Source organism: Ursus americanus, chromosome 29, assembly GCF_024610735.1.
Source record: "Ursus americanus isolate L20-20 chromosome 29, mUrsAme1.1.p, whole genome shotgun sequence".
In the NCBI taxonomy this organism is placed as follows: domain Eukaryota; kingdom Metazoa; phylum Chordata; class Mammalia; order Carnivora; family Ursidae; genus Ursus; species Ursus americanus.
In genome coordinates, this window is record NC_142155.1 from 24,185,820 (window position 1) to 24,257,049 (window position 71,230).

General features: G+C 46.1%; 1 protein-coding gene and 1 pseudogene across 1 annotated transcript; one reads left to right on the forward strand and one right to left on the reverse strand.

Annotated features, from left to right (window-relative positions):
* The first annotated feature begins 35,199 nt into the window (after positions 1-35,199).
* Positions 35,200-55,496, forward strand: GCM1 (GCM transcription factor 1). Its single transcript, XM_045802492.2, has 6 exons — positions 35,200-35,281; positions 37,688-37,904; positions 47,488-47,740; positions 48,685-48,797; positions 49,836-49,964; positions 51,415-55,496. Exons 2-6 carry the CDS (start codon positions 37,830-37,832, stop codon positions 52,150-52,152), a joined length of 1,308 nt encoding a protein of 435 aa, XP_045658448.1. The 5' UTR covers positions 35,200-35,281; positions 37,688-37,829; the 3' UTR covers positions 52,153-55,496.
* A 12,117-nt stretch (positions 55,497-67,613) lies between these two features.
* Positions 67,614-67,714, reverse strand: LOC123797631 (U6 spliceosomal RNA; annotated as a pseudogene).
* Between the last annotated feature and the right edge of the window lie 3,516 nt (positions 67,715-71,230).

Sequence of the window (71,230 nt, forward strand, 5' to 3'; positions counted from 1 at the left end):
TTCCATCACCGGAAGCCTACTTCTAGAGACCTTCCCAAAAAACACACGAGTGTGATAGGAGCATAGATGATACTGACGTCGTTTTTGAATATACGTGCGGTTTTGTGGGGTCCAGAGCTGAAGGCCAAGAAAGAATTCTTGAGACGTCTTTGGTGCAAAATGGTGGTTTTATTAAAGCTTGGGGACAGAACCAATGGGCAGAAAAAATGGTACCAGAGGCACTCAGACTGGTATGGAAGCCAGTTATACAGGCCGCACCCAAGGTGGTGCAGAAACAGGACGAGGGGGTCAGGAAGGCCAAAGAGGTGAAGTGCAGCCAGAAGGCAGAGAAAGGGTTCCCGGTTCTAGGGCTCGGCAGCTCCAAAGGAGGAGCAGACGCCATGTTTTCTCACCAACAAAAGGAAATAGGCAGTCCGTGTCGGGCTGGAGAAGACAGGAGATTTCCCCAAAACAAAGGGAGTTTTGGCAGCTGCTTGGGAATATTTCTTAAAGTAGCCACCGTGAAGTGGACTAACCAGAGACGGTTGGTTCCAGTTATAGCCATTAACCTGGGAAATGAGTGAGAGAGAAGCCCCCACATGCCACTAGAGTAAGCGGGGTCTATCAGGAGAAACACAGGGAAGGAGACGGAGACAGAGAGAGAGAGTCCTTTGCTAGGAATGGCCTGTGTTTCCTCCAACCTGTGTTTATTCGGAGGAGGCCTATTTAGAGAATTATCCAATACATCAGGAGGGAGTTCACTGGTCTCGTTATGACCAAACACGTTCTGCAAGAGGCTCTCAGGTCCGGGTCCTGATTAAGAGCCCTGAAAGCCTGGGATGGACTTCCATCTATTGGCCTTGTTTCTTGCACAAGAGATTAACAGACAGACCCTACTGAGGCCATGCAGTACCTTTCTGAAATTTTGCAATCCTAATTGTTTCCAGTGGGTTGAAAGGCATCCCAAGGGAGAGTCCTTGGGGACCAAAGGGAGAAGGCCCATTACCCCGACTCCTGGGTGGCATCGCACGTGCAGGATTATGTCAGAGGTTCCTGGTGTCAAAGCCACCTGAGGCGTCCCTCGAACGAAATCACTATGATCACTGCCTGCCGTAAGGGCCCTGGAGGGGGGAGGCCTGCCCTCCTCCCGCTTCCCCATCACATTCTAGACTACGATGGATGCCAGCGTATGGACCAAGTCTGCCTCGATGTGAAGGCCCCGCCGTGAAGGTCACACTGGCCTGCAAGTGACACTGCATTTTTGGCTTGCCTTGCTGGAGGCCCCGCCGTGAAGGTCACACTGTGCCTTGGCTTGCTTGCCCTGAAGGCCCCACTGTGAAGGCCACCTTCCTGGTCCTGCTGAAGGCCACGTAGAACCAGCTGTTTTTAACCCATGGAATACACCAGGGAAGTTTTATAAGAGGAAAGTATCCAATTTTGTAACTTAAGTAGAGGACACTGACAGCAAACAGTCAAGATAAATCGGGTTCTGGTTTCAGCCGGTTCCCAGGGGGGTCCCGTGGCCAGAAGCGGCTAGACCAGGGGTGTGGAGGGAATCACACTAGATCAATGAGGAAGAAACCTCACACGGGAGTCTTGAGATTGGCAGCTGTCCTAGTGACTTCGGTGGCTGTCCCGTGCCCAGACAACTTTGTATATCTCCTCCCACGGGCTAGAGGATGACAGCCCGAGCAATCGGCCTGAAAGTGTTCCAGTAAGACCCCGGTCCTCTAAGAGCCCCTGGAATGAGAGTAAAGGGAGAGCAAAGGACTCACCAAGTTTGCACCGAAGCTCAGAGTCCGGGTGAAAAGACTGGAAGCCCACGTATATAGGTTTGTTTTGGTGGGGTCGGGGGCCGAAGGCCAAGAAAGAATTCTTGAGACCTCTTCGGTGCAAAATGGTGGTTTCATTAAGGCACAGGGACAGGACCCGTGGCCAGAAAGAGGGGCTGCTGTCTGCTGCTCCCTCCTGCCCCGGGATTAAGTGGAGCAAATGATTATATACTTCGGGGGCAGGGGAAGTAAAGATATGGGAAGTTCCAAAACGATGTTCATATGCTAAAGAAGACACAGGGTACCAGAGGCCTTGCTGTTTGTCAAATCCAGGTTGTTTTTCCCTCTAGCAAGGTATTAACACTCAGACAGTTAGAAGCTTCTGGGAGAAACATTATATTCTGCCTGCCTCAGGTATTTGTCCGTGGGCTGCAGGTTATAAAGACATTTAATTTTATCTAGATGTCCTTCTGCCCTGTTTCCCACATCAATATGTGAGTGGAAGATTTATAGACGGTTTTTTTCCTGTCTCTATTTCTCAAACTTTCTCTGGATTGGTTACATTATTTTATAAAGTAAAATCGAAAAAAAAATTTTTAAGTTGGGCTAAGTTGGGGCACCCGGGTGGCTCAGATGGTTAAGCGTCTGCCTTCGGCTTGGGTCATGATCTCGGGGTCCAGGGATCCAGCCCCGCGCCGGGCTCCCTGCTCAGGGGAGAGCCTGCTTCTCCCTCTCCCTCTGCTGTTCCCCGTTTGTACTCTCTTTGCTCTGTCAAATAAATCAATAAAATCTTTAAAAAAATAAAATAAAATAAAGTTAGGCTAAGTTATTACTAGATCAGGGAGATATTCTATGCTCAGTCATTCGTACATAGCCTTCCCAGTTTTTGCCATTATTGATTACCACGGGTGTTATTATACACTTAATAACTTTTATTAAATTTATTCACATTTTTTTAAGATTTTATTGATTTATTTGACAGAGAGAGACAGCCAGCGAGAGAGGGAACACAAGCAGGGGGAGTGGGAGAGGAAGAAGCAGACTCCTAGCGGAAGAGCCTGATGTGGGGCTCGAGCCCATAACGCCGGGATCTCGCCCTGAGCCGAAGGCGGACGCTTAACGACTGCGCCACCCAGGCGCCCCTAAATTTATTCACATTTTTAAGAAGTTAAGTAAATCTATCTTAAAATCCCACGTGACATAAAATGGAAACTGCGTCTGCCACAAATATAAAGTAACTAAAGATAAACACTGCATGAAATAAAATATTCTCCAGTCCACTTTAATACTGTGGCCCGGGGAAGCTGGGATCCTTTGTTAAAAGGATAATTACCAAGTGTTAGAGATCTTCCCTTTTACTTCATCAGTCTGATTGCAGGAGCATTAAGTCATTGTTAATTAATACAAAGGCCCTCATATCTTTTATTGGGTCCATTTGCACTTTAATGAAGTAATCTCAGAGACGATGCCTTGGTTGAAGGGAAACAATTCTCTCGAAGTTGTATCTCAGGTGGAGGGGACTGGTGGGGGTGGAAGAGCTCCGTGTGCGCACAGTAGGGTTAAGTTGGGTGAGCAGGTGGCCTTTTCCTGAAGGTCATGCATTCGATGACAGCACAATACTCCAGCCTGGACACAGGCCCGACGGGTGGGGAATAAGGCCCGGAGGTGACAAAGCGCTTACTCCCAGGCCTGGGTCACTCAGGTCCTCTACGAGGGCCTGACCACAGCTCCACGGCTACTCCTACAAATATTCACATAGGAGAAAGCATGCATTTCTCTTTCTTTCTACTGCAAACATTGATCACAGACGGGCGGAAGAGAAGCATACAGCCAAACGGAGAGCGAACGAAGTTCTACACAAGTCCACTTCCCGCAACACTGGCTTTGCAGCATTTTCCCCCTTTCAAGTTATTCTTTGCTCATTGCTACAGTTGCTGGTGTTACCAGACTCGGGTCCTTGGACCCAGCAAAGGGAGAAATGAGGCTGGACCCCAAATTTAAAAGCACAGGCAAGACTTCATTGGAACCAGGCTTGAGTACAAGAGAGGCAGCGTGAAAGAACCCTCAGGCTGACTCTCCGAGGAAAGGTCAGGGAGAGTTTTTAAAGAAACGTGGGTGGGGGGAGGGGGCACCTGGGTGGTTCAGTCAGTTAAGCGTCTGCCTTCAGCTCAGCTCCTGATCACTGGGTCCTGGGATTGAGCCCTGCTTCGGGTTCCTGGGGAGTCTGCTTGTCCCTCTCCCTCTACTCCTTCCCCTACTGGTTCTCTCTCTCAAATAAATAAATAATCTTTAAAAAGAGAAAGCAGAGGGGCGCCTGGGTGGCACAGTGGTTAAGCGCCTGCCTTCGGCTCAGGGCGTGATCCCGGCGTTCCGGGATCGAGCCCCACATCAGGCTCCTCCGCTGTGAGCCTGCTTCTTCCTCTCCCACTCCCCCTGCTTGTGTTCCCTCTCTCGCTGGCTGTCTCTATCTCTGTCAAATAAATAAATAAAATCTTAAAAAAATAAAAATAAAAAAAATAAAAAGAGAAAGAAGAAAGAAAGGAAGAAACCTACCTAGGAAGAGGCTGCGTCGAAGCATGTAGGGGCGGGATTTATTAGCACTTTGCACTTCAAGGTCCTGCTGCTTTGTGAGTCTAATTAACATGTTAAATCTCCACCCCTGGGTGTGATTTTTAGTATCATGAGGGGGAGAGTTGGTGAAAGTTCAGCTCTAGGGTTCCTCTTGGTGCAGACTGGTTTGGACCCGTCTGGGTTTGCTCCTTTGCTCATGCTTTCCTTTGCAAGAAATGTGTGACAGCCGGTGGCTGCAAGGAGTCTTCCCCGCGCTCAGCGGCTTGTGCCCAAGGACCCCGACTGGCTCGCTGTCACCAATGACGACTGGAGCTCTGAAGAGCAGATAAATCTATTAACATGTAATGAGCTCTAGATTTAGAAGCAAGGGATCTGAAATCGGGTCCTCTCTCAACACGTCTTAGCCGTCTGACGACCATGAACGATTTGTCCCATCACACACCATAGCTCTTCTTCCAGCCAATCTTCCAGTCTCTCCCGCGTGTCTGAGTGGATTAGCCTCTGAGGGCCACCGTTAGCTCCTGTGTAAGATGAGAACCATAAGGTCAGCCGCTCACGGAAGGCCAGGGTCAAGGTCAGCTCTTGTACCCATCAGTTTGGTGACCATAGACTCTTACGAATTAGAGAAAACCAGCCGTAAGCTGGTGCCTGATTCCTGAGCACAAGGCCGTGATGAGCTCTACCCGTGTTTGAGCAAGTGGCAGCCAAGAGCACAACTATTTCTAGAAAACCACTATGCACGATAAGGGTGCTGAAGCTCCTTTTTACCGAGGACGGGCACACCTTACAGATATTGCAGGTTCAGTGCCAGACCGTGGCCATAAAGTAAATATCTCAATAAAGCGAACCAAATGAATGTTTTGGTTTTCTGGTGCGTGTCCAGGTTATGTTTACACTATACTGCAGTCCACTAAGCGTGCGATAGCATTAGGTCTAAGAAAGAAAAAAAAGGAGCCCGTAATGTAATTAAGAATTAATGCTAAAAAGTGCTAACCATTGTCTGAGCTTCCAGCAAGTCATAATCACTGATCACAGATCGCCATAACAAATAGAATAATAATTTAAAAAGTTTGTGGGGCTCCTGGCTCAGTCAGAAGAGCGTATGACTTGATCTTAGGGTCATGAGCCCCATTTTGGGTGTAGAGGTTACTAAAAATAAATAAATACATAACCTTTAAAAAAATTTAAATACTGGGAGAACTACCTGCAATTTGTATAAAATGCGATTGTCTGCAAAAGGCAACAAAGTGAAACGCGGTAGGAGTTACGCCTGTATTGACGCCTCACAAGAGCGCCATGAATTCGTGACTATCACTCTCCCCACTTAAGGGTGTAGACACAGGCACAGACAATCCAGGTCATCCGTTCCTAACTCACGACCGATAAGCGGTAGAGAAGATCTGGAACCGAGGCCGTCCGACTCGGGAGCTGTGCGCGTCGCGCGAACACGCCACTTAGGGAAATTCGAGTAAGAAGATACATCAACATTCCGCTGCCTTGCCCTTGAAACCTTGCCCCCTAAAATGGGGGCAGAGGAAGGGGCACAAACACTAAGCCAGGTAGAAGGCAGTCAGAGCCAAGCGAGGCTATGGAGACAAGGGGTTTTTCTGCATGGGGATGTGTGGGCCAGAGCTAGGACCAGAGGGCCCAGGCTTCCTCCTCTGTACCAGTGACTCCCCGGGAGCGAACAGAGAGGGTCAGGCAGATAGAGCAGCACAGCTTCCAAAGGTGGCTTGATGGTCCCTTTCATGCCTGATCTGCCCTGTGTGTTCTGACATTGATCAAATTCAGCGTCCCTAATAGGGGACGGTGGACATGGAGCTCCTGATGTCATGGAACAGGAAGCCCACTGCCCCACGTGTGGAGGAGTCCTGCCCTGTCAAATTAATGAAACAGGAAGGTCATGAGACATTGGCAGCTCCAACTCTCACTGGTCTCTACTAGCAAACCAAAATCTAAGCCTGAGAGTGCCTCGGGGTTACAAAATGGAAGCCTAGGGACACCTGGATGACTCAGTTGGTTACATGGCTGCCTTCAGCTCAGGTCATGATCCCGGGGTCCTGGGATGGAGTCCCACATCAGGCTTCTTGCTCAGCGGGAAGCCTGCTTCTCCCTCTGCCTGCTGCTTCCCCTACTTGTGCTCCCTCTCTCTCTCTCTGACAAATAAAATCTTTTTTAAAAAATTAAAATTAAAAAAAAATGGAAACCTAAGGACAACCAATCACAAGCCGTCAACTAGACTTTAAGCTACAGCCAATCAATAATTTCCTTGCTTTACTTGTGCCTTTTCTCTACACAAGTCTCTCCCCGCTCCTATTGGTGGAGCGCTCCTAACTACTTTTAGTTTGGCACTGCCCGATCTGGAAATAAATAAACTCTTTATGCCTCCCTTTATCCTTTGATACCCCCAGCAGTCTAATCATGTCCTCAGAACTAACTTACATGAAATGCAAGAAATAGAGGAGAAAGTTAAATGACCCCCACAAAGGAGGTAAAAATGTGGAAATGTTCTATAGGAAAACAGACCTGTTTTCTGTAAGTTGATGACATGGGGATCAAAGGAGAGAAGACCCCTCGAGATGCCAACACTAAAGAGCCATAACCTCACGGGAGGTGGACTCTAGTTCAAAGAAACCGACTGGAGAGAGACACTGTTGAGAGAATCGGGCAAGTCCGATTATGGGAGATGTAGTGGAGAACACCAGGAAACAGTCATTTAGTCAGGAGTGGTAGTGGCACTGTGGTTGTAGGAGAAAATGTCATGCTGTAGAGATCTATCATACCTTTGAGATTTGATACGACTTCAAGCATCTTTAAAATACTTGAGCAAGGGGCCTCTGGGTGGCTCAGTCGGTTAAGCCTCTGCCTTCGGCTCAGGTCAGGATCACGCCCCACATCACGCCCCACATCAGGCTCCTTGCTCAGCGGGGAGTCGGCTTCTCCTTCTCCCTCTGCTACTCCCCCTGCTGGTGCTCTCTCTCTCTCTCTCTCTCTCTCTCTGTCAAATAAATGAACAAAATCTTAAAATATATATATATTTGCCTTCCCTAAGCTTATGAATATATTTATCTATGTTTCTTCTATTAGCTCAATTGTTTTCTTTGCAGATCTCTAACCCTTCCAAGGTGAGGGCTTTTTTTTCAAGTAGATTTTTATGTCTGTTGTAAACGAGGAATCAAGATTCATTTTTTCCCCATATGAATATCCACTTACCTTGGCCCCATTTTCTGAAAGGGTTGTCCTTTTTCTGCCACGCTACCGCAACACCTTTGTTATAAATCAGTTGCCTGTACGTGTGCATTTCTGGACTCTACTCTGCTTCATTGGTCTATTGGCCCTTCGTTGCAGCAATAACACATGGATCTCACTACTTGAGATTCACAGTAAGTCTCTTTTCCCAGCTTTATTGAGGTATAATTGATAAATAAAATTTTAAGATATGTAAAGTATACGATGTGATGGTTTGACATATATTGTATCAATTAGGCCATCCATCACCCCACATATTCACATTTATTTACTTATTTATTTGTTTCTTTATTTAGTGAGAACATATAAGTGCTACTCTCTCAGCAAATTTCAGTCATATAACACAGCATCATCCACTGGAGTCGCCGTGTTACTCATTTGCTCCTCAGACTGTGTCTGTCTTATACCGAAAGTCTGTACCCTTTTACCAGCCTCTCCCTATTTCCCCCACCCCCTAGCTCCTGGCAACCACTTTTTGTTTTAAGATTTTATTTATTTATTTGAGAGAGAGAGCACAAGTGGGGTGAAGGGCAGAGGGAGAAGCAGACTCCCTCCTGAGCAGGGATGCCGATGTGGGACCCGATTCCGGGACTCTGGGATCATGACCTGAGCCAAAGGCAGACACTTAACCGACTGAGCCACCCAGGCGCCCAGCAAGCACTTTCCCACTCTCTGTTTCAGTGAGTTGGACTTTTTTCTATAAGTCTTGTATCTGGTGGTTTAAATCCTTTGTCTTCGTTCGGCTTCAGGGTTACCTTGACTCTACTTGGCCCTTTGCATTTTCATATAAATTTTCGAAGCAGTTTGTCCTTCTCCTCCACCCCTTTTCCACTTAAATCGTAGCAGAACGGACATACAGGTCTGCATCTTGGTTTTTTCCATATGTCGGAGGTTTAGTAAAACCCTAGTCATGAGACTGACCCATCAGACGTATTTGGTGGGCCATGGGCTTGAGGGATGATTGCTAACATATATGCTGGGGTGGGTAGAGATAAAGGAAATTTCCAAAGGAATTTTTTTATGTTACAGAAGACTTACAGGACCCTGGGGGGTCCAGCTAAGATTGCCTTTTGCCCTTGGGAGAGTGTCAGCTTCGAGGCAGTGGAGTTCCTAGAGGAAGGTCATTCTGCCTGTTTCAAGGACTTGTCAGTGGGCTGTAAGCAGCAGGGAAACCTAACTTTTCTCTTTTGCCTTTATCTCCCACATCATAACTAACATCCGTACAGAGCTTTAGGGTCACAGAGCTATTTAACAGAGTCATTCTACATACGTTAGTCTCACCACGAAGTGCAAAGAGGTTGAGTGACTCGCCCGAGGTCTATAAATAGTGAGCTGGGGTAGCCAGGATTTGAATTTCAGTTGCCTGACTTGATGTCTAGCGTAAACGCAACCAAACAATTATATTATTCAGCTCTGTGGTGCAGAAGAGCTCACTCCATATCGCAAGCTCCGTGACATAATTTTTTAGATTAACTGTTCAAAACTAAAGGCAAGCTTTCCAATTACAACGACTTAATTTATTAAATATAATCACGACTCTCAGGAAAGTTATATTTGAGATGCAACTGTCTTCGTAACTTAGATTAGGTTAGCAAACTTTGAACCGATGTGAAGCAAAAATATCCTATTGATCCACGGGGCCGTCAACATAAAGACAGGTGCTAAGGTTGTGATTCAATTATCTTCCACATCAAGTACAGAGTGCGCCAAAACTTAATTCTTAGATAACTACCCATTTATTTTGCTAAATAAATACTTAATTGTACTTTGTGACTATTTTACTTAGCTGTGTTTACAAGGTGGCGTGGCTTTAGCTTCTGTTCACTTTTCTTCAAAAAACAGAGCGGGCACCCCAGGACCCAGGGTCTTGGGGCTTAGGTGGGGCTTCCCCTGGGTTGAAGGCGCTGCCCAGGGATCTCATTCACAGCCAACTCCTCCGTAGGGTCAGTAATAGACCCAGGCTCATTCCCTTGGGAATCACTTCAATTCTTTTTCAAAAGGTCTGTATTTAACCATTTCAAGGAGCCCTTTAAATGCAATTATCTTAGGCAGGAGGGGCAGTGCAGTCTAAATGGCCCTGACCCGCCCCACCCCGCTCTGCACCCTCCTAGTCCATTTGGTTCTGTGGCTGCCTATTGTTTTTGCAGTCCAAAACAAGTAAATTTGGGAGGAATGAGGAAGAGAGACAGCTGGGAGGCTTTCCAGGCCCACTCAACAGTCCTATCTATCCTTTTCCACATGACATTATTAATACAATAACAATGCTTACTTAGTTATCTGCAGCATATGATTTTTAAAAACACATAATACTAATACCGCGGGATTGATGTTTCTCGTATTTAATTATTAACTAGTAGAGATTCTGCAGTTTTAATGAGGACTAATGGTAACATATGAAACTGTCCTCCTCCCCTCTCCCTAAAAATCTTAGGGCCAATTCCAGCCATACCCCCCTATTGGAGGGGTGAGTGTACCTTTGGGCATGGCTGTCAGTTTAACCAGGTTTCCCAGACTCCCTCCTCCAGAGCTCCTGATGCAAATTTGAGGGCTCCAGGGCGGAAGTGGGAGGAGCTTGAGTTTGGGATTGGTAATAGCTTTTCTACTGGTTCGGTCCTGAACTCTTCCAGGTAAGATCATCTTGACCTGGATTCTGGCGTTAGGTTCTCCTGAAGGCGAAAGGCAGTGCATGCTCTAAATAGTTTTTAGATTTTCTAAAACAAAGAAAGGTTCTTTGAGATCATCAGCCTCTCGGGATCTAGGGAATGTGATCTGTCCAAATTATTTAGGTAACATTTTTTTCTCTTGTTTTTTCCGTCTCCCTTCCACCTTGTGTTTTTTATTCTCCAGCAACTTTCCTTTGCCCCAGATCGCCTCTCAGGCCTCATCAAGTTCATCTCGAGTCTCTTCAACTACAACTTCATCGAGGAAACCTTGAAACCTGACAAAAGTAAGTGATTTGTTAAACGTTCACTTCTTTGTGAATTTTAAAAAGATTCCTACCTATTTAAATAATTTCATTTTTTAAAAAGTAATTTTAAGTTAATGTTATGGGAAAGCGTGAATCATTTTAGGAACAAGTGGAATTATGAGCAGGGGTCCACTCCTGACTTTTCCTTTGCTCTTATTTTGGGAAGTCCTGCTTTGGTTTACAGAAATTTGCTTTCCTTGTGGACTCCCAAGAGTGCGTCTTGGGTGTGAGTGAACTTGTCATTCTTCGGACCATCTCAAATAGGAACACCGTGGCCAGCCACGTGGAAAGCTAAAAACGACACCGTGGGGGTGAAAAAAAGACCGAGGTTCTCAATTTCACTTTCGAACAATAACTTGTGATTTGTGCAAGTTATTTAAACTTTTTAAACACTGATATCCTTACAGGTTATGAAAAGATAATTTATTAGAGCAAAAATCTGGATTCAGGCAGCCCTACACCAGAAGTGTTTAGAAGTGCTCTGTTGACCAGAGCGAGGGGAGACAGACGCAGGAAAAGGGGCCGAAGCATAGAAAGGAAGTTATTTGATTGGCTGTCGCGTAAAGGCTAGTTGGCTGTGATTGATTATGTTTAGGTTTTGATTTCTTAACCTCCAGGCATTATGGGCTTAGGTTTTGGTTTGCTTATGCAGACCACCAAACCATTAGGGCCATTTTGGCCCAATGGCCTCCTTGTCCAACTAATTTAACAAGGTAAAATGGAGATAACACATAACTCTCAAGGTTATTAAAAAATTTTAAAAAACCAAAGATGACATCATTTAGTAAGTAGACATTCCGTTCATTAAACAAATATTTATTGAGTCTGTTAGTTTCAATCACTTGGAACTAAATAATTGAGCAAAACAGACAAAAATATATTGCCTCTTGCAGTTATCATTCTGGTAAATTGCATAATAAGTAAGTACCTGGGAAAATATGTCAGAAGTTAATAGAGCGATATCCCGTAGCAGAGCAGGACCTGAAGGATCAGGAGATCAAGGTAGGTCACACTGAAGAGGTGACATTTGAGCAGATTGGAAGGTATAGAGGTTTGCCATCCTGCTACATAGGGAAAAGCATTGCAGAGAGAGGGAACAGCCGGCACAAAAGCCCCATGTGGGAGCAGCCCTGTCGTGTTTCAGAAGCAGCAAGCAGGCTGGTGTATTGTACTGAGGCAGGAAGAGACGACAGAGGGGTCAGAGAGGTGAGGCATGGGGAGACAGCGAGCTAGATCAGGTGGAGCTCTGTAGGCCATTAAGGGTCTTTGGCTTTTGCTCTGAGTGAAATGGGGAGCCACTGGAGGGTTTGATCAGACTTCCTTTTAAAAATGTTTCCGTGCCTGGGTGGCTCCGTTGGTTACCCCCTGGCTTGGCTTGCTCGCTTGCTCACTCCCTCACTCGCTCACAGACAGACTCTCTCAAATAAGTAAAATCTTTTAAAGAAATGTTTGCTGGCCACTGAGTGGAGAGGGAGAGTATCAGACAAGGTTGGAAGCGGGAGAACTGCCAGGAGAGTTTGCCTTAATCTAGGTGAGAGATGATGAGCTGAAGTGAGGTCAGGTGAGGACTGGTCAGTTGCCAGACAAGCTCTGAAGACAGAGCCAGCAGACGTTCCAGATAGATTGTAGGTGGAGTGTTAGAGAAGAGCGTTCAAGTGATGGCAAGGATTTAGGCCTAAAAGGAAGGGCAGGGTTGCCAGTCCCTGGGGGTGGGAAGACAGGCAGGGGATGGAGAGGAACCTGGGTCTCAGCCCCCGTCTGACCTGCGGACTGGCATCATGTTGTCGCTGTGTCTGTTAGATGCTGGCCTGGCCCTGCCCGTGGGCAGTTAGATAATGAGGCTCAGATCTCAGGACGGGGGTCTGGGCTGGGGGGCTGCCTCTGGGAACATAAGCGTAGGAGCTGTGGAGCCTGTGCAAGAGAGAGCATGGGTAGGAACAGAGGTCCTGGGTCCTCTGGTGTTAAGAGAAGAGGAACAAGGAAAGATTATGAGGAAGTGCCCACGAGGTGGGATAAAAATCGAGAGGGTATGGTGTCTCGGAAGTCAAGTGAAAAGGAGCTTTGGGGTCGAGAGAGCGACACTGCGCCCTGCTGCCCACCCGCGAGGTAGGAGGCGCTGAGGACCTGCCTCAGGTGCGGTGGCCGTGGGACCAGGGTGCGCGCAGCGCGGTCTCAGTGGAGTGGAGGGCGAAGGTTTAAGTGAGATTTGGGGAAGGAGGATTGTGGCCCTCACGTGCAGAAAATTCTTTGGGGATTTTGCTGTAAATGAGAGCAGTAACTACTAGGGGCAGAAGGAGACCAGAAGAGGTGTTTTTTTGGTTTGGTTTTTGTTGTTGTTGTTTAAGATTGGAGAAACAACAGCTTTTTAGTATGCTCAGAGGAGTGATTTAGCAGACAGAAAAATTGATGAGGCTGGGTTGGGTGGAATTAGCAGAGGCCATATTCCTGAGTAGGGAAGACGGATGGGATTACGTGGCTCTGGATTGGAGCGCAGATAGATGAGGGGGTCAGCAACCTTTTCTACAAAGGACCAGACAATATTTTAGTATTTGCAGATATACAATTCCTGTTGCAACTATTCTGCGGCTCTCTGGAGCCAGACACGCGATACATACACGAGGGGGCGTGGCTGTGTTCCAATAAAACTTCATTTAGGCTCACTGAAATGTAATTTCATATACTTTTCACATGTTACAAAATAAGTTCTTGTGGTTCCCCCCAACCCCCGTCCTAATTACTTAAAAACTAAAAACCAGGCACCTGGGTGCTTCAGTCGTTAAGTGGTCTGCCTTTAGCTCAGGTCATGATCCCGGAGTGACAGGATCTAGTTCCACGTCGTTGGGCTCCCTGCCCAGCAGGGAGTCTGCTGCTCCCTCTGACCCTCACCCCACTTGGGCTCTCTCTCTCTCTCTCAAATAAATAAATAAAATCTAAAAATAAAAATAAAATAAAAATCTCCCCCTAAAAATAAGTAAAATAAAAATAAGAACTAAAAACCATCCCTAGCCAGCATGCTGTACAGAAATGGGTAGTGGGCCACAGGCCATGGTTTGCTGACCCCCAATCTAGGTGACAGACGTTAACATGGATGAATACAAATACAGTGGAGGTAAGTGGTGAGGGGAATCCAGGAATTGTCCCGAGGGCTTCGATTTTCTGTTCAGCAGGACCCTGAGAATGAAGAGAAAGAAAGCGTAGTAGGTTTGAGGAGAGAAACAAAGGCCAAAAATACAGAGGGTGACCTGACCAGGAGCCTATAAAGTAGAGTGCTTCTCCCTGCCGCGTGAAGGCCCCTTTTGAGGTTTGCGGTCCTAAATCTGAAGTGAGATGGGTTCAGTGGGGTTGAGTTTTTCTCCAGCCACGATCGGCTTCATGAATGGGGACACAGAGTTGTCGGAAAGTTGGGCCTTCCGGGGCTATGGCTTTGCCAAGGCAGTCTCCAGTAGGAGGCCAGAGAAGTTGTGTTTGTATAGCGGAGTGATCACATGGTTGTTGGGTTGTGAGGTCTAACAAAGAAAACAGGACGGCCAGTTACATTTGAATTTCAGGTGAATAACAAGTAATGTTTTAGTAGAAGCATGTCACATGGTTAGGGAGGGAGAACATAAAGCAGTCAAGGGAGTGTTATGGGGGAGCATCAGTGGATTGGAGGTTCTGGTCTGGGGAAGAATATTGGAGATGGCTACCAGCAAGGGGGAGGTAGGATGGAATGCTTGACCTGGAGATTAGGAGCAGTGGCAGCTACTGGTCATGACAAGGTTCAGGGTTCGGCTCTTGGGATAAGCGAGTAGCGCCGGGTGGAGGACAAGACCACTGGGGGTAAGGAATCAAGGAACTCACCATTCAGAGGGATCGTCTACACTGATCGCATGTTGGTAATGCCCTAAGAAGACCGAAATGTACTTTTCCCATGTATCCAGCACCGTGTTGGGACATAAAGTACAATCAGTGTTCTAGTCTACAGGGACATAGAAAGATCATTTAGAACTGGATCCAGGAGGCCCTGGAATGATATGCTAAGAAATTTAGGAACATTGTTTTAAGATCCCTCCCCTCCCCTGTGATGAGAAATAGTGTAATTGACACAACTCATCCATTTGACATACCTGAACATGAGAGGTTTTAAATATGGACTTGAAACATATTATGTTACATTATTATATAAACTGGGTTTGGGTCAAATGCAGTTGGTTCTTTTTAAGCTTTCATGATCTTCTGGTTGCTTCTAAAATGAAAGTAATTTAGAAAATACTTTTAAGGACTTCCCTCCCACCCCCAACAAGTGAGTAAAATCAGACTGAATAGAAAGAGGAAGGTTGAGCCCTTAAAATATGCGTTGGACCTGTGGCTGGTGCCTGGAGGTTGGTCTAAGGAAGGGTTAGGGAGGAGCCAGCACGGGACAGGTCATGACCCGTGACCCGAAGGGAGGTCCCCCCACCCCCATCCCATAGTAGGTACAGGCTGTAACTGGGATCTGGAAACGAACTGGAAGTCAGAGAGACATAAAGGGGCCTTCCGAGGTGACAGGTTCTCAAACTACAGTCCGCGCTCCGTAAGATGTTGGCTTAGGTGGGCGGCCGCTGCTTAAGGGCAGGTAAGTTCCCCATCGTTACCCAGTCAGACACGGAAAGTGACTGGCGTGTTTGCACAATTGTGATACAAGTCAGTTCAGGAGAGGACTGCAGTGTCTGTAGAGAAGCCACAAGCCAGCCGCACCTGTAGAGACCCTTCTCAGGGCTGGAGGGGAGGCCAAAGTCTTACGTGAAAGGGAACAGGCCAGGTGGTGGCTAAAAAGCCCTCTGACCCAACTCCAGAGGCTCAGTCAAGAAAGCAGAGGGTCTTGGCTAGAGCATCTCCATTCCTAGTAGATCAGTAAATATTCGTTGAGTGAATCAATGAGTATAGAGCAGCGAAAGAAATTCTTTGGAATTGCCTAGGTTATGTTTGACCACTTAACCAGATATGTGGCCTCGGGCAACTTAATTAACATCCCTGAGCCTCAGTTTCTTCACCTGAATAATGAGACCAATTCTGGTCAACCCCTCCACACCTTTGGCACAGATGAAATGAGGTCGCACTTGGCAGTGAGAAGGAGCGATGGTTGCTTTGCCAATAGGAAAAGAGACAGGGAGTAGTCATTGTGAAGTTGGAGCAGGTTGTTAGACATAGCTTGAGAATTAAAAGTGGGACCTTTCACATTTTGGAAATTCTGGCACGCGGGAGAAAGTTTTCCAAGTAAAGGTAAAAAAGAGGATTTGCTTTCTATTACATGTCAACTCGTATGGAAAACAGTGGTACATATATTACCTGGAAGCAAATCCCTGGAGATAGGTAACATCCTGAAAAAAACATAACAGGCATGCAAATAGCAGCAGGTAAACCGTGGAAAAAAACATCAGCCCAGACTGTCAGATACCAAAACCCCTGGAGCCCCTGACTGGCTCAAGTCAGTGGAGCACGCGACTCTTTTGATCTCAAGGTTGTGAGTTGGAGCCCCACGTTGGGTGTAGTGCTTACTTAAAAATAAAATGTAAAAACCAACCCATACTATTTCTAGTATACCAACAATTTAGGCTCAAGTATCTTAGAATGTTAAAGGTGACTTTAGAGGTTTAGTCCAAGCCCCAGTACAGAGCCCACATCTCAGCAAGAATGACTTCTAGATTTGGGGGCCATAATGAGATCTGTTAAGACAGTCACGTTCATTTTGAATGGTGCTGATTACTCAAAGCTTCTTCCCAACAAATTGAAGTTAGTCTCTATCCATTTGGCCCACTTTGGCACTGGCTCTGGCCCCCAGAGCTGCCCAGAAGAAATCCAGGCCTTCCTGAAGGACACGGGGCCACGTCCTTGTAATCATTGTGTTACCACGCCCCACAGTCGTGCACACAGTAGGCACACAGAAAATACTTGCTGTATTGAGCCCATCCTTGCCTTTTCTCACAATGATTGCTAACACAAAATAGCTCCCATTTCAGTCACTGCTGCTGCTGTGCAATGTGAGATGCTGCCTCCAAGCCCTGACCCGAGAACCCTCATGGGAAGAGAAAGTTACGCTTTCTGTACTTGATGCAGTCAGGAAGCATTTGTTGAGTGCCTACTATGTACTGGGCACTGGGAACATGTCTCTCAACAAAATAGGCCCCTACCTTTGTGGATCTTTTCTTGTGTGAATAAATAGAGAATACTTAATGAATATTTGGTCTTTTAGAAGGTGATAAGTGCTAGGGGGAAAAAATTGAAGCAGGTAAGAGGAATTGGGAGCGTCAGAATGGGAAGTGTTCTGGTTTCAGTGTAAGTGGGATGGCCACGTAAGTGAAGACGAGAAGAGGTGGAAAAGGCATCTGTGCGGTTATCGGGGAAAGAGCAAGGAAGGCAGAGGAACAGGCTGTGCAAATGTCCTGAGGTACAAGCCTGCCAATGGTCAGGAGCTGAGTGAGCCAGGTGAAGGGGAGCCGGAGGCCCCTAGAGAGACATGGGCTCGAGCTGCGTTGTCCAGCACAGTGGCCTCTAGCCACACATGGCTCTCAAGCTCTTCAAGTGTGCCTAGTTCAAACTGAGATGTGCCTTGTGACTAAGTGACATGCCGCATTTCAAAGACTTTGAATGAAAACAAGGTAAAATTTCTCCATTTTTATATGAAGCCCGTGTTGAAATAAGAACATTTTAGAGATACTGCATTTAAAAATATACCAGTAAAATTCATTTCACCTGTTTCTTTTTACTTTTTTGTTATGGCTACTGGAAAATTTTAAATGCCACATATGGCTCCTATTTCTGTTAGACAGTGTTGGCCATCTGTACCTTTCTAAGGACTTTGCTTTCATTCTGATTAAAATGGGGAGCTCTTGGATAGTGGAGAGCAGAGGAATGACGTGGTCTGGCTTCTCGTGAAAGGATCGGTCTGGCTGCTACGTTTAGATGAAATTGTGGAAACTCATGCGTGGAAGCAGGGAGACCAGTCAGGAGGTCCTGGCAGTAACTCAGGGGAGGGATGATGGTGGCTTAGCCCAGGGAGCTAGTGATGGAGGTGGTGAGATGTGGCTGGAATCTGAATATATTTTGAAGGTAGAGACTGTAGGATTTCCTGCAGGAATAGATGTGGGATATGAGAGAAGGGAAGGAGTCAAAGATGCCTGTGAATATTTTGGCCTGAGAAGCTGGAAGAATGGGGCTGCCATTAACTGAGCTAGGAAGACCACGGACAGAGTGGTGGAATAGCAGGATATCAATTGGGGTGTCAGTTAAATGGCCATGTGGGTGTTGAGTAGGCCATCAGATGTGTAAAGTGTGGCACTCAGGGAAGAAGTCTGAGCTAGTGTGTTTTGGGGAACTGTAATGTCTAAGTGGTATTTATATATATATATATTTTTTTTTTTCTAAGATTTTATATATTTGTTTGACAGAGTACAAGCAGGGGGGAGGGAGCAGAAGAGGGAGAAGCAGGCTCCCCGATGAGCAGGGAGCCTGATGCCATGAGCAGGGAGCCCGATGCGGGGCTCAATCCCAGGACCCTGAGATCATGACCTGAGCCGAAGGCAGTCACTTCACCGACTGAGCCACCCAGGGGCCCCTCTAAGTGGTATTTAAAGTCAGGAGACTAGAGGACCTCACCAAGGGAGTGGGATTATGTTTAGAAAAGAAGACAGGGTGCCTGGGTAGCTCAGTCGGTTAAGTGGTGGTCTCTTGATTTCGGGTCAAGTCGTGATCCAAGGGTTGTCAGATCGAGCCCAGCGTCCAGCTCTGTGATGAGCATGGAGCCTGCTTGATTCTCTCTCTCCCTCTCTCTGCTCACCCCCCACCCCCGCCCAGGAGTGCATATTCTCTCTTAAAAAAAAAAAGTCCAAGGACTCAGTTTAAGAATAAGATGGGAGAAAAGGTGGAAATCAGCAAAGAACTAAGAAAGGCAGAGGAAGAGTCAGATTATGGTGACCTGGGGAGCTAACGAAGGACGTATTTCCAGGAGAAGCAAGTAACTGTGTCAGGTGCTTTCGGTAGGTAGAGTCAAGATGAGGACAAAGAGTTGACGGCTGGATGTCGGTGATGTGCAGGTCAGGAGTTTCTTTGGAATGGTCTGGACAAAAAGCCTGATAGCAGTGGGTTTAACGGAGAAAGGTTGGAAGGGCTTTGGAGACGGCATCAGCCAGCCTGAAAAACACCAAAAATTTTACTGGAAAAGCAGAGAGGAGGCCAGAAGCTCACAGATAATGGGGGCTGAAGAGAGATGGTAAATAATGATGGGACAGATAAGAGCAGGTTTGTGTGTTCCTGAGAATAACACGGCGGAGAAAGGAAAGTTGATGATGTGGGAGGGAAAAAAAGGGGGGGGGGGATCTCCGGAGTCATATTCCCTAGAGATGGGAGGGGATTCCATCGAGGGCACAGGCAGGGCTGCCCTTCCGAGCCTGGACAGCTCATCTCCAGCAGCAAGCGGGAAAGCCAGCTCTCGGTGCGGCTGCTGGGGCAGGGGCGTGGGTGGAGTGGACGTGCACTTCCCGCTGCTTCGTTTCCTAGTGCAGTGGGAAGCATGCCCGTGGGCAGAGTGAGGCGTTGGAGGTGCGTGGAGGGAGCTGAAAGTGGAACATAGCTGTCTAGGGGAGGGTGTGAGAGTGACCGCACCGGGCACATACAGGGATGAGGAAGGGTCCTCGTGGTATTTATGGACCTGGGTTTGCAGCCAGAGCAGTGAGCACGGGGAATGTTTTCTCTGGCCACTACTTGCTGCCAGGGGCCAGGACTAGGGCCGTCTGGAGGACTGACCCAGGGCTGTGCTACCTGCAGACGGGTGGAGGGGGAGGGTGTGTTCGAGGGAGCAGTCCTGATGATGCTCGGAGAGTCCGCTGGGTCAAACAGCCATTGGCGGAATGCTCCCTGTGGCCACAGCAGCAAGGGAATAAACTGCGCCCGGGGCTCCGCGCTTCCTCCAGGAAGCCTGTTTGCGCTCGCGGTGCTCCTGCTGGGCGGCGGCAGGAACAGCGGCTGCCGCACTGGCTAAGACAGGGCTGCTCCCTCCTGGCCGGTTGTTGCTACTGCAGACACGCCAGGCCCAGCGCCAAGGCTAGCTTCTCCGGGTCCTGGGCTGGTGACTGGTAAAAACAACGACCTGGCAAAATTTGCATGTACTTAATAAAATATAGTATAACTTGGTAAAAAAAAAAAAAAAAAAAACCAACGACCTGGGGTAGGGCGGGGGGGGGGGATGGACTAGCCCGGTGATGGGTATGAAGGAGGGCACGTGTTGCATGGAGCACTTGGTGTTATACGCAAGCAATGAATCATGGAACATTATATCAAAAACTAATGATGTACTGTATGGTGACTCACATAACATACTTTTTAAAATTAATTAATTAATAAAAAGCTAGCCCTGGGAGGCCACCACCTCTGCCTTTCCCCACAATTTTCTGTTCTCATTCTCAGTAGCAAGCAAAGTAAGGCCTACTAAGGGACGCTCTTTTCCTGGGAAAGCTTTTCCTTTTTAGCAGACAGCTGTGAATGTCAAAAAGCCCTCAAGAACCAAGGGAATAAAATAGTCATTGAATTTCAAGTGTCTGTGGAAAACCAGTGCGGGAAATATTTGAGATGCAAGGGTTTGCGCTGTGACCATCCCTGCCCCCCACAAACACACACTACTTCGCAGGTGGGGCACCACGCTCAGAGTCATGCTGTTCGTGAGTTTTATGTTCCTCGATCAGAATTCATATCATGTGTTTACTGAAACACCGTGATGCCCTAGGCCCCAAATAATGTCCTCCTCACCCTGTGGTTTGGTTTAGAAAACCTTGAATAGGGGCGCCTGGGTGGCACAGCGGTTGAGTGTCTGCCTTCGGCTCGGGGCGTGGTCCCGGCGTTGTGGGATCGAGCCCCACATCAGGCTCTTCGGCTATGAGCCTGCTTCTTCCTCTCCCACTCCCCCTGCTTGTGTTCCCTCTCTCGCTGGCTGTCTATCTCTGTCAGATAAATAAATAAAACCTTTAAAAAAAAAAAAGAAAAAGAAAGAAAACCTTGAATATTCCCCACTCTTCACACACATTTCCTGTCTTGATTAGAATTTTTACAACTATTCCTTCTAGTATTATAGCACTGAAACCCTTTAAAAATTAAATAAATTATCTGATAGGACTAGATAGCATGTCAAGCTTTATTTTATTACTGTATCAGATTAGGTACCTGGCCAACAGGGCCCAGAAGGAATGGAGCCACAAGTGGGCAAGCATCTATCAGTTAATTTTATTTTTTATCAAAATAATACCTGAATATAAGTTCGAATAGTTAAAAAGGCTTATGATGAAAAACGGCAAATAGCTGATCTGGCTGTTCTTACCTCCTACCCTTGTGCTCATGGAAAATTATTTGTATCTTTTTTTTGGCAATTTTTCTTAGCATTCGTTATCATGTTTCTGAATAATATGTTTATATTGTGTTTCTCAGTTTATCAGTTTTAGCTATTACTGATTCATTTCCCTCTCCTCAGATAATTATATAAGGATTTTTGGCTAGTCGGTCGTATGCGTTTACATTTCTTTGACAAAACAGAGTTCATTGCTGAGGTACAATCCTTTGTTTTTCCTGGGATTAATAATTGCCTTATTTTTTGTATTTGCCTGTTTTTCTGTGTACCCCTAATTAATTTACTTTACTGAATCTTTGCCACACACTAATTGATGAAATTGCAAAAGCACTGCTGCTCATTTTTTCCTGTAGACCTCTGTATTAGCATTCTCCAGAGAAACAGTAGAATGTGTGTGTGTGTGTGTGTGTGTGTGTGTGTGTGTGTGTATGTAGAGATATCTATATATGTATATATATGGGGGGAGAGAGAGAATGAGAGAGACACTTCATTTTTAGGAATTGGCTCATATGATTGTGGAGCCTGGCAAACCCAAGATCTGTAGGGTAGGCTGGCAGGCCAGACTCAGAGCAGAGTCGATACCGCAGCTCAAGTCTGAATGCGGTCTGGATATAGAACTCCCTCTTGCTCAGAGGACATCATTCTTTTTTCTCTTAGGGCCTACAACTGATTGGATGAGACCCACCTATATTGTATAGGGTAATCTGCTTGACTCAAAGTCTATCATTTAAACATTAATCTCATCCAAAAAATACCTCCTCAACAACACCCAGACTGGTTTTTAACCAAAATCCAAGATCTGGGGCTGGCCAAGTTGACACATTAAAATGAACCAGTTCTAAAAAAAAAACCGAACACATAAATAAAATTTAACCCTCACACTTTCCTTCCCAGAATCCTCTGTTCATGAATATCGTCTCTGCTCATAATTATGGCCTTCTGCATACCTGCCCTGGGACTTTTTATTCATTGCTCTCCTGGAACCCTTTCTCATCCAGTTACCCCTGTTTGGGGGAGCATATCCTTTGGTAGCTTCCGGTGCACAAGAAGTAAAATTTTAAAGTCTTTGAATGTTTAAAACATTTTTATTCTTCCCTCACATTTGACTGACACGGCTCACTCTAAGATTCTGGGTTGGAGATGCTTTTCTCTTGGAATTTTGGAGGCATTACTCCATCTGCTGATTTTCCAGAGTTGGTACTTTTGAACAATCCAGTAAAATTCTGATTTACCGGCTTTTTCTCTCTGGAAGTGTAAAAAAATCTTTCTCTTGACGCCCAGGGTCCTGAGCTTTTACAGTGACGTGGCAGGGTAGGGCTTTCCCACTCGCCTTGTTGAGCGTTCAGCACAACTTTCAGTCTGGAGTCTCATGCCCTCCGATGCTGGCTGGAAAAATTTCTTATGTCACTTCGGTTTTTCTTTTTCTTCTTTTCTACTTTCAATTATTTCTTTTTCTGGTAGCTTCTAATTTTAGTTGGGTAGCCTTTCTAATCTGATCCTCAACTGTATGGTTGGTAGGTTTCCCTGATGGCAGTTTCCTAACTTTTTATTTAAAGATGTGATTTATCGATTTCACACACAGAGAGCGCAAGCGGGGAGAGCAGCAGGCGAGGGAGAGGGAGCAGGAGACTCGCCGCAGAGCAGGGAGCCCAACACGGGACCCAATCCCAGGAGACCTGAGCCAAAGGCAGCCGCTCAGCCTACGGAGGCACTCAGGCGCCCCGAGTTTCCGACCTTTTTATGATTTTTTCATTTTGACTGTTAACATTTAAAATGTCCCAGAGCTCTCTCTTGCTTTTTGATATTTTTTTCTTCTTTTTTTTTTCCCCTGTAACATCTTGATTGGTCCATCCTCAGGGCCTTCAGTGGCATAGTAGCAACATCTCCCGTACTCTCCTTCCTTCAAGGCTGGGTTAGTTGGTTGGTTTTCAATCTCTTTCATGCCGGAGGCTTTTCCCAAATGTGTAGTCATCCTTGACTTTTCATATTTAAGAGTGAGATCACTTTTTTAATTTTTTTTATTTTTATTTTTTAAAGATTTTATTTATTTATTTGACAGAGACAGCGAGTGAGAGAGGGAACACAAGCAGGGGAAGTGGGAGAGGAAGAAGCAGGCTCCCAGCAGAGGAGCCCGATGTGGGGCTCGATCCCATAACGCTGGGATCACTCCCTGAGCCAAAGGCAGATGCTTAACGACTGCGCTACCCAGGCGCCCCAGAGATCACTTTTTTTAAAGCTGATTTGTAGCTCTACCCGTGTAGGTTAAACTTGTGGACTGGTGGATTCTCTTTCAGCGCACTGGTCCTTAAGCTGTTTTTTTTTTATTATGGAATGCTGAACTGTTTGCACTTCACTTCATTTTTCTAAGGCTGTTCAATTTCTGCAGAAAAGAAAGGTCCTCCATTCCCTACAGCCAGCGTGATGTCCAAGCATAGGCCTTGTTGCGGATCTTCTTTTTTTTTTTTTTAAAGATTTTATTTATTTATTTGACAGAGATAGAGACAGCCAGCGAGAGAGGGAACACAAGCAGGGGGAGCGGGAGAGGAAGAAGCAGGCTCCCAGCAGAGGAGCCTGATGTGGGGCTCGATCCCATAACGCGGGATCACGCCCTGAGCCGAAGGCAGACGCTTAACCGCCGAGCCACCCAGGCGCCCCTGTTGCGGATCTTCTGAGGGCAGGGTGGGAAAAAAGGCTGAGGTCCCCACAGTTAATTTGCTGACTTTTATTTATTCGAGCTCATTTCAGCCTGGTGTTCACTTCAATCTTCCCTTATTCTTTAAGTCCCCAAATGGCCAATGTCTCCAGATCCAAAGCCTTGGTTATTCAGTCTCCCAAGAGAACAAATCTCAGCTCTCCTATTGGCTGCGGAGGCGTTATTATCTCATGAGTGGGTTAAGGAAAACAACCCAGCTGCTCTACTCAGACATTCCACCAGTGCTCTTGCCTCATTCAAGCCTGGCCTCAGCCCCTGGCATCTCCAGGCACTAAGCCTGTGAGCCAGTTGGCTTTCCTCTTTCTTCCACATTCGTCCATTTAAGTTGAAATGCTCTCCCCTTCCTAAGTTGCTTCCCCTGATGTCTACTTTATCTTTCAAAAAATCATCGAAATCTCTCATCTGCTATGTCTCCTTGCCTCTTTTTGTTGTTTTTGTTGTTGTTAATTTTTGCCCTAGTATCATTTAAAATTTCTTTACAGTTACTCTAGCAGTGGGATAGGGGAAGGGGGGGGAATAAATGCCTGTGGACCATCTGCGAGTGCTAGCTAGACGTTTTAAATAGGCAGGTTTTGATGAGGAGATAGGAAAAAGTACAGAGGATGGGGCATACCCAGAAAAGGGGCTCAGAGTGTACGTGGTAGGGCTGGATATACAAGCATCTGGAAGGCATTGAGGCCCAGGGTAGAGCCGAGAAAGGTACAATCCAAGGGTTTGCAAGGAGACTGGAGCGCTCAAGGGGCAGTAAATCTGCCCACTTCATAGCTCTGCTCCTGGTACTCCGACTTGTGCCGGCCATCGTCCTTTTTTTTCAACCAACCATAATACATTGAATCAACTTCATACCTCTTTTTCTAAACTAAGCATGAGGATCAAAGAGTAATGTTCTTCCTATCCAGCATGTACAACCTTACCCTCCCCCTCCACTTTCTGCTGATTTCCGCTCACTGTTGCAGGGTCTTCAACAGAACATGGGATCATGTCATTATTAACTAAATATATATGTTAGTAGGCCTGCTCTCGTATAGACACATCATATTTAAAAAAAAAAAAACAAAAAACAAAAAAACAACTCCCCGTCATAGAAAACTGTCACATTAAGTCATAAGATTAGAAAGATCTTAAGATATCACCCAGCTTGTATTTCTGTGCTTCAGGGTGAAGTGATACTGTACTTAGGAAGTGACTTTAAATGCTCATTCACAACTACGGACAGGTGGCAGGGGCAGAGGGACAGGGCTGGAGTGGTTGTAAGACCTCTCGTGGTGTCGCTGTTCCATGTTGCCTGGTGATGAGCTAATGGCTGAGATTTTCAGCTTCTTCGTCTATGAAATTACACAAATACTCACCCTGACTATCTAAGATTATTGTAAAGTCAAGTGTGATCATTCAGATCAAAATGTTTCCCTAACTGTATACCACATTGATACATTCAAAGATAAGTTCGTGGAATTTGCCAGAAACTTTGCTACATTTTCTGTGGAATGTGAAATTAAATGCAGTACATTCCATGATCTTATGACACTTAGAATTTAGTAACAATTCTTTAGAGAAGAGGGCAAAACAACAAAGACAAAAATCTGGCTTTTTTTTTCTTTCATACTGGAATTTACATCTCAAATCTGAAATAACTCCGTGCATATTTTTCTGATCCCATGTCTGCTGCCATTGGCACTCTTCTGCTTTCTCCTTTGTCTGTGTTGAGTTTCTCCAACCTTTAAACAAAGGTAAACCTTTAAACACTGGGAAAGCTTCAGTGTGGTGGAAATGACCCAAATGTCCATTGGTAGATAAATGTATAAACACAATATGGTAAAGACACGCAATAGAATAGGACTCAGCCTTTAAAAGGAAGGAAATTCTAACACCTGTTACAACATGAACCCAGAGGACATTATGCTAAGTGAAATAAGCCAGTCAACAAAAAGACAAATACTGCATGATTCCACTTACATAAGGTACTGACAGTAGTCAAATTCATAGAGACAAAAAATAGAATGGTGCTTGCCAGGACAGGAAGGGAAGAGGAGTTACTACTTAATGAGTGTATTTTCAGGTTTGCAAGATACGAAGAGATTTGGAGATGGATGGTGGTGATGGTTGCACAATAAGGTAAATGTATTTAGTGCCAATGAACTCCACTTAAATGGTTAAAATAGTAAATTTTATGTTATGTGTATTTAGCCACAATTAAAAAGTAGGAAATATAAAGCAGCTTAAGTGCGTGATAGATGTATAAGTCCAGTAGCATCGTCCAGAGATAAAATCAGGTGTGCATGGTTCTCTAGAATTTTTAAGATTTTATTTATTTATTTGACACAGAGAGAGACAGCCAGCGAGAGAGGGAACACAAGCAGGGGGAGTGGGAGAGGAAGAAGCAGGTTCCCAGCAGAGGAGCCTGATGTGGGGCTCGATCCCAGGGATCCAAGATCATGTCCTGAGCCGAAGGCAGACGCTTAACGACTGCACCACCCAGGCGCCCCTAGAATCTTTTTTTTAAAGATATTATTTATTTATTTGACAGAGAGAGATAGCGAGAGAGGGAACACAAGCAGGGAGTGGCAGGCAAAGGGAGAGAGAGAAGCAGGCTCCCCAGTGAGCAGGGAGCCTGATGCGGGGCTCAGACGCAGGACCCTGGGATCATGACGGGAGCTGAAGGCAGCCGCATAACCGACTGAGCCACCCAGGTGCCCCTCAAGTGATTTCAATGAATTGTTCTCAAGGTTGGGGTTTCTGCATAAAGTTGGAAGAAATTTCAGGAAAGATGACTGAAATAGATTTCAATAAATACCAAGTTACAAATATTACTCCAGAGAAAAAGAAAGAATTACAGGAACTATCAAAAGGAGAGTCCATTTCAGGTATGTTGTATTCCTTCCAAATGACTGGAATTTTTGGTAAATGACAGGCCTTCCACAAGCAGGGACCTTGGGCAATCATCTGGTTCAGACCATGCCTTCAGGCAGGTAAGATATCATCATCCCATTTTGCAGATGAGGCAATCCTGGTGACCAGAGAGGTAGAGAAACTCAGCTCGAGTCACACAATAGGGAAGGAATGGCGTCCAGAACTCAGGGCTCCTTCCTCCTTCCTCAGGGCTTACTTCTGCTCTGTCACACTCTGTCTTCCCTAACTCCTCTGCATCTCCATTTTTTTTTAAGATTTTATTTATTTCACAGAGAGAGCCCACAAGCAGGGGAGGGGCAGAGGGAGAGGGAGAAGCAGGCTCCCTGCTGAGCAAGGAGCCCGATGTGGGGCTCGATCCTAGGACCCTGGGATCATGTCCTGAGCCGAAGGCAGACGCCTAACTGACTGAGCCAGCCAGGTGCCCCTGCATCTCCATTCTTCCTACCACGTTCTAGAGTTAGTATATTGGCCATCCTCATTCTTGTGTATCAAGTCTTTGAGTGTCCCTGGCTGTTGCTCTGGGAAGAGGCGGGCTGTTAAAAAGCTTTTCAGAGTTGATGTGATGGATATCTGGCATTGAGTCCCAGATGGAGACTCTGAAGACAGGAATCCATGTGATGGTGGATGAATTGGTTGACCTCGGTGACTCACAGATTCCTCATCTGTTTAAAAACATGCCTGATTCAAAGTGTTTTTGTGAGTCAGCGAGATTTGTTTGTGAAGGTATTTTGAATGGTATAAAGAAAATGGTTTTTAGGGGCGCCCGGGTGGCTCAGTCGGTTGAGCGTCCGACTCTTGATTTTGGCTCAGATCATGATCTCGGGGTCTGAGATTGAGCCCCACTAGGGCTCTGTGCTCAGCGGGGAGTCCGCTTGAGATTCTCTCTCCCTCTGCCCCTCCCCCTCCTCCACCCTTGCCCAGCTCTGTCTCTCTCAAATAAATAAATAAATCTTTTTTAAAAAGGAAAATGGTTTTTGAAGTGTGGTCCAGTGAGTTTTGGGGGTAACCCAGACCCTTACAGGAGGTTTACAAAATTAAAACTATTTTCATGAATATACTAAGATGTTACTGACCTTTCCTCACTATAAATGTCTCGCACGTAGTGGTGAGGTTCGCAGAGCCTACATGACATCTGCATGTACCGTAACAGATTGAATACAGAAGCAGATAGGAGATGTCCTGCTGCTTTCTATTAGGTTAGATATTAGAGATTTGCAAAAATGTTACTGTGACTCATTCTATGAATTTTTGTTTGGAAGATAGTTATTTTTTATAGAAGTGGGATTTATGTTAAAATGAAATGGGTTACTATTATTTTACATCAATTAATATTTCAAAAATTTTCAGTTCTCATTTCTAATATGGTAAACTATAACTACATAACCAAAAGCTTTTCCTGAGATTTCCTTTTTTTTTAATTTACTTTTTTTAGTAATCTCTGCACCCCACGTGGGGCTCGAACTCATGACCCTGAGATCAAGAGTCACATGCTCTCCTGACTGAGCCAGCCAGGGGCCCCTAGATTCTCATTATTTCTTAACAGTATAAAAATGTGGACGCCTGTGTGGCTCAGTCAGTTAAGCGGCTGCCTTCATCTCCCAGCGTCCTGTGATCGAGTCCCACATCAGGCTCCTTGCTCAGTGGGAAGCCTGCTTCTCCCTCTGCCTGCTGCTCCCCCTGCCTGTGCTCTGTCTCTGACAAATAAATAAAATCTTAAAAAAAAAAAAAGTGTAAAAATATTTGAGAACTGCTGCTGTAAACCATTGTACAAATAGTAGATATTAAAATCACTGACTTAAAAAAGAAATACTATGGTAAAAAAGGTTGCACGTTTCTTATGGGAAATGTAGAAAATTACAAATAAATATAAAAAAGGAAATAAACATTATCAATAGTCCCATAATACAAAGAATAATGGTGACCATCTTTGTTGCATTTTTCTCAGTATTCTTTTATTTTTAAATTTGTTGAATTGAGGTATCAACACACGTTCCATTAGTTTCAGGTGTACGATCAGTATTCTTTCATTACAAATACCTACCCGGTGAGTCTGCCAGGCTTCAGAGTTTCGGGTGGCAAGAGTTCAGGCTGTCATGTGCTGGCCTTTGGCCCCACGTGCAGAATCCCAGCTCCACACAATTCTCTCTGATTGTGTTTTCTTCGAGGGCCAGCTCACGTGTGCTCATCCATGAGTCTCCTGAGTTACCACCTTCATCCAGCACTTTCTCCCCTTCCTGCTCGGCCCTCTTTGGGGACGAGCTGCCGGAGTCTCCACCGCCTGCTGCAGGGGGATGCCCCGAATGCCCAGTCCTGCATCTCCGAATGGGCGCAGCTGGGCCCCTCCACTGCTGGTGAGCAGGAGCTCTCAGGAGGCAGGGGTGGGGGGTGCTGGGTCTGCTGGAAGCCGTCCTGGGTGCCCGAGCGCCTCGCTGTGGGCAGGACCTCCCTCCTCCAGCAGCGTTTCGCCCTTGGACGTAGGTAGTGTGCAGTTCTGCTGGAAGCATCTCTTTCTCCTTACATGTTACCCGCTCCGTTGCTGCCATCTGTCTCGTCCTGAGACAGGAGCCCACGGAGGGCTAAAGATGGGGCAGTTCACTCCGAGTGCTGAATATCAGCAGCAGCCCCCCCCACCCTATGACCAAGGTTCAGTACTTCAGGACTTAGTACTTACAGCAGCAGCTGTCAAACTTTTGGGTCTGTTTTCACTCTTCAGAATTATTAAGAGCCTCCAATGGCTTTTGATTATGTGGTTATATCCACCAGTATTCACTGTGTTAGGAATCAGAACTGAAAATAGTTTGAAATAGTTACTAACTTATCTGAAGTAGCAGTAACAACTCATTGCATTTTAACGTAGAATCATAGCCCTGCCTTGATTGATCTGTGACTTTTTTTAAGATTTTATTTGACAGCGAGCGAGCACACAAGCAGGGGGAGCAGCAGGCAGAGGGAGAAGCAGACTCCCCGCTGAGCAGGGAGCCGGATGCGGGACTTGATCCCAGGACCCCGAGATAAAGGCAGATGCTTTACCAACTCCCCAGGTGCCCCTAATTTGAGATTCTTAAGTTTTAAAAAGTTGGGGTTGATTTCCTAATTTGCAGAGTTATTTAGGAGACAGAGTAGTTTTCTCGGTTTTGACTTTACTCACATTGTTATCAACCTGCAGGACGTCCCATTTCTTGCCTTTTAGTACAAAGGAGAAGGACAGCAAGATATGTATAGGAAACTGGGAATAGTCCACTATTATGAATTTGAGAGCTTACTTGTACTTTGTTTTTTCCTTTCTGGGGGGTTGACAGTGGGTTCATGGTTGTGACTATGATATTACATACACATCTGTCAGTCATAGTTTCTGTAAGTAAAACAATTCTCAAGTCTTAAAGTCTAAATATTTTTTTAAAGTAAGCTTTATGCCCAACATGGGGCTCAAACACACCACCCTGAGATCAAGAGTTGCATTTCTCTACTGACTGAGCCATCCAGGGCCCTTTAAAGTAAATATTTCTAAATTTCACAATATTTTCCAGAGAACACCACGACATCCCGGGGCTTCCCCACCTCAGCCTCCACTTAGGGAACAGTCAATCATGTCTGTCTTGTCTGCCCAGAGATTTATAAAGAGAATACTAAGTTAGCCTCTTATTTCTCAGAACAGATGCAGCTCAGAATCCAATTTCATTTGACGCAGCATGGTCTTTAGAAGTGAAGTATATTATACAGAACTTGGAGAGTTCTCCACATGAGAACCACAAATGGCTTGAAATTTGAGAAAACCTAAAGGAAAAATCCAAAGTTCAGTTTTACAAAGCACAGAAGTAGAGCTCTGAGAAGTCCCTCGATTGCCTGCTTTAAGATCGGCATGTGTTGTCCTGGGATCGAGCCCCACATCAGGCTCCTTCACTGGGAGCCTGCTTCTTCCTCTCCCACTCCCCCTGCCTGTGTTTCCTCTCTCGCTGGCTGTCTCTTCCTCTGTCCAAAAAAAAAAAAAATCCTAAAAAAAAAAAAAAACTGCATGTGTTTGTTACGGGTCTAATTGGGCTGCTGATGATGGTTCTCTGTTTCCTGCAGATGGACTCGAGAGAGATTACGAAGCATTTTCTGATTTTAAGGGGTGTCAGACAAGTTCCTTTGGGTGCCATCTTTAGAAGGGCAAATAAAAAGGAGAGTGGTTTATTTTGAAATCTGGGCAAAATTTAGGCTTACCTAGATGGAAGGTGTGTTAATCTTTTTTTTTAAGATTTTTTTTTAAGATTGTATTTATTTGAGGGAGAGAAGGCACAGAGGAAGAGGGAGAAGCAGGCTCCTCGCTGAGCAGGGAGACTGATGCAGGACTCGACCCTAGGACTCTGGGATCATGACGTGAGCTGAAGGCAGCTGCTTAACCGACTGAGCCACCCAGGCACCCCGTGTTAGTAGATCTTTAACAGGTGCAAGTTGAAGGACTCAGTTCAGAGGAGTGAAAGTGTAAGTGGTATTTGTGGATCACATAATTCCAAAGGAGAGGACTGGGGCTGGCCACAGGCTTGACTGAATCCAGGTCTCTCTCCTTGGTCTCCCTTTGTCCATCTCTCTCTCTGCTTTTTGCTCCCTTGTTGGTTTCATAGCTCAGATTCTGTCCTGGGACAGCAAAGATATGGCCATAGCCACTCTGTGGCCAGGCTTACAATTTGACAGCTGAAAGGAACACCTCTGACTTGGGAAATTCCAGGGAAGGACTGTGTAGGTCAGACTGTGTCCTGTTCCAGAAGGGACAAAGTTCTGATGGATGTCCATGGCGGGGGGCGGGGGGGCACAGTAGTTTCCTTAAAAATGGTGAAGTTAGGAGGCAGGAGGAAGTTGACACCAGCAAGGGCTGATGTGTTCGATGATTTACTCGATCACGAAAGGAATGCCTTTTAACACCACTGTGCTCTAGTTGATAATTCTCCTTTGACCAAAATCAGATTACTGATGCCAAGAGATCGTTTCAAAGATTCTTACAAAGATTGAGTTACTTAACCCCTGTGTACCTCAGTTTCTCATGCTAATACCACTTAATAATACTGTATTTCTTGAGGTACTCGTGAGGATTAGGTGTTTAGAACAGTGCCTGACATGCAATAAGGGTTAAATACTTGGCTTAGTTCACAGTAGAGGGACCAGACAATGGCTGGAACTAGGGCCTGGAACATATGTTGAGCTGAGGGAGGCACCAGGAGGATAGACAAGACTTGTAGACTCTGGAAAAGTTCATCGGTCTGGTGTAGCGAGGTGTCTGAAGGCCATGAATTGGAAACCACAGGGGGTAATCCATCCAGGCAAAAGCACCTCAGCACTGAGGGTCTGGCATACTCGTCCTGAAGCAGAGCGGTACGATGCCACTCTCTCCCTGGAGCTCCCTAGACATATGGAAATGCAGGGCTAGGAGGTCATGGTTGACATTGTGACTTGAGTGTGTTTCTGGGGAAGCAGTATGTTCATGGGACAGTCTTGCACAGAGAAGAACTCTCCTTTCTAAAATGCCTAAAGCGCCACCACAGATGTAAGAAGCTAGGATGACTTCAGTAGGCAGGCGAAGAGGGACAGGGAGTGCAGGAGAGAGGGACTGAGAAATCCAAGCTTCGGTGGTTGAGGTCAGTCACTAAGCAATAGGGCCTCTGGGCACCTGGCTTTTTTTTTTTTTAAGATTTTATTTATTTATTTGAGGAAGACAGAGTGTGTGTGTGTGTGTAAGCAGGGGGGCGGAGGGGCGGAGGGAGAGGGACAACCAGACTCCCCAGTGAGCAGGGAGCCTGATCCCCTGAGATCATGACCTGAGCCAAAATGAAGAGTCAGACACTTAACTGACTGAGCCACCCAGGCGCCCCTGGGCACCTGGCTATTTTTTTTTTTTTGAATATTTTATTTATTTATGTGACAGAGAGAGAGCCAGCGAGAGAGGGAACACAGCAGGGGAGTGGGAGAGGAAGAAGCAGGCTCATAGCGGAGGAGCCCAATGTGGGGCTCGATCCCGGAACGCCGGGATCACACCCTGAGCCGAAGGCAGACGCTTAACGACTGCACTACCTTGGACACCTGGCTTTTAGGGCAGGATTCCTGTCTTTGAGAAGGAGGTAGAGACGGAAAGGAGCAATTCAGAGCTCTGAGTACATGGGAGCAGAGAGAGACTCCAGACGGCGGACGGCACTGGGCGGCTCGTGCAGGACCGCGGCCAGCAGGCTCGGCTGGGTTCGGCCCCGGCTCTGCCACCTGCGTGCTTGTGAGGTGCTGTTTCCTTTGTTGTGGTGAGTTACTGTGTCTAAAAGCCTGGATGAACTCCTCTGTGAAGAGGGTCTACTAAGGATAGCATCTACCACCTAAGCGTGCTGTAAGGTTGGCGTTTTCAGCAGGGCACCTGACACACGATGACTGTTCGGTCAAGGGGCCGTGATTATTGTCATCAGTAACAGTGACAGAGATCCAGCGAGGAGACTTTGGGTAAGAAGGTAGCGTGCTGACCTTACAAAACGAGGAGCGTTGCTAACCAGTCTGGGACATAAGGGCCCAGCTCAGTGTGGAGACAGCGCCTCAATTCCTTCCTGTGTCAGCGTAGGCCTGGTGGTTGGGATGAAGACGGACGTGTTGTTGCAGCTGGGCCCCAGCGGATCATTGTGTGAGGAGAAGGGAAGTGGAAGATCCCACGTCCTCCATGAAGGAACCAGCAGCTGAGCTGGGGAGCCAGGACTAACACTTGGGAAGAGTGAAAGAAATAGTATGTATATGTACTCTTACAATTATGCAAAGTAATATCTATGTTCGGCGATGTGTGTAGGGGAAAAGTCCTAAAGGACGTGACCAAAGGGTTAACAGTGGAAATCTCTAGGAGATGAGAACACGAATTTTTTTTAAAAAGATGATGAATTTATTTTGTAATGAGAAAAAAAATGTTAGTCGTGAGTGATTTAAGACAGCCTATAATTCAGTTAAGAGTTCTGGAATACCACAGAAATGAGAAATCATACGTTCTAGACTAGTGTGGGAAGATCCATGAGGAGGTGGCATTTGGGGGGTTCCTGACAGATGGATAGGATTTAGACGTGGATGGGAGAAGACACTCAAGAGAGGAGACCTAGGCGAGTGGAAAATCACGGCAGGTGTGCCAGTTACCAATTTATTTCCTCTCAGGTCTGAAATCCATTCTTGGCCCTGCTTTGTGGTTCTGGAGGTGGACCGTGTTGACCTTTCTCTCTTGCCAGCTGGCACAGCGCCTGACTTTGTCCTGCTTCAGCATGTCTGGGGTGTTGAAAGAACCCCTGACCAAGAAGGGACTGTAAGGAACAGATCAAGATTAGTCAGATAGGGGCGCCTGGGTGGCACAGCGGTTAAGCGTCTGCCTTCGGCTCAGGGCGTGATCCCGGCGTTGTGGGATCGAGCCCCACATCAGGCTCCTCTGCTATGAGCCTGCTTCTTCCTCTCCCACTCCCCCTGCTTGTGTTCCCTCTCTCGCTGGCTGTCTCTATCTCTGTCAAATAAATAAAAATAATAAAAAAATCTTTAAAAAAAAAAAAAAGATTAGTCAGATAAAGCACCAGAAAATTTTTTCAGGGTCTCGACCTCTAGGCAGAGGAGAAATTCATTCATGAACTGAAAGACTAGTAAGAAATCGCAACATTGCCGGTGATCGCTTAGCAGCTGCCTGACACAGCCATGAGTCTTCCCAAGGCTTTGGCCCTCTGGTCTGCTCATCCCTTCCTCTGCAGCCTGTCTTCCATGGTCAGGACCTTCCTGACAGGCGCCTACTTTTCCTAATGCTGATCACACTGCACTTTCCACACTGCTTTACCTTTGCCCACAGTATTGCCTCTACCTGGAGCACCGTCTTCCGTTCTTTGATGCCTTGACAAATACCCATTTGTCTTTCGAGAGGCTGCCCGAGCATCATGAAGCAAATCAACAAAGGTGAAAGAAGTCTCCCCAGATTATATTTCCTTCAGCTTCATACCTTCCCCTTCCACATTCCTTCCAAACTGTCTCCATTCCATGCAGTAAGTTACCTTAGGCTTATTAAGTGTCTTTGCTCATCTTTTCCACTACGAAACTTAATGCTTTGATTCTCCCTTAGATCTCCAGAGCCTAGCAGACAGCCTGGAACATACCGTGTGAACTGAACTGACTTGGGAAGATGGTATTATTTGAGGGGACTGAGCACTCAGAATTAGTGGGGGCATCATTGGTAGGTGTGGAATAGCATTTTAGTATTTCTGGTTTAGGAATGTTGGCCATCCCGTATCTATTCCAGTAGGTTCCATCAGCATGGTAGTTCCCTTCCTCTGCCTCTCTCTCTTCTCTCTCATACACAGGCCGAGCTAAGTGGTAGGAGAATTAGAATCTACCATTAAATCAGTCTGCTTGGGCCCAACCTATGAAATTCTGAGCAGAAAAACACTGTACTTCCTCATGAGGTTCTTTTTTCAACGTCTATTCCAGTTAAAATCCCCTCTTCACATAGAGGAGGGGAAAGTTCAGAGGTGAGCGATGAATATCCGTCACATTGCTGGCATTCTGGGGACAATTGGGCTGGTTAAGTGACTCCTTGGATTGCTCTTCCCCAGCCCAAGGTCTTCGCCCACCCCAAGCTGAGAGCATCTAGATTTTGATTGGACTTTTGCCAGAGCTCATTAGCATAGTGTACCTTGACCTGGATTAGGGAACTGCAGCTTCTGTGTAGAAAATGACCAGAACCTGCTGGGACCCGACCAGAGATGAGATTTTTAGGACACAGTATTGTCTGCATCTCCGTAAGAAGTCAGAAGGTAAGGAAGCCAGAGATCCTCAGGGGTCCAGTGTAAGGATTATGCTAATTGTCACCCCATTCCTACAGGGTTCCAGTTGTGCTGCTTGGTTCTCTGTAGAAATAATGAAATTGGAATACATTTTGGCCCAAGTGGCTTTTTAAAAAAAAAAAAAAAAAAGGAAGTCTTTATAAATTAAGTTTTTTAATTCTGGAGGAAAACTGAGTTGTTTATTTTCCAAGGGCTACCAACAGTCTTTCCTATGTTTTGTTCTTAACTTCCAGGGGAATAGTAAATTAACGTTTGTTCATTTGGCAAGAATTCATTGCCGAGAAAATCAAAAGGGCAATGTAGCTTTTGTGCAGCAAGATTTTTTATTCCCCTCCCCTTAATTTAAAAACAAAAGGATTATGTCCGTGTCGCTTAAAACATGCTTTGGAATTTTTGAGATGTGAATCTTGTTATTCAAGGTTTTTTTTTTTTAATCAATCTGTTCCAATTAGCTGTAACAAGTTTTATACCGTCTGAGTCGTTAACGCTCAAAGAGGTAAGTACGGGAAGCTCCTGGCGTCGTGTTGACACACGATCTTTGTGTCTCATAGACTTGCAGTTGAAATCTCAATTCAAGTCAGTCTGTAGCAGCATTTCTTCAGCGACTCAGTGTTTGTTTCCCAAACGTAGAATTTGATTTCAAACTCCTGGGGATTTAACCTTGCATGGCAGTGTTTGAAACAAGGGTGATGGACTTCATGCTCTTTGAATCTTTGACCACTAGGTTGTAGGTGAGTGTGGTAGGGGGGATAAGGGGTGAAGGGCCTCCTATTAGCTTGTTACCTAATGGTCATATGTTCAGGTCAACACTCTTCTATATTCACATACGTGCCTTCAGCATATCTCAGCGACTGACAAGTAGTAGGGTTATAGAAAGTTAATTAAATTAAAGTAAATTAAAGTTAATTAATTAAAGTAAATTAGCAGAGCCCATGGCATTTCTCAGCTGGAGACTATTAAACTAACTCATTGTTCAAGTTTACTATTAAGTTGTTTTCTGTAACATCATTATGTCCCTTGTTTTTACAAGAGCACCAGCAAATGGAGATGACACATATATTAACATGCTTAACTTTGTGTTCTAAGAAGCACATTTCATTTGTAAAACGCTTAGTTTTTAGAGTAGAACATTTCCTTCCTCCCTCCCTTTTTCTTTCTTTCTTTCTTTCTCTTCTTTTTCCTTCCATTTCTTTTTGTTTGTTTGTTTGGATATCTCCTTTAACCAATTATGATTAGAAACCAGAGCGGTATTTCTCATGGGGCAAGAAATGCAGTCTGCACAAACATTTTTAAATCTCTATCATTTACATAATACAGTTTAATCACAGTAAAGTGAGAAAGAATTTTCCGGGTGGGGGCCAAGGAGGAGGGAGATTTCTGTTAGAAAGTCTTGAAGGGTGCTTGGAGTTAAAGTCAGGAAACACTGTTTGAAAGCAATAGTTCTCAAACAGTTTTGCCCCCTCCAGGGGATATTTGGCTGTGTCTAGAGACATTTTTAGTTGTCACAACAAAGGGATGCGTTGCTACTGAGACTAAATGGTCAGAGACCAAGAATGCTGCTAACCGTTCTGCCTGCACAAGATAACCTCCCACAGCAAACAACTGTCAGGTCCCAAATGTCACTAATGCCCAGGTTTTAGAGGGAATCTGATTTGAGGATATCCATTGATAATACCTGAAGATACAGAGTCCACACTGGATTTATTGAGGAGCTAAAATTTCATCTCTGTGGCTACTTAGATTTAAAAAATACTTCTAGGGGCGCCTGGGTGGCGCAGTCGTTAAGCGTCTGCCTTCAGCTCAGGGCATGATCCCAGCGTTATGGAATCGAGCCCCACATCAGGCTCCTCCGCTATGAGCCTGCTTCTTCCTCTCCCACTCCCCCTGTTTGTGTTCCCTCCCTCGCTGGCTGTCTCTATCTCTGTTAAATAAATAAATAAAATCTTTAAAAAAAAATACTTCTAAATACATTTGGTTGTGATGTTTCCCACTTGTAACTTGAACCACACATTAGCCACTGTACGAAGGTAAACCCACGAAAACAACTCCAAGCCAGCTCTCCCCCTTGCCCCCAGGTGTATGGAGGAAAATGTTCTCCCCGTTGGCTGCAGGTGACAATGGTCCCTACTCAGGCTTTCCCAACCTGGGCCCAGCAGGGAGAAAGGCAGTGCCAAGCTGAGGTGAAAGCAAGGATCACGGTGCTTCTCCTTCCCCATGGTCAAGCTTTATTGCCACAAGATCACTAATGACTTCTGTGTGGTGTTCTTATTTTGTATGCTGGTGCTTACAAAAATGTCAATGAAACAGGCTTTTCTGGCAGGCGAGTACTGATTTTTATCTCTTTAACGGTCAGTATTACTATCACTTATTTTTTAGTGTCAGAAAACAGTCTCCAGGTCTAAGCTGCTTGAGTCAAGAGTGGGTTGATCCGACTGTAGGAAAAGCCTTTGAAAGGAAACTTCTCCACGACTTCTGCGGGAAAGGGGATACACAGAAACCTGTGGTTGACCTGGCTGTCATGGAGCCTGAAGACTTCGATTCCGAGGACAAGGAGATGTTAAGCTGGGATATTAATGATACGAAACTGCCACAGGTATGTACTTACATAAGAATCCGCCTTCTGCATTTGACTTGAAGCCTTAACTTGCTAAATCTGGAAGGAAATTGGCGAGGGTCCAACCTGGGTAGATGCGTCTCCCGCAGAGCTTCAGCTGGGCAACCGGCTAAGGACTTTGGAGAGGAGATGCATGACCTAGAATTTGAGCGGGTCTTACCTATCGGACACACCCCCAGCCCCACAACAGTTACAGACTGGAACAGAGAAAACGCTACTTCCCCTCTCTTTGAGAGTTTGGCCTGGCTGCTCACACACCCACCCTAGCTAGCTGGTAGATAAAGTCCATGTTATGGTGTCTGCCAGTAGATTGACTCTGCCTAGTGCACTAATTCCCATACAGCCTTATTTGCTATATAGGAATGGCTTTATTTATTTTTATTTTTTTAAAGATTTGATTTATTTGAGAGAGCGAGCGTGTGAGAGGGGGGAGGGTCAGAGGAGGAAGCAGACTCCCCGCGGAGCAGGGAGCCTGATGCAGGACTCGTTGCTGGGACTCCAGGATCATGACCTGAGCCGAAGGCAGTGGCTTAACCAGCTGAGCCACCCAGGCACCCCAATATAGCAATGGTTTTAAATTAAATCTGTAAGTGGAATGTCCAAATGATAGTGCTCTTAGGGGATGGAGCAGCTCTTGTAGAACTTCTCTAAGTGATACACGGTGCATACACACTGGGCTCTCTTCCAGCTACAGAGAAGACTTCGATTTCATATTTTCTTTACCTTCATTTCTGGCATTTGACTTTTGAGCTCTTAATTTGGTGGAAAATGTTAATTGTTTAGAACTGACCTCCCCTGACTCCTTTTTTGGCATTCAAAGGATGTTTTCACTGGAAGTTGTTGGAAAGGGCATTGGGAAGGCTGACGGGAGATCACCAGTACCTTGTAATGGAAAAGTCAAGCTAGTCTGCAGGATTCTGGGGAACAAGAAATTTGGATTTTCCCAAGCAGGGTAGAAGAAATGAGATTCCACAGTCTTGATTTATAACCATTCCAGATTTCATTCTAATGAAGACTTCCAGATCATTCCAAATCTCACTCTAATGAAGATTTCATTTTGTTTCTCTATGTTTTCTCTTAAATTCCTACGTACGTTACCTCTCAGTAGGTCTTGGAAGAGCTGAAGACACAAAGTATACCCTGCTTTCCACTCAGTTAAGATGGTTAAATAAACCAGAGCTGAATCATATAAATACCTAATGTAGGGATTTGTCCTTATAGTTGCTTTTTTTTTAATTAAGATTTTATTCATTTATTTCAGAAAGAGAGAGAGAGCACGAGCAGTAGGGAGGGGCAGAGGGAGGGGGAGAAGCAGGCCCCCTGCTGATCAGAGAGGGCTCGATTCCCAGGACCGAGATCATGATCTGAGCCGAAGGCAGATGCTTCACCGACTGAGCCACCCAGGCGCCCTTTTATGGCTGCTCTTAATTGGTTTATGATTATTGTAGCTGTGTTAGGGGAAACTTGAGGGTACATTTTAGTTACACCTGGCACGGGGACCTATATTGCTGCCTATTGCTAATTTCATGATAGCAGCTTGCAAGTAGCTGCTGGGTATCCTAAGCATCGCGAGTAGAGTAAGCAGGTACGTGGAAGATTCGCAGTGTTGCATCCTAGAGCAGGGGTTTTAATGGGGTTGCAGAACCCTCTGAAATAGTGGGTAACACTGAGTACTAATAGGCATTTTTTTCTGGGAGAGAGGATCCATATCACTCACCGGATCTGTAGACAAAGGAAGCACCACTTCTCTGGAGGAAAACTCAGGGCTCATAAAAGTTCATTTTCCGGGGCACCTGGGTAGCGCAGTCGTTAAGCATCTGCCTTCGGCTCAGGGCGTGATCCCAGCGTTCTGGGATCGAGCCCCGCATCAGGCTTCTCCTCTAGGAGCCTGCTTCTTCCTCTCCCACTCCCCCTGCTTGTGTTCCCTTTCTCTCTGGCTGTCTCTATGTCAAATAAATAAATAAAATCTTTAAAAAAAATTCATTTTCCAATATGAATTTCCAAAAACAAATATATTCTCAGCTACCCAAGACATTAAATTCAGAAATTTACACCAAAAATACACAATGCAATTTTGAAAATGTATCCTTTATACTTAATCAAAAAGTACGATTGCTCATGGAAATAACTCGGTGACCTTCAACAAGTGCCCTTGTAAATATGCCAGTGAAATGATGAGAAGTGCAGTGTCCCCTGGGGTGCTGGGATGGCTCAGTCAGTTAGGCCTCCGACTCTTGGTTTTGGCTGGGGTCGTGATCTCAGGGTTGTGAGGTTGAGCCCGGCGTCCAGCCCCGCGTTGGACTGTGCTGGGTGTGGAGCCTGCTTAAGATTCTGTCTGTCCCCGCCATCCGTGCCTTCCCCCCCCCCACCCCTGGCTTCTGCATTCTCTCTCTCTCTCAAAAAAAAAATAAATAAATAAAAAGAAGAAGGAAAGTGCCGTGTCCCTTAAGCAGAGACATCATCATCCTGATCTGGGTTTATGCTGGCTCTGGAATCATACCAAGAACCAGTTGAGGTGAAAAATAAAAAGGTCTTGAAAAGATTTCTAAGCTGATTAGGCTGTATATTTTGTGAGTATATCTGGTTGTGAGTATTTCGAGGCTGAGTGGTTGCACGGTGTAAGCCAGGGTATGGGGACAAAACCCTGGCTTAGAATTCCAGTTCTGCCTCTCTTTAATCTGCAAAGCCTTGGGGAGTTGTTTACCTTTACCCAGACTCCCTTTCCTCTTCTGAAAATGAGGCGGTTGCACTCACCGGTCTAGGATTCTGTGACCTGAGATAAGGAAGGCAGCCTGCCTTCTAGAAGTGACAGCCCAGTGCCAACGCAATTCCTGGCATGTATTATCAGCAATGGACCAATGGGGAATTCATTAGCAAATGGCTCCACCGCTTAGAATCTGTGTGACCCCAAACAAAACGATTTTAAGTCCCAGTACCTCCTTGTTAAAAGGAAAATAGTAACTCCTTGTGCAATCTGCTTAGAGCAGTGTTTCCCAGAGTGTGTTCTGTAGAGTGCAAGGGCCGCGGTATTTTTGTAGGTATTGTAAAGGTAGAAAAACAGAAACACCAGGTTGGATAAAGTTAAACAGTTTTCTTTGCGGCAGACTCAGAGACTTCCATCCACGTACGTGCTGGCGGTGCTTCCGGGAGGAGGCTGTGTCAGCCGCTGTGGCTCTGACTTGTTTTTGACCCTGGAGCCCTCTCTGTAGAGCCCCTCCGGCGATTCGTGTTCCTCAGACTACCTGTTCAGGCACACACAAAAAAATGTGGTTTGAAGGATCAAATGCAATTGCTTGTTACTGTTGTAAATTTCATACAGGTGGTTTAGAGTTTGTTTCTCATAGTTTTGTGTTCTTGCCAGGATGACTACTTCTGCAATGTGTAGGCAAGTTCTGGCAACTGGTAGACCAGTTTCTCTCCTAATCCACTCAATGGATTGTGGCCCCTGAATGCCGATAGTATGTTCCATTCCCTGAAATTACATAGCCCCTTATACATCTCAGACATATCAAGATTTATGGGTTAATTTTTGGCAACTGTGAATGCTGATGTCCTCATTGGGACCTCAAACATTTCATGGGGTGCCCAGGTGGCTCAGTCAGTTAAGCATCCAACTTGATTTCAGCTTAGGTCATGATCTCAGGGTTGGGAGGTTGAGCTCCGCGCTGAGCACAGAACATGCTTGGGATTCTCTCCCTCTCCCTCTGCCCCTCCCCTGCTTGCGTGCTCTCTCTCTCTCAAATAAGTTTAATTTAATATTTTAAAAAAGGACACTAAACATTTCTGAGTGACTGGAATGTGCCGGAGACTACAGCAGACTCCGGGAATACGGGGCCATTGAGCTATGCTAACTTTCATGGAAGGGCTCATGATCTGGGCAAATGGAACAAGGGCCATGCCTGAACGGAGAACCTATGTCGTGCAGAAAAATGCTGGAGGTCCTTGCAAGAGGAAGTCTGTAATTCAGCGTGCCTTGGACATGGGAAGCAAGGCAGAGCTTTTGGCAAAGGGCTTTCTCGGAGAAATGCCTCGTGAAATGTAAAAGGATTAGGGCAGGGAAAGGAAGCGAGAAGACTGTCAGGGCAGAGCAGAGCACCAGAGTCCAAGGGCTCTGCAGCCTCTGCGTTTGAGGGAGCTTGTGCACAGCCTTTCAGCAGGGACAGCAGGGAGACTGGGGAGGCTACTGGCTGGAAAGGCGGTTTGGAAGCAGGCTGTCCTGAGAGGATTCAGTTGTTTTCCAGGAAGTGGGCAGCTGTTAGGCTTTTGGGGCCAGAGGCATCATGATTGAATCTGGGGCTCAGAGTCCGCTTGCCCCGGCTAAGCCATCCTCCCCTCTCTGTGTTTCATGTGTGCTTCCTCTTCCTTTCGGCCGCATGTTGTATCTTTATAAATTTTCCTTTCACTTGTTTCTGGTCGCTCCTCTAACGTGTGGTTATTTTGACACCATTTCTCCGTAATCCAGCCCCCAGGGTGCCAGCCCTGAACCGCAGGCACTCAACTTAAATCAAAACCACCATTGATAGAAATCTCTGTTCCAGGCCAATGTGGTACACCAGTTTGCTTTCCCTTTTTATTCCCTTTAAGTTGCATTTTCATTTTAAAGGTGCAAATATAATTGCTTTGGGGTTTGCTTGGCCCAAGCAGCAAATGTCTGGTGTTGGTTTAGTCTTCCCTACATTAAAAATGTTTATTACAACAATCTCATTAATACTGACTGTAACTCTTGACAGCCTTGAATACCTAAAAAAGTGCTTTTTTTCTTTTTCTTGTTTGGAAATTGGGAAGAGAATCACTTCTTTTTTTTCCTAAGTAGCACCCACTTGGGCAGCTCCACCCGCCCTGTTCCTAACACCGGCAGTTTCTCTGAATACAAGTACAGGGTGTTCCAACAGCAGCACCGCAGACAAACCCGGAATCATTTCATTCCTAAGCATGAGTAGTTTTCAGATTAAACCTGTGGCCAGGGGCGCCTGGCTGGCTCAGTCAGTAGAGCATGCAACTCTTGATCTCAGGGTTACAAGTTCAAGCCCCATGTTGGACATAGAGCTTACTTAAAAAAAAAAAAATCTATGGCCAAAGCCACACCAAGACATTAACTCACAAAATTCCAAGGCTTAAGTACATTCTTTTATAGAGAAAAGATTAAAAAAATATACATAGGCTAAACATAAACACAGATAACCTAAAACCTGGTGAGTCAACCATAAAGAAGCCATGTCTCCAATTAGTTAATTCCTGGACCATGATTTTAGCCAGCAAGGTTGCCTTTGCCTCAAACTCATAAGTGAAGGTAAATCTTCGAGCTCTTTCAGTGAGTTCATGTGGCTAAATGTAATCACAGTGAGCCAGAAGGAGTAATCAGATGTGTCTTGGTGCTCAAGAGCTCACAGGTAAACCAGATTCTGGATTTCTTGTCAATTATTATCTGCCTGCATGATCAGGTCACACTGTTGTTGGTCTGACAGGTACATCTATGATTGTGTCCTCCTTGCTGGCGTTCCCCTTGATCTTCCTGGGACAGCTCCACCTATATTGGGCTCCCTTGGTCGTTGAATCCCCACTACTGGAGCCAGAATTATGCTGCCACCTATGCTCCTGGTGTGATGGGGATGGGGACATTACTGCATCTGTGGTAGGAGAAACTCTGTTCCAGGGGGCTGCCGGAAGGTCCCTCGCTTAGCCAGGTAGAGTGGAAAAGGGAAGGAAGAAGAGTAGAGAGCAGCAAATGATAAAGAGTTCGATAGAGAGTACTCTGGCCCACCTTAGTATTGTCTGAATAAATAAGGACAGTTTTGTTTTGAATTTTGACCCTTTAACAGAGGGAGGAAATTGCAGTATTAGCCTAAGGAGTCACTCTTGAGTTAACTCCAAAGCATTTAGTTGAGTTGAATTTCTTCCTTTGATAACACTTGGGGTTTGGTTTTCAGTTGGCCGAGAAAAGATAAGTTCCTGAAAATGTTTATGGAAAGCAGAATGCTGATTGAATTGGTTTTTCGGTGTTCTATAAGTAACATCTCATTTTTTCCCTCTATCTGATTTGCTTAAAGGTGTATCTGTTTGCTCTCCCTGTTTTATTTGGAAACATTCATTTATAAAGAATTAAGCTATTATTAGCATTAAAGCAGACCTGCAGATAACTGCTTTATATGAGAGTGGATTATAGTCTAAGTGAAATTGATTTTAATATAGTAAGATGGTAATGTAGGTGTTTGGATACCTTATTTCAAAATTTTCATTTTCATTTTATTAGCTTTATGTAATAGTACACATTTAATCTTTAAGGGACCCTATTAGAACTTGATGTAGTTAAGCAAAGCAGAATAAGGAAGGTTGGGTACTCTAGAATTCCATGGAGTTGCAAAGATTTTGAGTGAGTTAGAGGATTAGGTCTCTTAGCAAAAAAATTACAGAAGTCATGGAAATGTTAATTAAACTCCCAGTGATGTTACCCAGGAGATGGCAAAATATAAATTCATTAGATTGACCTGTTGGAAACTTGAAGAATAGTTACTCATGAAAAGTTAGAAATTAAAATAAGCACAGGGGCGCCTGGGTGGCACAGCGGTTAAGCGTCTGCCTTCGGCTCAGGGCGTGATTCCGGCGTTATGGGATCGAGCCCCACATCAGGCTCTTCCGCTATGAGCCTCCTTCTTCCTCTCCCACTCCCCCTGCTTGTGTTCCCTCTCTCGCTGGCTGTCTCTATCTCTGTCGAATAAATAAATAAAATCTTTAAAAAAATAAAAATAAAAAAAATAAAATAAGCACAAGATCAGAAAAGAAGAAAATATTTTATGGAGCTCTGCTAAACAAGATTAAGAAATGATTATTCTTGCTTTTTAAATTTTACCTCCCTGGCACCTTGAATTTACAGGGCTTTTAGAAATCACTGTCATTCATTGACACGTGGGAATTACGTTACATTACATTATGGGAATCTGGTTTTGTCTCAATTTCCATGTCAAAAGATGTCAAAGATTCCGCAGAGCATCCAAATCAAAAGATTGGGCATAGAGAAGAGCTTGACACGAACACATTTACTCCTAGTCATTTTCTCAAGTTAATACGCTGTCAGAATTATGACTGCATTACTGATGGGACTGGAAATGTAGGCTGTCAGTGGAGAGGCTCCTGGTTGGGAGGGGATGGGGAGCTTAAAAGATGGTCAAATGTAGGGGCACCTGGCTCGCTCAGTCAGGAGAGCATGTGACTCTTGGGATTATGGGTTCAAGCCCCACACTGGGTATAGAGGCTACTAAACAAAAAACAACAAAAAAATAAACTTTAAAAATAAGACAGTCAAATGTAGAAAATAGTACAAGCCCTGGGGCACCTGGCTGGCTTAGTAGGTTGAGAATGTGACTCTTAATATTAGGGTTGTGAGTTCAAGCCCCACAATGGGTATGGAGCTTACTTAAAATAAATAAATAAATCAAATATTTTTAAAAGAGAAGAGAAAATACTGTAAGCCCTAAAACAAACCTCAACAGTGTTAAAATAATTGAAAACACAGATCTCCAACTACAGTGGAACCAAACTAGAAATTAATAGCAAGAGGCAATAGGAAAATCTGCAAATAATGGAAACTAAACAATATATTTATAATTAATGTGTAAGTCAAAGAGGAAGCTTCAAAGGGAGATCAAAATGTACATTAAACTGAGAGGAAATTGGGGGCCGGGGGGAAGACAATGGAGATCATTTCTTCCTCTGAAAATGCAAGACACTCACATACACCTTCCCCTCCTCTTGGTTCGTGGGATTAGTGGCGCTGACCAGTCTTCAGGGGCCGCTCACCCTGGAAATGAAAATCCCCGCTTCTCTTCAAGTCTGCCCTGCCCCTGTCTCTGCTACCCTGACAGCTGTGCTTTGTGTTTGAATTATTTAAATGCACTGGTCGATTTTTACAGTCCAGATTGTTAAAAGTCCACATTTTAGTGTTTAACCTGCATTTTATTATTTCAGAAGATAAAATATCATGCTTCCCATGGCCTGTGACCCCAGAAAACAAGAGGGCATTATTTAGAGCGTTAGGTCAGAAGGAAGAGAAGAGAAGGTGGTTGGAGGAAGCAGGAGGGTAGCTGCTTGAGGTGAAACTTCCCAGCTTAGAATTACCAGGGAATTAGGGGAGGGAGGGAAAGAACTGGAGAAAGCAGACAGTCCATTCAGCACCTTGGCCTGGCCAGCTCTGCTGTAGCTGCCTGATGGACCAGAGGGGACTTTTCCAGACGCCATACTCCCTCCTTTTTTCTCTCATATTCTGTGCCTGCTTTCTTGTTGGGGAATCAAAAGAGAGGCACCCTGCTCTCTCCTTCTGGATCTTCTAGAATCTTCTCTCTGACCTTCTGGAATCTTCTTGATGAAAAATGTTCTATCGTGCCAGGTCTTTGGAGGCTATGGGGATGGACACAACCTAAGTCTGAGTATGGAGACTTGCTTAATGATTGTCATTCTTGAGAACGAGGCAGGATCTGTCGAATCCAGGATCTATGCACCAGAGGGCCTAAGGAACGTGAGCCTCGACATCAGCAACTGACATTTATTGAGAGCTTATTCCATGCTAGGGGCTGTGCTATGTTTTTTTATATATTATCATATTCTCAGAACCACACTTGAGGTAGGCAGCTCTCAGTATCCCTATTCTACAGATGAAGAAACAGAAGCACAGAAAGTCCAACAACAAATGCCATAAGGATTGAGTGTCCTGTGTCCCTGATCTCTTTGAGGAGAGCTTAGATGTTCCCACACGGGGAATAGGGCCAGTGCTGGGCAAGTACATAGAACTTTCCAGCCAAAGTAAACTCTTCCTTGCTCCTCTGCCTTGTTGGAGGCCCATGGAGCTAGAAGTAGAGAAAAAGGAAGACGGTCTCCCCAGGGGAGAAAGTGGCTGTCAGAAGCCTCCCAAACCCAGGCTCTCTAGTTTTCCCACTGCTCAGTGCTGGTGACTGCGTAAACCCTTCGCCTTCCCGATAAGGTAACCACAGTGTGGTATGAGACATTATCTCACTACCCTGCCACAGTGTTTTCCACCGATTGTGTAAGAGCACGATAATATTACTTCACCCTCAAAAATTCTTTGTGAGAAATGGTCAGTAAGTCTTACCACCAAGGGCTAGAGGAACATCAATGGGGTAGAACTCAAGGGAAGCGGGGGGCACTGAATGACAACTCATCTTGGTCCGGGGAGCAAATGTTCCATAGACACAGCAGTCCCATTGCTGCTGCTGGGCTGTGCTCAGATCCCGTGTCGGAAGGAAGCCCTCGTTGGTCTTTGCTAAAGGTCTCCATAGCTCTTGGGTGCCAAACCCTTCACATCTATGAACGGTTGTGTGTGGTGGTTTTGTTTTTTTTTTTACGATTTTATTTATTAGAGTATGAGAGGGGGGAGGGGCAGAGGGAGAGGCAGACTCCCCACTCAGCAGGGAGCCTGATGTAGGACTCGATCCCAGGACCCTGAGATCATGACCTGAGCCGAAGGCAGGTACTTCACCGCCTGAGCCTCCCAGGCGCCCCACAGTTGTGTTTCCTCGCTTAAAATATAGCAATATTCTTTGTGTTTTATCAGAATGTGAAAAAGACCGACTGGTTCCAGGAATGGCCAGATTCCTACGAGAAGCACATCTACAGCTCGGAGGACAGGAACGCGCAGCGGCACTTGAGCAGCTGGGCCATGCGCAACACCAACAACCACAACTCCCGCATCCTCAAGAAGTCCTGCCTGGGCGTGGTGGTGTGCAGCCGCGACTGCTCCGCCGAGGAGGGCCGCAAGATCTACCTGCGACCCGCCATCTGCGACAAAGCCCGGCAGAAGCAGCAGAGTGAGTAGGGCTCCCGCCCGGCGCAGCAAGGAAGCTGGCATCCACCCGCCTCCTCATGCCCCAGATCTGCCCTGTGGATCTCCGTGCCCAGGGCACCCGCCCTCAAAACCGCTCCCGTGGGTTAAGGCCCCTGACTCGAGGCCTCTCGAGTGAAGCAGATGCGTCCCTGCGGGGACTCACATTAGTTCATCGGGGCACCCACGTAAAGTCTCGGAGAAAGGGGTTGATCCCACTTGCCACTTGACATCGTGGGGAGTGGGTCCCTCCCATGAGCTCAGCGAATGCTTTGATCTGGAGTGGGAGCAGTGGGTCGAGGTTTGCGATGATGGCTCGACTCCGTTCCACGCTGTTTAGGCCCATGCCATGATCATGTCCGCTTTGTTTCTCTTTGTCATGTTCTCAGATTGTGAAACAGATCCGTTCAGCATTCCCTGCACTTTGCCTACTTCAGACCTCAAGATACTTCGTGCTCTTTCCTTGTAAGCTTGAAAACTTGCTCTCAGGAAAGGATCTGGTCTCTGGTCTCAGTCATTTACACTTTAATGAAAATTGAGGCGCTGTGCTCTTTCTCTCATGTGACTTTGCTCCTTGACCCTTAATTCTAATTGTGAAGTGAAAGAATTCTGCCCTCTTCTCTACAAAGAATTTCAAGTATCAGTAAATACGGAGGGAGGGATTTTCTGCTCAGAAGAGCTCTCCCTTGACCTGTGAAAGAGCCCACTCTGTCGGGAACCCCTTCCTCTACCCCCGTGTGAGACTGGTCCGGGGCACGTCGCTGGCCAGGCCTGCGGGGGTCAGAGGGGATGCCCAGTGGAAGGGAGCCCGTAACGCTGTGCCTGGGTCTGTTCTCTGCCATCCTGGAGTCCAGGGCCAACTGCCGGAGCTGCACAGACTCCGGACTCGGGACTCAGTTGGCATGGTCACCTGCTTGTGCTCTCTCACAGGGAAACGCTGTCCCAACTGTGACGGGCCTCTGAAGCTCATTCCTTGCCGAGGCCATGGGGGCTTCCCGGTCACCAACTTCTGGAGGCACGACGGACGCTTCATCTTCTTCCAGGTTGGATTTGAGTTAGCGTTATGGGACGCCGTTTCTCTTCAGTTCGAGAAGTGTGTACAGAGCACAGGCGGAGGTTTCGTACAGGAGAGGGACAGGGCACGGGAGGCTGTACCAGCCCCGAGGCGCGCTCTGGGCAAGGTGCGCACCCGCACCCCCACAGAGGCGCCAGGAACTGGGGCGCCAGGAGGGGAGCCGGCCGACTCCGCCTGGGGCCTGTTGGGGGAGGCAGCTGTCAGTAATCTGGTCACACTGAGGCTAGCGGTGCTGCGGCATGTGGTCGGCCTCAGCAGACCCGGGGCTGAGTACCAGCTCTGACCTCTCACCGCACGGGACTGGAGTCCCCTGAGCCCCAGTTCCGCGTGACGTGTGGATACGAAGAAGTACTTGAGGGGGCGGCGGGATAAACAGGATGAAGCGTGGCCTCTGAGGGCCGACTGCCTGGGTCTAGATCGGTGGTGTGCTGGTCAACCAACCCTCTGAAAAGAAAATGGCCGATTGCTAGGGTGGGCCGGCCTCCTGTGAGGACAACAGTTCCCGCCATGGCTCATTTCCAGCTCCCAGCCAGCCGCCAGAATTGCCGAATGTCCTAGAGCGGGCTCTCAGCTTGGCCAGCTCCAGCATCCTTTGAATCCTGGCTGCCCGCTCCCTCGAGTGGTGCTGGGGGAGGAGGTTGCCTGGCTGGTGGAGTCTCCCCAAGCTTCGGTTTCCTACTCTGTAAGCTGGGGCAGCGGTGATGGCGGCACGACTGATGGCCGTGCTGAAGATTCAGGGAGATCATGGGTTCGTTGCGGCCTCCTCCACATACCCTAGGAAGCACTTCGTAAGTGTCCCTCGCTGTGGTTGTATGACTTCGCCAGGTGGGCGAGGGGCACCATGAACAAAGGCAGGAAGGCACATGACGGGCCTAAGAGGATTATGCAGTCTTGTGCCAGTCGTCAACAGCAGCAACACCCAGTCAGGTGGCAGGGCACAGGGTGAAACTTCACACACCGGGAGGTACAATCTTGCTGTTCATTTTACTTCCTTGTCTCCTGTAAGTCAAAGGGGGAGCACGATCATCCAAAACCAGAAACCAAACTGGAAGCCGAGGCGAGAAGAACAATGAAGAAAGCACACACGGCGTCTGCCTCTGTCTCCTTAAAGCTGAAGGAGAGCCCAGAGACAAAGGTAACCTGCCCCCCGAATGGCAGCTCACCACCCCTGTGGTGGGGGCAATACATGTCCCTGGTCCCTCCCCACTGGCAAATGAGGTCAAAGTCATCCTGTCTACAAGGCAGCATCCCCCAGAGAAAGGAAATGGAATCTGGGGTTTTCCTCTAATTTCTACCATCTTTTAGGTAGCATGCTCTCAAATGTTCTTAAACGCCATATAATTTTAGAAACATCTTCCCTACTACAATTACAAGGAGAGACTTCGATTAGTACTAAACCTCTATTTGGCATTTTTATTTTGGTTTGGAAATGAACCTAACATGGTCTCCATAAAATATTAGCCTCGTGTTTTAAAATTTTTTTCCAAAATTTCCATTCTTCCCCTAAAGAGATTAGCACAGTCTACCAAAGTGAAATAACCAGGAAGCTTCTGAAAGCATTGGGCGCCTGGAGCGTTGGGGGTTGGGGAGGCCCAACTGTGATACGGAATTGTGGCTTTATGGGCATCATACGGGAGGTTTGTGGGTGTGTCTGCCTCCCAGTGATGCTAATTCCTAGTGCTCCACGTGTCTTCTCATGAGGGCAGAGATGGAGCCAGTCCGTCCCTAGAGGTTCTAAATGTGTCCTATATAGAAAAAAAAATGTCATTTGGGTCTGTTACAGGGACATGTGAGCCTCTAAAACCAAATAGCTGGTTCCTCGTCCTTCTCCCAGCCCTGGGACAAGCTGAAGGCCATTTCCTCCCACTCACTCTACCTGGTCGTAGTCTCTCGGCCTCCGCCCTCTTGTATAAACAAGCAGATCACTTAATTCTCAATCCGTTCCTTTCCCTATGATTAACTGGAAAGTAGTACTCTTCCTTTTTTTATAGAAATAAACCTGCTTCGTATTCTAGAGGTCCTATTTATGATTCAACAAAATCCCGATGAGCTCAGAGAAAAGACTCTTGAGAAAAACAACAACCACCCTAGTCCCTCAGACTGCAGACCCCGCTAAAAAATAGAAAAGGAAGGAAATGATGTGTGTGTGTGTGTGTGTGTGTGTGCGCGCACGCACAAGACTGAGTGAGCGAGCAAGACAGATCCACTAAGAGTTATACTAAGTATAATATAAATCTTTGAAGCTGTAGTTTGATTTTTCTTAGTCTCTTACAAAGGCAGTTACCGTATCAGATGTGTGTTTGAGGATGAAACACTTTAAACACTCACTGTGCTCAGAGTCGGAAGAGTAAGAGGAACTCAGCTCTTCCTGGTGAGTAGGCTTCACGGTGGAAATAGACGCAACCTTTGTGTCGTCAGGCTTTCCGTGCTTGTGGTGGAACCGCGCTGTGCACCTGTGCTTCAAGTATGTAAGGATGAGGAAAATCGGACAGAGTGCTTATTTGTACAGAGTAACTCTGGGTGCCTGTGGTAGTTGTGTCAATTTGCTTAACTTATTAATGTGAGCTTTTCGCTTTCCTTTCTAGTCTCTTCCAGGTGAAACCCAAAGTTGGGGAAGTTTACCTTTAACTTGGTCTTTCCAGGAAGGCGTCCAATTGCCCGGTAGTTACAGTGGACATTTAATAGCTAACACTCCCCAGCAGAAGTCACTGAATGATTGCTTATTCTTCTCCAAGAGCTATTGCTTGGGGGGAACCGCTGATCTGGCAGACCCCACTTCCACCTTGAGCCCCACTAAGCTCTATGAGAAATGCAAACTGTCCAGTAGTTGGATCTATAATAGTGGGGACCTGCTTCATCCTGTTTCTGGAGTCTTCTCTGACTACGATGATCGGCAAACATGGAATAAAAACACTGCTTTGGGGAGACATTCTCTTAATGACAGCTGTTGTCCCAGTTATCCTTTTCCTCTGACCAGCTGGCCTTATGACTTCTCCCCTTCCCAGAACTCTGCAGAACCCTTTTCCCAGCAGACGCCACTGGAAACACCTGCAGCCGAAAGTAGCTGTCGCCCATTATGGCCAAACCCAGAGGGTGATATTTATGAAGAGAAGGTGCATGTGGATTTTAACAGCTGCTACCCTTCCACCACATGCCACTCAGCTCAGGAAGACCCCTTTCTCCTTACCTACACCTCCCATCCCCACCATCAATATTCACTGACAGGCAAGAGCAGCAAGTGGGATTTTGATGAAGAAATGAGGGGCGTGGGTTTGGATCACTACAACAATGAAATGCTTCTAAACCTCTGTCCTTTAAGATGATCCAAATCTAAATCCTTGTACACTTTTAGCAGGAATGTAATTTAGTGCAGACACTCTGGAAAATAGTATGGAGGTTCCTTAGAAAATGAAAAGTAGACCTACCTACTCCATGGCTGTTGCAACATCCATTCTCAGTAGCCAAAGGATGGCAACTACGTAAGTGTCCATCAACAGCGGAATGGATAAAGAAAATACAGTGTGTGTGTATATATATACATATATATATATATATATGTATATATATACACACACACACATATGCATGCAATAGACTATTGCTCAGCCACACAAAAGCAAGGAAATCCTACCATTTGTGGCAGCATGGATGGACCTTGAGGGCGTTATGCTAAGTGAAATAAGTCAGACAGAAAAAGACAAATACTCCGTGATCTCACTTACATGTGGAATCTAAAAACACCCAATCTCATAGAAACAGATCAGATTGGTGGTTGCCAGAAGTGGGGAGCGGGGGGGGGGGATTTGGTGAAGGCAATCAAAAGATACAAACTTCCAGTTTTAAGATAAATTCAGTTCTGGAGATGTAATGTACAGCATGATGACTCTGGTTAACAATATTGTATATCTGAAAGTTGCTGAGAGAGCAGATCTTAAATGTTCTAGGACAAGGGGAAACAATGTGTAACTATGTGTCTATACATATATAGGGTCATTATGTTGTACATCTTAAACTTATACAATGTTACATGTTGATTATATCAATAAAACTGGAAGAAAAAAAAAGACCCAGATTTTTTACAACCATTCAAAAAAACTGTTTCAGGAAATGGCTGAAAGAATTTCTTTCAGGAAACGGTTTTCGAAACAACCACAGGTGAATCGAAATCATGGCGACAAGCAGAAGGCAAGACTTCCTCTCACAAGTAATTTGGGTCCTCCTGTATTCCAGTCCTCGCATCCTTAGTGAGGAATGGGGACTTGTCTGGTGTGTGGCAGGAAATGTCCTCTGCTTTTTCTCCCCCCACATTATTTGGGGCTCTCAGCACCTCTGTTGCATTATCTGTTACACTGTCCTTGAATCCTATCAAACAGAGAGATGTGAAAAGCCCACGTACCTAGGATCTCCCCTCTGCCTTCCGGGAAGCTGAAGCAGCAGGGATAAAGGGTAAAAGAGCTTCCGAGCTGTAGAAAGATGAAGATTCTACCACTGAGGTATTTAATGCGTTGCCTAGTATTAAACATGTGGGATTCGTTCATGAACGCTGTGTTTTCTGGTTGATTTCTAAGACTTGTCAGGACAAGGAATATGACCTGATTCTGTCTAAGACAAAGACCCAAACTAAAAGGCTGCAGGAAGAAAAATCCCCATGGTGCCAAATGGCCTCCTGCTGTTCTTCCTTCTCCCTCTTCCTCACTGCCTTCCCCTTCCACGAAGGCTTAGATTTTGTCCCGTTCACCTTTGTTTTTTTAGGGCGTAACTCAGTGCCAGGTTTCTAATAGGTGCTTGGGAAATGCTGGCTCAGAAAAGTCCTTGTGTAATTAACATGGCCATGGTTGGCCAGCCATATTTGAATGCCTGTCCTTGGCTAAAGTACTTGACAATAAGAGGTGAGCCTAAACAGAAAATCTGGAAAGAACTGTGCAATAAACAAATATTTTCCAAAATTAATTATTTTCCTTTCTATTTGAAGGATAACAAATGCACATAATACAAAATTCAGTGGCCGGTCTCCTCCTCAAGGCAATATTGATTCATTTTTTTGTCTATTCTTCTAGAGAGAGAGGTATTCTGTGTGTGTGTGTGTGTGTGCGTGTGTGTGTGTGTATGTAATCATACCAGATTTGTTCTAGCATAGCTTTTGTCATTTTAGGACACAATCTGGGCATCAGGTCCTTATAAACATATAGGACCTTATAAGCATAGAGTTGCCTCATTTGTTTTAAAGATTTTATTTATTTGAGTGAGAGAGAGCACAAATTGATGGGGGGTAGGGGCAGAGGGAGGGGAGAGGGAGAAGCAGAAGCAGACTCCCCGCTGAGCAGGGATCCCGACATAGGGCTGGATCCCGGGACCTGGAGATGGTGACCTGAGCCAAAGGCAGATGCTTAACCGACTGAGCCACCCAGTGCCCCCTAGTTGCCTCATTTTTAATGGTACAGAATACTTTCCATGACTGGAATGGAATATAATTCCATTAATTATAATTAATTTAAATAGTCCCATATTGAAAGACATTTCGATTTGGTTGAATCTACTTAATTTTTTTTAAGTGCATAAAACTTATTATGTTCAGTTTAGCCGAGTTCAAAAGCAAATGCTTATGTAAGCACCATTCAGGCCAAGAAATAGAACTTACTAGCAGTTCAGCAAATCAAGGTCCCTGATGGGAGCCTCTGATCTCACCCACTCCTGATCTTAAACCCTTCCCTGCATTCCAGAGGTGATTCACTGGCTTTTTATATTTTTACTATCTTCGCATGTACTACTAAGCAATAATTTGGTTCTGCCTTTTGGGGGAAACTTAGATAGAATCGTATGGAATATTGTAAAAAAAAGTATTGAAATATAATTTACATACAGAAGAATGCACCAATCGTAGCCTACAGCTCAATAAATCGTCACACGCACACACCAGTGTAGCCATCACCTGGTTAGCATGTAGTCTGCTCCGCATCGTGTCCATCAGAATCATATTGTTACGTGTAGCTGTAGTTTGTTATTTCATTGTTACGTTAAATTATTTTTTCAAGTTTATTTAAGTAACCTCTACACCCAACTTGGGGCTCAAACAACCCTGAGATCAAGAGCCTCATGCTGTACCAACTGAGCCAGCCAGGCTCCCCTAAATTTATTTTTTTCACCCAAAACCCCTTTTCTCCATGCTCTAAAAACAAGGGGTCTCTGCTTGCTAAAAATTTTGGCTCCAAATTCTGGAAAGTAGTGTACCATGAAATACAGCTCTACTCTGAGATTTCCAGGGTTTTGCATCCCCTCGTCTGCATGGTCCTTGAGTCTGTAAAGGTCACCTGTGCAAATACCTGAACAGACATGAATCTCTCTCATTATTTCCCAAATAAAAGTTTATCCAGCATGTTTGATTGCTTTGCAGAGGAGAGAAATTCTTGTCTTCAGAGCATAATCACCAAATAAAAACTACATTAGACTTAAAATGCACTTTAATGTACTTTGAATATTGTGATTTTTCCTTATTCTTCAAAGGGATAATTCTTATCATTCTTCCTATTCCACCTTTGAGAGCAGGGATGGGGCCACGAATGTGTTCAACATTTTTTTAATTGAGGTAAAATTGTCTTACGACATTGTATTAGCTTTAGCTATACATACAGCATAATGATTTGGTATTTGTGTATATTGTGAAATGATCACCACACATCACCACACATAGTTACAAGTACTTTTCCTTGTGATGAGAAGTGTTAAGATCTATTTTCTTAGCACCTTGCAAATATATACAGTATTGTTCTGTCTTCGTGTGCACGTTTTAACTTCAGCCGAAACTGCCAAACTGTTTTTACAAAATGGCTGTATTATTTTGCATTCTTACCAGTAATGTACAAGAGTTCCAGTTGCTTCTTGACCCAGTCTTTAAATTTTAGCCTTCCTAGTAGGTATGTAGTGCTATTTCAGTGTGGTCTTTAAAAAAAAAAATTATTTTAAAAAAAATTTTTAAAGACTTTATTCTCTTATTTGACAGAGCAAACAAGAGGAGCAGTAGGCAGAGGGAGAGGGAGAAACAGGTTCCCCGCTGAGCAGGGAGCCCAATGCGGGGCTGGATCCCAGGACCTTGGGATCATGACCTGTGCCGAAGGCAGACACTTAACCGACTGAGCCACCCAGGCGCCCCAATTTATTTATTTTAGAGGGGAGGGGGAGGGGTAGAGGGAGAGAAAGAAAGTTTCTCTAAGCAGACTCTGTGCTGAATGGGGAGCCTGACCTGGGGTTCTGGGGCTCAATCTCATGATCCGGAGACCATGACCTGAGCTGAAACCAAACGTTGGTCGCTTAACCGACTGCACCACCCAGGTGCCCCTCAGTGTGGTCTTAATTTGCATTTCCCCTGATGACTAACGATGTTGAACTTCTTGTGTGTGCTTATTTGCCATTCGTGTGTCTTCTTTGGTGAAGTGTCTATTTGAAACTTTTGTCCACTTCTTCATTGGGTTGATGTCCCAGTAAAAAGTTGTGGGAGTTACATATTCTGGTTATAAGTCTCTTATCAGATATATGTGCTACAGATTTTTTTCTTTGTATCTTTTGGATAAAAGTCTATAATCGGATATATATGTTTTGCACATTTCTCTCCCAGCTATTGTGTCTTCTCCAATCCAAGATCACAAAGATTTTCTCCTGTTTCCTGCTAGAAATTTTATTTTTCAACTTTTACATTTAGGTCATGTTCTGTTTCTAGTTTTATGGTATGAAGTTAAGCCCTGGGCTTCATTTTCTTCCACACATGGAATATGAAATGATTTCAGCACCATTTGTTGAACCAGTTATGATTTGGTTAAGTGAGTATTCCGAATTTCTGCCTTTATGACTATGTTACAGGTAGACCCTTTGGTATACTATCTATACTCTACTATCTATACTCTACTGCACTTACTTACGTATACTGTAATTGCATTACCCTTCTTAGACAACAGGTTGTCTATTCTGGAGTTAATAATTGTCTCATCTCATTGCTTAGTTTGCTCTATTACTGACGATAGTTTATCCTTAACCACTGTCCAAGCTATCAAGTCCTTTTCTTTATAGTAACTCATAGTTTTCGTTTTCTTTGAGATTTTATTTATTTATTTGAGAGCGACACAAGCAGGGGGAGAGGCAGGCAGAGGGAGAGGGAGAAGCAGGGTCCCTGCTGAGCAGGGAGCCCAATGCGGGGCTCCATCCCAGGACCCTGAGATCATGACCTGAGCCAAAGGCAGAGCTAAACCAACTGAGCCACCCATGTGCCCCGTAACTCATAGTTTGATTAAAGACAGTCCTCCTAGAACCTTCCATCTCTCGTCAGCTGTGGACAGACTGCACAGTAATCCTGATGCTCTGCTGTCATACTGTTTCTCCTCACCATCATCTTTGGACCCTCCTCCTCCCCTCTGCAGATTCCCATCTTTCGCATTTTTGGTATAGTTCTCATTGGGTAGAGCACACACTCCACTAGTTTCCTGTGGAAAGATGGATGGGAGGTAACTTTTGAACTCTCGTACATTTGAAAATGTCTTAATTCTGTTTGCATATTTAATTGAGGTTTTAGCTGAGAGTAGAAGTATAGGTTGGAAGTGATTTTCACTCAAAAATTTGAAATTATTCCTCCATTGTCTTTTAGCTTTCGGTGTTGCTTTTGAGAACCGTGGGGTGGTGTTTTGATTTCTGGTCTTTTGAATGTGGCCTACTTTTTAGAAGCTTTTAAGATATTTTTTTGTTATTTCTGATTATCTGAGATTTCATGATAATGAGCTTTGATGTGGGTCTTTTTATTTTTTATTTGTTGTACCAGGCACTTACTGAGTTCTTTTGGGGGGCATTTTCTTGTATTTAAAAAGATAATAATTTTGGTGGGAACTTGGCTGGCTCAGTCCATAGAGCATGCAGCTCCTGATCTCAGGTTGTGAACTTAAGCCCCACGCTGGACATGGAGCAGAAAGAAAAGAAAGAAAGAAAGAAAGAAAGAAAGAAAGAAAGAAAGAAAGAAAGAAAGAAAGAAAGGAGGGAGGGAGGGAGGGAAGGAAGGAAGGAAGGAAGGAAGGAAGGAAGGAAGGAAGGAAGGAAGGAAGGAAGGAATTTTCTTTTTTTCGTTCTCTTTTTGAAACTTTTTAGCTGGGTGTTGTATTCCACGGTTCTTCATTGAGCACCTACTCGCGTATTTGCCCTGGCTCCTGGACCAGGCAGAATTGCATCAGCTATGTTTACTGAGCATTGACTGATTGCAAGAACCATGCTTGGGCCTAGAGAAAGTTAAAGATGTAATACTGGATCAGAGGAATCCAAATCTGTTGAGGTCAAGATAAAATACAAATAGAAAAATGTACAAGGCAAGTAAGGTGGAAATACAGATATTATCAGTTACTATAGCACAAATTTTACTTTCAATACCGTCATGCTTCATATATGTAATCCGTAAACCTCCCTATCACCTGGCTTGATACCGAGCTCCTAGAAATGACTTAGGATGATTCAAATGTAAAGAAATGTCAAAGGCCGACCAAAATCAATGATCAAGACAATTATTCTGACTTTGGTAAACGTACAATAAGAACAGTGTCCAGAGTAAGAACTCGTTCTACTGTCTTTGTTTTGTATAAAAACAGAGTCAGTTATCATTTCAGTCAGGGTGGCAGACCAAATTTATGCCTTCGCCACCTCTTCTTGAGACCTTCCGCGATGTCAGTGATGAAGAACAGGAAAAGAATGAGCTCCTAAGCCAAGAGAATGTAAGGGAGATCCTAAGTGCATAAGAAAGGTCGACGCATTTCTGAGAGATGGGAAGTAGGTGGAGGGTATATCAGCCTGTAGTGAGGAGCTATGCTGGTGCAATAGAGGGGGGCTCGGGAACGGCTGTGGGCTGCTGGTCAGCAGGCTGAAGAGTAGGAGTGGGAAGGGTGGGGCTCCAGAAATGGGACCAACACTTGAACTCCTGAACTCCTCTTCCTACAGATCAGCTGCCCTCTCCCAGCAGGCATTTGTCCAAACATGGATCCCAGGGAATAAAAAACTAAAAATAAGCATTAAATTAAGACTTGCCTCAAAAGAAATTCAGTTAAGTGTCCTGGAAAGTACTCAGGCTTTTACTAGGGTACTTGTTCCCCAGAATAAAACCCCTCTCATATTTGCCTTTTGGGGGGGCCAAAGTCTAAAGTAAATCTGGTATTATTTGATCTTTATGCTAGTAACTTAAACCCACAGATAAGGAAAGATAACCCTAGCCCGCTGTGTGGTCCTGCAGTGAGCTATTTACATAGACCCACTACCATAAACAGTAGTCCTTGAGTTCCAGGACAGACAAAATACCGAAGACCTCATAAAAGTTACAGCACAGAACATAACTTTTGCAAAGGTAAAGGTGTAGTTGACAGATGGTGAAGGGGGAAAAAGTGGAGAATTTGGGTGGGGTCCTTACAGCCTTGTGTGGAAGGGAATCACCAGAGGCTGACGAACATTGATGCGATAATAAATACATGGTGGTTTAAAGTGTTACTTCAAGCTTCCAAGCTGTTTACTAGAAGCACTGAAGATAATTCCTATAACAACATATGACAGAAAGATCATGAAGGGGAAGGGAGAGGAGTGGCCATGCCTCTGAGCTAAATTCATTCTGGGGAATCCATAGATCTCCAGACCCGATAAGAATAGGATTTAGAATTTCTGAGGGTGACCTCAGAAAAACCAAAACCTGATTTAAAGTAGTTGCCTCTTAGGGAAATGTGGAGGAGGGGCAGGACTTTTCTTATAAATTCTTTGCTTGTACTGTTATATACTATTTTTATATATACATATATGTGTGTGTATATATGTATATAATATATATGTTACATATAATATGTACGTAATATATATGTTATATATAATATGTTATAATAGATATGTATTTACCATATACAAATATCATTTTGATTGAAAAATGAAGAATAACAAATCAAATAAAAAGCACTACATGAGTGGTACGGTGGCTCAGTTGGTTAAGCGTCATGATCTCAGGGTCCTGGGATTGGTCCTCTCTCTCTCTCAAGTAAATAATTAAATCTTAAAAAAAAAAAAAAAAAGCACTACATGAGCTTAATACAAGTTTGTCACTAGTGCTTTTGATTGGCTTCTATTGTTCATCATATATGATTGGTAATATTCGTGTTTACGACATGAGTGCTAACAGCTGTGCTTCTACTCTGTACCTTCTTACTGCTGACCTATTAGCTGGTTCTGAAGGTACGAAGTGGCCCCCATTTGGGGAGTGCTTTCCTGTTCATTCATAGATAAGATGTAATCAGGAACTGGGTAACTGGAGAGGAGTGAGCTCAGAGATGCGAGTGAGGAGATATCCCTGGCCAGGTGGGCGGAGTGAATGGCAGTGAGGGCAGTCAGTGTGGGTGTCGCCAGCCTGCATGTGGCCTTGACTAACAGCCATTGCTTTTCTTTCGTCAACCAGCCCCTACTGGAAGGACATCAGGGCTTTGTTGGAGGGTGGGGATGACTTGATGGCCAGGTGGGTCCTTTTAAGCTCACAGGATGAGTGCAAGACAAAGACCATTCAAAAGTGGGGTGAGGGGAAAGTTGGGGGAGAGGATGATTACTAACAGCATGTGGTGATTGAGGAAAAAAGGATGGGATGCTTTATAAAACCAGAACCAACTCCCAGACTTTCATTCTGACGTTCAAAATAGAATAATTGTCCAGCTTCTGATCAGAATCCTTCCCTCAAAAGTGGAGTATTGTTCTTGGAGGAGAGGAGAAGGCCTCTGGCCCAGGGTGATTTCAGTGGTTTTCAGTGGTTTATTCTCTCCAGAAAATATTTACATATTCTGGCCATGTCCAGAACAGTATTTCCTTGACCAGGAGAGGAGAAACCTACGTGTTTCTTTCCCTAGTTATTTTGTGCCCTGCTAAGAAAAAAAATGCTTTGGAAATCTAAGCATCCTTGGCTATGGGGGCGGGTGGGGAGGTTCTTTTCTTTTTTAATCTGATACAGAGAACTTACATTTCTTTTGTTATAAAATAAAATACAACAATTGGACAGTAGTCTGGAGACCCAGGGTTCGTGGAGCCGATGCAGGGTGAGGTATAAAGTTCTGGGAGCCTCTGTAACTTCATGCCAGTGGTTGTCCTCTTGTGCATACAGCAGGGACAGCAAAGAGTTTGCATCTAGTTTCCTATCAGCTGACGCTCTTCCTATACCCTAGCCGGATCTTCCAGGGACTGTCCTTTTCCCACCTCCTCGGACCCATGTGCTTTTGCTCTGGTTATAAGGGAGATGGAGAACATCCCTTGGAGGAGCTGAAGTGCACAAGCTGTTGAAACTCCATTCTGCCTGGGAAAAAATGTCCAATACTCCGGTACTTCTTATTGAGAGGGTTAGGACGTGCCAGACATCGTTCCAGATGCTTTCTATACATTATCTTATTTCATCCTCAAAATGATGATGTAGACCGTTTTCACTGTCTTCATTTCACAAAGAAGAAAACTGAACTCCAAGATGTTAAGTAATTTACAAGGCTACCCAGGTAGAGTACAGAGTAACGGTTGGTTAAGAGCATAAGCCCTGGCGGTGGGGGCGGGGGGTGGGAGTGGGTGGGTCCGTGGATTGGGAAGATGTTGATCAAAGAGTACAAATTTGGAATTAGAAGATGAATAAGTTCTGGGGTCTCATGCACTACATTGTCGTTATAGTTTCAACACCGCATCATATACTTAAGTCGCTAAGAGATTAGATCGTAAATGTTCTCACCACAAAAAAGAAGGATGGGACATGACGGAGGTGTTAGTGGGAATTGGATTGCACTCTGTAAGTATCAAATGAACATGTTGGGTGAAAGGTAGCCTTTTTACTGTCTACTTTTATTCCTCTGGGTTTTTTGAACCATGTGAATATGTTTCCTTTAAAGTGGATTTCTAATTCCCCTTTTCATAAGCACGAAACTTTTATCCAGTCCCTTGGCTCCAGTCTGAGTGTGTCCTCTAGTGGTCAAGAACCTTCTCAGAAGACTTGACTTGCGAGATATACTCTCTCTCTCTCTCTCTCTCTCTCTCTCTCTCTCGGCTAACGGGTCTAAGTTACCCTCCTACAATTTTGTGTCTGCATTCTAGCAGGGGCCTTCGTGAGACAGTGATTTGGCCCAGGACACTTGAACAGCAGGACGTCTAGCTTGGCAAGATGATGGAATATTCTAGGACTGGTGTTTGGTTTTTCTAAGATTTTATTTATTTATTTGACAGAGAGAGAGACAGCCAGGGAGAGAGGGAACACAAGCAGGGGGAGTGGGAGAGGAAGAAGCAGGCTCCCAGCGGAGGAGCCTGATGTGGGGCTCGATCCCAGGACTCCAGGATCACGCCCTGAGCCGAAGGCAGACGCTTAACGACTGAGTCACCCAGGCGCCCCAGGACTGGTGCGTTCTTTATGAGTCCACCTCAAACCGGAGTCCATCGTTTTGGCCTTGCTCATTTTAGAGTTAGTAGTTCACATTTATTGAGCACTTACTCTGTGCCAGGTTCTGTTTTAAGGGCTGTGTCTTCATTTATCCATTGAAGATACACAGCAACACTACGAAGTGGGTGCTGTTGTCATCACTCAGGATCCTCAGTGACAAGCCGTGGCTCAGACAGAGGTAACTTCTCCAGGGGCATTTAGTGGATCACTTGGGGGAGCCGGGATTTGAACCCAGGCAGTTCTGTTCCCGAGCCTGAGCTCTCAACACTTACAGTATTTGCCTTAGTCTCTGAAAGCTCGGTGATGTCCCAAAACCGGGGGCAGAAGGGGTACTGGCTAATGGAGTAAGGAGACCAGGCCCTCCTGACAGTTGCCACTGAGAAGGGGGCTTGCAGGGGAAGGCTTAAGAAGGGAAAATTCATTCCGCATCGGTCAAGAAACACCACACCAGGAAAAGTCCAAATGCTCCACAAGGCCCATGTAACTCATTTGAAATAGAAAAAAGATAAGCCAACTTAATTTTGACCCTCCCCACAAAAAACTGTTACCAGGGAAATACAGATGATGGGATGCATGTTTACTTCCTCAAAGACTTCTTTAAATTCAGAAAGGACATGCCACATGATTCCTGTAATAATAAGCTAAATTCACTGTAATAAAGGCAGCTTCGTTGAAACTTTGCCAAGAAAAGAGTGACATGTGGGTACCATTCCTGGAGCTTCCTGATATTCCTGAACTGGGAAGTTCAGGGTCAGAGTGGCAAGGAGCTCTGCGGAAGGGCCCTGAGAGGCGGTCACGAGGCCATGAACAAACCGAGGCCTTCCCCAAATTGTGAAAGCTGTGCTGAAACCCACATGGCAGGGCTCGGCTCCCCTGACACCGTGGTGTAACCGAAACACGTGCCCTTCATGAGTATAAATGTCACCGTGTTAAGGGGACAGAGTCCCCTCAATTCTATAAAAAGTTGTATATTTTTAACCATATTCTAGTATTTCTGAAATCAGGATGCGTCGATTTATGTATATATTTAATGTAATCGTGGTTTTTATTGTCTGTTTTTTGAATCTGCCTAAAAACTGTCATTAAAGCCGTGGCTCATTTTGCAATAAGTAGCACCTAGGTCCTAAGAACTTGGGCAAACTCAGCCCTCAGCAGCTCCCGGTCCATATGGGTTCCCACTGGCAGTACAGTCCGGAGCGCAATTCCCTTTCCCCCGTGTGCTGGGGGTCCTTAAGCGCTACGTGACAGGCATCCCCCCAGGGAGGCCTTAGGCTCACCTTCTTGGGGGTCCATTTGTCCTAAGTGTGCCCACCTGCTGTGTGGCAGTCCCTCTTCCTGCGGGGGGTGGGAGGTGGCAGCTGCAGGACAGTCGAGCCACAGCTGGCAGCTCCTGGCACCTTCCTCTGGCCGCCACTCTGCCCCGTGCATCCCCCACTCACACTGACCTGGTTCCCGGGCTGCTCTGCCACCAGCGCCTGACAGCAGTGCCAGAGCATCGATGGGCTCTTAGGGACCCTCACACCTGCCCTGGGCTTCCGCCATCTCTCCTCCCATAGGGGAGTCCCTATCCTCGCACGCAGCAGCTCACAGGGGGACCGCACTGGGTACGCGCATTCCGGCCTGGAAGGGTGCTGCGCTGCCCTCCGACCGTAGTTTCTCCCAGGACACAAGACTTGGTGCTGAGTCTGGCCTTCCCGCCCTGCTCCTTAGCGGTTGTGATTGGCCGCCTAGGGTCCCCGCCTTTCTTCCCTGCAGCCTCACTTACAGTAAGCCTCCCCGCCCTCCTCAAGTCTCTCAGCGGTTTCCGAACATGCCTGTATCCTGGCCGTGGAAAGATCCAAGTTCACTGTCATTGAGCTCCTGACCCACCTTAGGAGTTCCTTGGCTCAGGGAGCAGAAGGAAGATGGACTGCCACATAGCAGGTGGGGCAGACTTCAGGGCAGACTGCTAAAGGGACCGACTACCTCTGACACCCAAGCAGGTGAGCCGAAGGCATCCCTGGTTTAAACCTGTCACGTAGTGCTTAGGGACTGAGGGGCTGGGGCAGGCGCTGACACCAGTGACATTTACTGAGGCTCTGGCATTAGGGCCTCGCAAAGCCCCCTCTGCAATACTTCAGAATAGAATTTTAAAATTCCATGGTGTCCCCAAAGTCGCAAATGCACAACATACACAAACCTTTGCATATCAGTTGTCATTCTGCCTCCTGTTTCCTCAGAATAGGTTTGGTTTCTCCTGCTGGATTTTGCTGGTTCCATGGTAGCAAAAGCTGCTGGGGTTCAAGCATGAGACAGACCCCTTACTGTGGGCTGACTAAAGAATTCTGGGCTTTGGATGTGGAAACGTGCTTGGATGACCAGAGGTCACAAGGCTGACTTTAAATGATAGCTTCCTTAGAAATGCTGGACGTTTCTCAGAAACCATCAAAGCCTGCCATGGTTTGCATGACTAAGTGTATTATTAAGCAAAAAACTCTTTGATGCTCTGTCTGGCTTCTGGCTTTGACTGAGCCATGTCATTACAACATAGGTGAGCTGTGGGCAGCTTGCTCTGGGCTACCAACCCTGAAAGATACCGCTGAGGAACTCAAGAAATGTGGACCACGAAGATAAAGATCTCCAGACTCACCTCAAAATACAGCATGCTTTAGGGAAGCAGCCAGGGTGGTGACAAGGTCAGGTGAAAGGCGCAGCTAAAGACCGAGAGTTGAGCTCACCTGGGAATTCTCCTTCGCTGCTGATTTGGGAGTGTGGTGTCAGCATCATGAAGCAGAAGGGACACGGAACTAAGTGCCAGAAGATGTTGTAGGGGAGGAACACTGTTTCCTCTACCCTTTCAGGTTCTGTGACTGAGGCCCTGGAAATTAAACTGCCAAAGGATGGATAAACAGGAGGAAAGGTTGATTTCACATGCATATGGAAGGCCTCATAGACGTGAAATGAGACCCCAAAGACATGGTCAGACCCAAAGGCTTCTACAAAAGACAACAAATACGTAGAGAAGTGAAAGACATTTTAAAAAGGCTTTTGAGCTGCTCGGGCTGGTACATGTGGGAAGGTAAATGTAATGGCAGATGAATGTTCAGGAAGTTTTGTTACGTCACTTCCTCTTGGTGCCATCTTGGGACTCATGAGTCTAGAGTCCTCTCCAGTGATTCCATCCTTCTGCCCTTCCAGGTACAAGAGAGGGGAGGGGGATCCCTTCACAATGGGAAATCTATGCCCTGCTTTTAGGCAAATGGGGAGAGTAGAGAGCTTTTTCTGTGGTCTGTTTCTTGGTTGCATTCAGTTCAAAACAGTTCTTATGCCGAAGTGGCATAATTTGGGGTGACACATTGTGTTAACGTTCAGTTTCACCTAAGTTATCGACAGTCTCTCTCCTAGGCCGGAAGCACTCTTAGGGTGAGGACTGCATCTGTCTTGCCCACCATTGTACTTCCGGAACCTAGCACAGCGTCTGATCCATTTATTTCACAACAACTTCATGGACGACTGCTTCTGAGCTGCTCTGAGCCTCTGTTTCCTTGTCTGTTAAGCAAAGATAATAATCTCGTCTTACCATCACTAGGTCTCTCCCTACACGGGCGCAGAGGTTCCCAGGGTGGGCATGAGAAGGAGACAGTATAATCTCTTATTTTGAAAAACAAAACAAAAAAAACCACAGTGTCACATATAAACATTTTTTTTCATCATTTAAATGGTAGCTCTTCCTTACTTGAATGTTCCCAGGGAAACATGGCAAGCTCTGACGAAAGCAGATCCAGGCACGTCACATCGAACTACCCGGGGGAGAGTTCTCATTTTGTCCCTTCCTGTGACACGTGTTGCTAGGAGTTTGAAATGTGCGGATGCACACCACTCATGTTCTGCTAAGGAAATTGCACCAAGGTGGGGATGGCTGGGGGGCAGCAAGCCTTGATTTCCCAAGTGCTGCATTCACAAAGGCAGACAGGATAAGAAATCGGAAGCCCGTCTTGGCTTAGCTGCAAAATGGAGTTTTTGAAAAATGTGGCCCTGCGCTATCTCGCCTGTGTTTTTAGCAGAAGAATGACAGTGACAGATGTATGGCTTGGTGGGAAAAAGTGCTTCAGGGTGGAGTTGGGTGTCTCGGGTCCTGTCCAGGGCTCACACTGCCTTGTCCTTGGGCAAGCCGCACTTTCTAGGGCTGTTTCCTCCCTTGATCTGAATGTCTAGAAGGCCGCTCTGGGCTCTGAGGGTTTTAGGAAGGTAATACCAGTACTGATTTGGATTAGCCAAATGCAGGTGCTGCTCCCTTACGGCATTTCTTCCCACCGCAGGTGATGCCGGCGTCCCCCAAACCTAGGCAGCAGGGTTAGCACCTGGATCCCCTCCCCCAGGGTGCGTGAGGCTGCTCGGCTCATTAAGAGTCCCTGGGCCGACATCCCAAGTGACCCAAGTACGCAGCCAAGAGACGCGGGGCGTGCCGGGGGAAGAGAGGAGCCGTGTGGAGGGGCCGCAAGGCAAAGGGGGGCTTTATTCCCTGTGCAGCGGGTCCGGTAGAGAATTGGTGAGTCCGTCAGGCGCGGTCTTCAGGTGTGACTTTAGTTAGGCCGGGATGAACTCAGCTGAGTTCCTTAAAGCTGGAACTTTCAAGAAGCCCAGCCATTCACCCCAGGACCTATCCTGGGGCTGAGCGGAGGGGTGGGTTGGGGGCTGGGGACGGACTCTGCACACAAGTTGCTTACAGTGTGATATCACACCTCTCTGAAGCCTTGTGACGGCTGGTGCATGCCGGGATACGGGAGAAAGTAGAGCCCAGGTGAAACACAACCTCTGAGTGCCCCGGAGGCCCAGGGGGAGTTGATTGTATATAATAACCGAATTATTCTTTGGCTGGGGAGGATTCAGAGAAGGCCTCCAGGAGGAGGAGTAGAACTCGAGGTAGAGCTGGAGGAACTGGGAGAAAGGCATTCCAGAGCCAGCAGAGCAGAGCTGCATGGGCCAGAGCGGTGCCTCGGGCGTCCCGAGAGCCAGCAGTCGTCTTGGCTAGCCGAAGGCCCAGGCGAGGGGGAGATGATTGGAAAGGTAGGTCACTGCCGAATCTAAGCCTAGACTGCGATGTTCATGATTTTGGATTTTTGGATCCTGAGCCTCAACTTCTTCACCCACAGAACGGGGTGGGGGGGTGGACAGTCACAATACCGTGCTCACAGGGGTGTCTCATTTGATGGTGGGTGGTTTTTGCCTAAAGCTCCTCAGCCCGTAAACAGAAGCGCCTGAACAAACCTTTACCTCTGGGCTTCCAACCCACGTCCACCTCCGTTGCTCCGGTGCATGTCTCCCTATGGTGCGTAAGGTACTCCTGTTGAGTGGGGTCTTTTTTAAAAAAATTAGGAATGCTTCACGAGTTTGTGTGTTCTCCTTGTGCAGGGGCCATGCTAATCTCTGTGTCATTCCAGTGTGAGTAGAGGTGCTGCCAAAGTGACTGCATCTCTCTGTGCTTTTTAATTTAAATTAGAGAGCATAAGTGGGGGGAGGGGCCGAGGGAGAAGCGGACTCCCCCCGCTGAGCAGGGAGCGCAATGCAGGACTCAATCCCAGGACTCCAGGATGACGACCTGAGCCGAAGGCAGATACTGAACCGACTGAGCCACCCCGGTCTCTCTTTCCGTGAATTTAGAAGTGCAACTACACGTAGGTAGGAGAAAGCACTGCCGTTCCCAGCGGAGCGTGATGGTCTCCCGACAGGAGGCGCCGTAGCCAGCCTGCCTGGCCGGCAATCCCATTGCTCCCACTCACTGGCGAGTCACAAAATGCTGCCTCAGTGTCCTTGCCTGTAAGAAGTGATGGTGGCACCTGCTTCGGCAGGTGGTTGGGAAGATTCCGTGAGCCACCATGTGCTCGCTCATGGTTGTCCACATTTTCCATAAGCCTGTCCCCAGCCCTGGGTGCCTTGCGCTGAGCGGAGAACGGCAGGGGCATCGGGGAGACTAGTGCAGATGTGGCTGGAGCAGCAGTACCCCCTCTCCGCACGGTGTTTGCCAACGGGAGGCTGTACGGCTTGGTGCCGGGCCCTACTGGCCATGGTGGACGGTGGCAGAAAGAGGGAGGAGAAGATGGGCCTTGACCCAGCTTTACACCCTCCTCCCAGGGAGTCAGGCCCGGAGGCTTGCATTTCTGGGACAGCCAGAGGAAAGGGACTGGAGGAGGCTGGTGGAAGTAGCAACACTCAGCTGTAGGCACGTGAAGCCTCAAAGGTAGACCTCGTGCTGCCTGGTAATAATCATGGGTGCGGAACAGCTGGTATTGTGCCGAGGCGATAACCGCCTAGTGACGCTGCCTTTGGAAACCCCTGAGCTCGCCACCTGCACCCCTCAGAATGGCGACACCGAGCTGGAGTGGTGTGGGTGGAGGCCAGGCAGTTTGCGCAGCTGTGGTAGGCAGGACGATGGCCCTGATCCCTAGGACCTGTGATAAAACCTTATGTGGCCAATCAACTGTGCTGATGTGATTAAGGACTTCGGGATGGGGAGACTAGCCTGGATTATCCAGATGGGCCCAATTAATCACGGTGCTCCTTAAAAGCAGAAAAACATTGCTAGCTGTGGTTCAGGGGAGAGGGAGGCGTGGCTAAGGAAGACGCGTGCCACTGGCTTTGAAAAAGGAGGAAGGGGGCTTTGAACCAGGAAATGTGGGCAGCTTCTAGAAACTGGGAAAAGCAAGGGAATGGTTTCTCCCCTAGAACTTCCAAAAAGGAACACCACCCTGCAGACACCTTGATTTTAGCTCAGAGAGACCCACATCCGATTTCTACCCTCCAGAGATGCAGGAAACTCACCTGGAACCAAGGAAGACAGGAAGGGGCACAGGGAGGTTTCAGAGAGTCTGAGTGTTTGGGCCCCGTCAAGGGTGAGGGAACTGTAATTGGAGTCAAAGGTCAAACCTAAGGTAATACATTTAAGGAAACGTGAGCCAAGTTTTGCTGGGCCGTGATGTGGAGTACGTGTGACACCCCACCCCCACCCCCAGAAAGAGGCTGTCCCTGAAGCCATCTCTCTTAACTACTGCTCAAGACTTCTGGTTAGTTCTCTCTCCTTTAGAATAATTCGGCATTTCTCAATGGGGCAAGGACAGGGGTAGTTTTTCCCTCAGGAAATATTTAGCAATGTCTGAAGAAAATTCTGCCTGTCACAACTGGGAGGGGGGATTGCTACAAGCATCTAGCAGCTAGAGCCAGGATGTTGCTAAACATCTTACAATGGGCAGGAACTTACTCCCCACCCCCCAGGACTGAGAATGATCCAGCCATAAATGTCGACAGTAGGAAGTCTGGAAGACCCAGAGGTAGACAAACTGGGAGGAATGGGTCCAAATCCACATGGCTGATGAGTGAGAGACAGCCCTGCTTCTCTGGCTCCTCGCTGAAAGGCAGCCACCCCTCAACCAGTTCCCCGAGTGCTCGAAGTCTGGTTGCTTCCTCTGCCCACACATAGGACTGACCCCAACTCAGGCATTTATGACCGGCCGTAACTGGGATGGCTTAAAAAAGGTGGTTTCTTTCTTTTTTTTTTCCCCCCTCAAAGATTTTACTTGAGAGAGTAAGAGAAAGAGAAAGTGTTTGAGCAGGGGGAGGGGCAGAGGGAGCGGGAGAAGCAGACCCCCCACTGAGCAGAGAGTCCAATTTGGGGCTTGATCCCAGGACTGGGGATCATGACCTGAGCTGAAAGCAGACACTTAACCCACGGAGCCACCCAAGAGTCACAAGAAGGTCGTTTCAATTCTGAGTCGCCTTCAATGGCACAGGGGTAGTGTCTCTGTAAAACACCATCTCCTCTCCTGGTCAGTGTATCTACTGTTTCTTGGAGGTGCCTGTCCCATTCCAGCCATGTCCCCTTGACCATGTCTTTCCAGACTGAGCAGAGAATTCCAGGGACTATTTCAGTGATCAGGAGATAGAGCTAACCTTAGGATAGCCTCTGACTCACCCTGAGATCTTCTCCCTCTATTTCCCCGTCATCCCCGCCCATCAAGGTAAACCAGGTGGTCACTGCCTACCTTGGTCTGGCGGAGGGGTTGAACCCAGGATTAAGGTGTACAGGCCCAGGCCACAGGTGCTGCAATAAGTAGGTTTTGAAAGAATTGTTTCATTTCTAGTTTGCAGGGAACTTGACACAATTTATATGGTATAAACAGAGGTCTCTCCACTGTACAAATGAGGAAACAAGGCTTTGAAAGACAATATGTCTCAAACATGGGGGACTGTGGTTCTGGGTGGTGAAACCCCTAGCTACCTGCCAGGACACGTCAGGACGGTCTTCACCAAATTCTTCCCTGGGCCAACAACTGGTGTTACCACATCTACAGTCAAAATGCATTAAACTCACACTTGGCTCCCACTTTGCTTCACCCCATTTCTCAGCATTGTGATAACCACAATTCGTGCCCCTCGCCTTCCCCATCCCAAACCCTGCCAGGTGAAAAACCAGCAAGGAGACCGAACATCCTCCCAACAGAGCAGTGTCCCACAGCACATACAGACAAGGGTGACGGGTGCTCACTGGTGAATGCAAACGGTGCTTCTCTCAGGTGGCAGATTTATGGGTAAATGCTAATTTCTTCTTAATGCCTCTCTGCAGTTTACAAAATGGGAATATTCATTTTATAATCAGGAAAAAAAAGTGTTGAAACCTGCGTTTCCTAAGAAATGATACAGGAAAGATGTGAGTCTAGAACCTCTGTCTTTTCAAAGTGAGCCAGGCTCTGTCATCTTTACTTTCCAGTAATGTTTGCCAAAAAGTTTGGAAAACTCACAGGTGCTTCCCAGTGTGCTGTGTCTTTGGAAAACGTAAGACAAAAAGGCAAAGTATTAGTGCCTGTCCCAGAAAGATGAGGGAGAGACGGTGGCAGGCTTCCTCCATAGTGGCTGACCCGAAGGGTCCAAGCAATATGGTGGCCACATGGGCAACTATTCTCACATTCAGAGAAATCTGCTTAATGACCATC

Coding starts and splice junctions, on each gene's coding strand:
- GCM1 (XM_045802492.2), top strand. CDS start 37,830: ATGGAGCCTGAAGACTTCGATTCCGAGGACAAGGAGATGTTAAGCTGG. Junction 37,905..47,487: donor ATGATACGAAACTGCCACAG/GTATGTACTTAC, acceptor GTGTTTTATCAG/AATGTGAAAAAGACCGACTG. Junction 48,798..49,835: donor GACGCTTCATCTTCTTCCAG/GTTGGATTTGAG, acceptor GTCTCCTGTAAG/TCAAAGGGGGAGCACGATCA.